We start from the raw sequence: 72,089 nt of genomic DNA, 5'->3' as shown, positions 1-72,089 counted from the left end.
AAATAATATCATGCCATAATGAAGTGGTTGTTTAAGTGGTTGAAAAGGTTGCAGATTTACAGTATATAAATAGTAAAAAATAGTCCAAATATACACCTTAGTGTGGTAAAACTAATACATACACTGCCTGCTCCAAATACATCTTACCAAATCAACGGTAGTTACCTGCTTTGCCGCCTATGATCCTTTAACCCGATGTCTCTTCTTGGAACTACATGCAGTATTATTCCTGACGGTCCAGGTTCGTCAGGTTTATGTACATACATATCTCTACTTGAGATACTTTACACAGATTCTGTGAATTATTCGACAGTTTCAACAATTTGAGTCAAATGTTTCTGCTATGGTAGGCTGTTAAATACACTATTATAGTGTTTTAATAGCGTTTTTAATAGATCTGTGTATATATACTTTTAGTTTCTCCACAATTTGTGGCATGTCCTGCTATTGGTATGTATATAGCTGAAGTGCGTGATCTCTGGCCGGCGACCAGTTGCTCAGGTGTAAAACTAGTGTAGTTTAACCTAGGACTATTACATACTATAGTCCCATGTTTACCTAATCCTCCTGTACACAGAGCCCTCACGTTGCTTGGAATAATTTGAAAATAGTTGGAATAACAGCGCAATGGTATAGCCTACAACAGACTTAACATTGTAACTTTAACTGCATGAAGGGTTATAATAGTCTCCAAAGTTACGATATTTCGCTATGATGAATCTGGATTGTCTTTTTTTAAGTAAGAACTACAATGGCTGGTTCTCCAGCATGCCAATTACATGCTGTAATGCTGTAAGTCTTTCATTATATCACATACATGAGTATATGTGTGCCGTTACCTTTCATCCCATTCATGTCGCTGCTTGTACGTTTATAATTCTTACGCTTGTGTCTCAGCTACATATGATTTCGTCTTGAACTATGCAGTTAGGTGACGACTGATGAGACGTCTTTATCTGAAGGGATTCTAGTGTTGAAGAATAATTTGGTGCCCAGTGGGCACAAATTTGAGTTGAAGCTTCGTGGGGAAATTTCAATATATCGCGCGTTCTGCGGCCATATAATGCATTTGTAACAAGGTACAAAACACTCCCTATTCTGGACTAATCTGATGTCAATGGATTCGGGCTTAACCTCCACTGACAGCCTGTCCGAACTAGATCTATTTCTGTATAGCAACTTCCACAGGCCATGCCCCATACACCTTGTAGGCGATTGTCGCGTGTAAAAATGTCGCATTAAATCTCCTCTCAGACATAGATTCTTAAGGTTAGTGACATCCTCAGCAGGCTACAAGAGGGTAATTGAGGACACGACATTTGAACGGCTATTGATGTTAAATCGGACAGTTCGGAACCATAACTGTATATACCAGGATCTAGGGAATGTAACATAGCAAAACTAGCTCAAAAGCTGCAAAGGGTAGAAGGAATTACATCAAATGCTTTATGAATAAACTGAACATTTTAGATTTAATTTATTTATTTGATTGATGTGGAACACCATGTTCATGAATTTTTCTCTGTTATGACGGCAGTTATGCAGCTTTATGGGTATAGGAAACTACAGCACTTGAAGTCAACAACGGGCATTTACTGGATACCTGACAAACCTCCTGACTTAATGCCGAGGCCGAAACGACGAAACCGGGATTCGAACACGCGATCTCATTGGTCATGGGCTTGTTGGCTGCAGCGAATCAGAGCATCATCCACCTGAGCCTGCTATAGTGAGGACCCGCAAACGATTTGTGTCAAAACCAGAGAATGCCAAATCTGGTTCGATGCAACCTTTAGCAATGAGTTACAGATATGGAAAACTCAACGCTTCCTGATATACACCATCTACTTCTACTACATTAGGAAAAAGTTTCCTTGTTACACACATGTATCCAGGCATATCATAACTCTAAACATCCACAAGCACAACCATATTCAAATTTGCTATAGTATGTGTTTTTCTCGAACCTCTGTACACATTTTAGTCTAGGCCTATTGAGAATAGTTCACATCACTTTGATGTGGCCAAGACACGAAAATCCGTCCTGAAATCGTCATCCCCATGCACACTGAGATCTCTTTTCGTCAAATAGCCTCAGTGTTACACCAACAGTCCCCATGTTGTGTTTGTCTCCCCCAGATTCATATTTGGGATGGATTTTCATGATACATATACGAGAGAAGAATGATGACGGATTTGAAGCCGATACTAAAATATAGAACACGTATCTAAAAGTCGATATTTGTTCCAAGGTTATCAAAGTGTCTGTACCTATTTCCTTTATGTCACTTTATCATGACGATACATTCTTGATAAGAAATCTTGTTTGATGAGAACGGATCATCCGTGTAAACACTTCCAAGAGTTCTCGAGACGACTTATACGGACAATTTCCGGGAACAGAAGAACATAAATGGTCTGGTATAAAAGCTTGATACGATCATCCCTTGGATGTTCAGGACAACAAGTTGCCGAGGGAAATTGAATTAGACACCATTAACAAAGCCTCGTTTATCATGGAACTGGATCGTGATGGATATGCCACTGCGCAGACGTTCGCTTTCTTTCTCGCCCAACACTGGAAATTTTCACTGGCACTTTCTGGTTATCTTACACGCGATCTGATTGGATAGGCCGAGTCCACGTTATTGGAGCTTTTATCCACATTCGTCTCAAAGAAATAGATTAAAATGGCCACATAAAAGACGAGTTGTCGTCAAATGCTGGACTTATAAGAACCTCTTAAGAGTTCAAACTATCGCTGTGCGGGGTTACAGTTGTATAAAACATATTCTTTAACTTTATATAATACATTGTGAGCCAATTCTACGCTCACGCATTAGTATACATTGATCAGAGAAATTAAAATCGTAAATTCCAATCGATGTGTCCAAATCACAGAACGGACTTGTCAATCGGCGAAAAAAGGAGTATTTGAAGACAAATATTCAAAGCAAAGCTTGACTATGGACAGAATTATCAATCTAAGAATTTAAGAAATCTGATTCTCCATGTTCATACGACCCCGTAAATCCGCCAGGTTATTAGCAGAACATTAGTAAACCTACAAAGCGACGTAGCTGAGAACCGCCGTTCTTAGATTCATACAGATTGAAGGCTATTTTCGGCAAAAGTGTAAACTCTGTAATGGGTTCAGTTAAAATTAACATCTTTCAAACTTTCTTAGTTTTTCTTTCATTGAAGCATATAATTCGTTTGCAATAGATTTCTGTGTCAATCCCTCAACTCTGCATTGGCATTGTGAGGCATACGAATAGGAGGAAGCTTCAGATTTGTAATTGGAAGAAAGCTGGGAAATACGTATATATAATAGGAAACGCCCGCACCTCAGCTGGTATCCTACAAACACACTGAGGAGCCTATATTGAAGACTTTCATTACCGGTTAAGGCTGTGGTGTCTTCACTGGGTGACTCATTAAGCAACTGGGTCAGCTGGATTCAGTTACAGGTATATATGATGTATAAAAGTTAGATTTATTTGGCTGTTGACTAACGCAATACTCAAGAAGTGTTCACTTTTACGATGCCTTGCGGTCAATTTTTTGAAAAACCTTATGTTTTATTATTTCCATAGACTATCTGTGGTACACAAAACATACCATGTACGGACACGTCACAGCATCCGTATAAATTTATATATAATTTAAACATGGAGTTTACAATACACACTGCTTTTCTGCAAGTGTGGAGGGACCAGACGTATATACAAGACATCCAAGTCCACTACTACAAATACTCTTCAGGGTAAGGTCTCGCAATTTTCCCAGGCAACATTGCATTAATCGAATCTACTTATGAAGTGGAATTGATTTTTGATAGAATTTACAGCCGTCGTCCTCAACTCTTCTCTCAAGTCAAACTAAGACAGAGATTGTTTCTTGATGTGCGCAGAAACCGTATAATGGTGACATTACAGAGGGTAATGGTGTAGAAGTGTTGGGATGAGTCCTGACTTATCACCTGGAGCTATAGGCCTAAACTGTGTCCGTGTGATTGTAGGTGACGGTCTGAGCTGTATGTGGCGACCATAGTGTGTTTGATGCCCGAAATGTTCCTGTCTCTTCCGTAAAGAAGAAGTCGTGATTGACCATATAACTCATTAATTTAGCTGCTCGGGAATTGGGTTTATTTTACAACGACAAAGTATCGGGCAGAGGATCAAGTGACCTAGATAATCATAATTCTATAACCTTTCACAACACATGCCGAACAAAGCGAAAATAAAGCTGTGGTTGAGGACAAACATACCACCCAAAATTCAAAATAGTGGCCAGATAAAATGACTTACTCATGGGTCTCTCGTGAATCTGGTCCAGCGCACGCTGTCTTCCTCTCCGGTCGTACTTAAGAATGTCTTCCAGCAACCTTCGGATGGTCGTGGGCTTCCCGTGGGCTCTATCTGGTTTCCTCCAACCATAATGCTGGCCACAGAGTAAAATACTCAAGGCATTGGAAAACAAATAAATCAAATATACAAATGAGAACCCGTTAAGTGCTGAGATTGATGGAGAAGATCAAATCCAAGATGGCCATCGAAATTGCATACCGTTGCTCAAGGATTAATTCCTAGCGCCTGTATTCATTGTTTTACATGCAAATGTGATTTAAAACTCCAGAAAATCATTAAGATGTGAACCATACCACGTGAGCTGTTCTGATACACCCAAAATATTAATCTGTTAATGTTGACACAAAGTCTGTTGTCTGGTTGATGCTACAATGTATCCTGTTATTGCAGCAGACTGTTCTGTTAAATATAACACACATATTCTATTAATTCAACATGAAGATTCTATAAGACTAACAAGATATTATGTTGAATATGACAGAATATTGTGATATGATAACAGAACACATTCTAGCATCACTCAGACAACAGACTTACTGTTAAAATTAACAGATTAATTTTTTTTAGTGTAATACTCAAGTTACACATACACTTTGGGCGCCTTCATAGTCCCTTAGTGTAGACGTCTTATCTTTACAATTTCGGAGACGTATAGCAGAAGGTCAGAAAGCATATAATCCAAGATGGCCGTCACACCAACTGAGTATTATGGACGTGTCATACATTGTTGTCCATGCTGGCATCACTTCTACCACCTAGTCAGACAAGGAAATAAGAAATTTAAATGATCCCTATATTACCCATGTTATTGCCAACTGCACAGTGTAGATATATCAATGTTTGAGACCGTTGCTTCGATGTGACCACGTGACACAAATACCTGAGGGGATTTTATCATCGACTTGTAAAAGGTGAAACGCACTATACCACAGAGGGCTATTTGCTGCATGCCAAGTAACACCAGACTGAAACTTGAGTTTCAAGAACCGTCCTTTTAAAACTGTTGGAAGATTGTTATTAATATATAATACAAATACAGTTCTGCAGAAAAACCATGTACGTTGTCAAGGAGCAAAATTCCACTGTGTATTGCTCAAACCAATTTATAGGTGAACATATCAGTATAAATGTATTGCATGGTGAGCAAAACTGACAAATGCTGTATCAAAAGTGTAATAAGTAAGTGAGTGCTTGGGGTTTAACGTCGTACTTGACAGTTTTTCAGTCATATGACGACGAAGGAGTCCTTAAAGTGCATGTAATGTGCCTCCTTGTTACAGGACGGATTTCCACCGCTCTTTTATCTAGTGCTGCTTCACTGAGACGACTTACCGAAGGCAAATAAACCGCCCCCCACCCCCCTCCCCGAACCATTATACTGATACGGGTCAACCAGTCGTTGCACTATCCCCTTCATGCTGAACGCCAAGCGAGGAAGTTACAACTTCCTCTTTTAAGGTCTCAGGTGTGACCCGACCTAGGACTGACCCTGGATCTACCGCCCCTGAAGCAGACGCTCTACCAACTGATCTATCGGGGCAGGCAAAGAGTGTAAGAAAGGAGTTTCAATAATTATATAGAGCCGTCGTGGATAACAAATGCCGACTGATCAGTATTATTACATTGTTAATATATGCAATTTAATATTACACTAGCTAATGTTCAAATGCTGATCACATGTGACCGGGTATGAATTTGCGATCAATATCGGAAATATGCGATTTCAAAACAATAGAGCCTACTTTGACTATACAGCGGCTATCAATGTAGATACCATCAGCTCATGGTCATCAAGGACGGGAAATTCTCAATTCGTGTATAGATCACCAAGTATTATGATAATATTGTACACTTGAATGAATGAGACAGACATAAATGTCACCATAACTCCCAGTCCTGGATAGGACGAGATACTTTGGACATCTATTGAGAGCCGGAAACGCAGACAAACTCAGTGAACCCAGCGAGCTCACTCAACAATAAGTCCTTAGAAAGATATCGAATCAAACTATAGAACTGATGGAAAACTGGATCAACATAGATTTAATCAAGGAGTACAGTTGCCCCGGAGCCTCTCCTGACTCGGGGTATATGATTATGCTGTATATTTGTATGTGACCTAGAAGCGGGGATGACAGACAAAAAGGTAGGGTTTTAGAGTGCCGGGGATATACTCGTGATAATACATATGTGTGTATATAGACAGGATGTAGTAGTATATAGAAATCGCGGATAAACCACTTTTCATTCAAGCATTTGTTTGTTTGTTTATTTGTAAGCTAATTATTTTTAAAACATTAAATGTTTTGAAAAGTTTTGGAATGAAGGAAATCGACCAATACGTAAGAGAAGTCAACTAACACGCCAAAACTCTGAAAACCTTCTAATACATGTACACAATATAATACTAGGCACAGACTTTCACTGGATAAACAGTTTGCTATATATGTCTATATACTAACAGCAAGTGTCTGATTTTATGACCCAATTTGTAAGGACCTGGCATATGTGCAACTCTCATGCGTACTGTGGCGAATTAGAGATGTTGTCCTAACATAGACACAGGGTATTCTTCACATACAGAGAATGTGTTTATTGTCTCACTACATCGAGGAGGTAAACTTTTAATTAACAATTTTTTCGCGACTCATAAAATAATTTTTCTATTTGAAAAACACTCCCAAAGATGTGAGGAATTTCATAGACGTCATCCTTCATGCATGGATTCAGAAACATTCTTGCAGGGCAAGCCTGTAAACATAAAAATATCCACAAACGCATATCGATGACAAATGATTATACAGGCAGTCAACATGTCTAAATCGTCAGCCGAGTAAGGCACCAAGCTGTCTTGGCTAATCTCGACCTTGTTATTAAGAACAACCATGACATAGAGAAAAAGCTCAACTGAAAACTGACCCTTAAAAGAGTTAACTTCATTAGAGTAGCGAAAATCTTTTCATCATCGAATTATAGCAAGAAAGCGATCATAAACCCAGCGAAAGATGAATTGCCTTGTCACTTACATTTCATTCTGGATAATTTTTTTCTCGAATGCAAAGGCAGTGATTCACACAAGTACTGAATCTAGATAATCACATTTATAAGCGCTTTACTGTTCCCTCACAGAATGCTACGACGCTACACAATACTCCATCTAGTCCACGTATATGTGGAGTTAATATACCAGCGAACGAACTTAAGTAGCAAGACGTTATAAGAACACAACATGTCCTTGTATACAGTTTTCTGTGGATACAAGACATAGCACGCAGAAAGCTGGGGCCGATTCCGCAAAGACATTTCAGACTTAAATCAAAATTTGAAATACAATCTTAAAGGTTATTTTTCGGTTTTATTAAGTAAATCTTTGCCCACCTCAATGGTGTTATCTTAAGCCAAATGTATTCAGATTTCAACTTTCGGAATCAAAAACTGAGCATATTGGAAAGATTTTAACTTTTGACTAAAGTCAGAAATGGCTTAGTGGAATCGGCCACTGGACCGTGTCATCTGGAGTGAATAGGTTAGATGATTGTCTTTGAGAATAAATTGAAGTATATGCTATATCAATGTTTCTTGTTCTCGGTGAACAAATATGACAGCATAACTCTACCATTATGGCTGCGAACACAGACTAAATTGTTTTGATAGTGTCTTACTTGGAGGAATCCTTGTGCGTGTGAGAGGAAAGCTTAAGACATTCTTTTTTTTTGTCCTTTCTCCATAAATTGATTTCTGTACCGTTATATATGTACCGTTATATATATGTGTCGGTTTTAGCGTAATTCCGTTTGAAAATTCACATTGTTTTTATAAACAAGGAGATATGACAGGTATAAGAAGTCTCTAATCTGGAATGAGATCCACCAACAGAATTATTGTACATGGGTTGTACGTGCACGAACCGATCAATGATATGAGAGAACGTGAGATCATATCGCAAACACAAGGCTAAAATATTGCTGGTTTGGAACTGTGCCCAGTTGTTCAGTAAGATGTTTTATTCACTATATACATATATATCACAGATATATATACCGGCTCCGGTAGAGTATAATATAGGTAGAGCGCCTGCCTCGCATAAGCGGTAGATCCGGAGTTCATTCCCGAATCGCGTCTTGGCACGACCTCACTTAATGCTCAGCATTATATGAGGATTGGGCCAAGAACTCGTCGGACCGGTGTAAGCGCGTTGGGTCGACTGTCTTAGTCATTGGGTTCATCCAGAAGGAAACAATGTTATGATATGACCACAACAAAGTTGAAAGCGATGTTTACCCTTAATCAAAAAAAAAAAAAAAAAAAGAAAGAAACCAACAATTACATGATATAGTAGCCCCCAACATTGTCAAGTCCATGACAAGTAGACGAGTCAGTACAGTATGCCGCTACGATAGATCTGACTTTAGCAAAATTGTCAAACTATCGACCTTTAGCCTCTGAATTTTAACCTCTGGATGACCTCAATGCGCATGGTGAAAGGTGACTGATCTGGAATGAATCAAGTAAAGCAATATAAGCGGACCGATATATATACGAGCAATTCATGGTAAATAAAAAAGGTCTATTACTTGTGCGAAACCAAGGAGAGATTTCTGGAGAAATCACCGCAACTCACCTCACCTCACCTAACAAACTTCTTAGTGTAACACCGCAGCAGAGACAGTGCGAGTTGGATTCGAGCCCACGCTCTCCTTGGTCAGGGGATTGTGGTTTGAACTGAGCCAGTTTCTATCTACACGCTGATCATCTGTCGTGTGGAGGTCAATAATCGTGTGGCATGTCGAGGTCAATAGTCGTGTGGAGTAGCCTATCAAGCTTTCCGATCGTGTAGGATATCGACATCCCTGATTGTGTGAACTATCAAGCTCCCCGATCTTGTGGAATATTGAGGTCCCTGATCGTTTGGAGTATCGAGGTCTTTGATCGTGTGGAGTATCGAGATCCCCTGTCGTGTGGAGTATTTAGGTCCCTCATCGTGTGGAATATCGAAATCTCCTGTCGTGTGGAGTATTTAGGTCCCTCATCGTGTGGAATATCGAAATCTCCTGTCGTGAGGACTATTAAGGTCCCTCATCGAGTGGAATATCGAAATCCTCTGTCGTGAGGACTATTAAGGTCCCTCATCGTGTGGAATATCGAAATTCTCTGTCGTGAGGACTATCAAGGTCCCTCATCGTGTGGAATATCGAGATCCTCTGTCGTGTGGAATATTTCGGTCCCTCATCGTGTGGAATATCGAGATCCTCTGTCGTGTGGAATATTTCGGTCCCTCATTGTGTGGAATATCGAGATCCTCTATCGTGTGGAGTATTTCAGTCCCTCATCGTCTGGAATACCGAGATCCCCTTTCGTGTATCGAGGTCTCTGATCGTGTGGAATATTACGGTTCCGTGTCATGTGGAGCATCGAGGTCCTGGGTCGTGTAGAATATCGAGATCCCCTGTCGTCTGCCGTATCGAAGTCTCTGATCGTGTGGAGTATTGCAATTCTCTGTCGTGTGAAGTATAGAAGTCCCTGACCGTGTGCATGGACTATTGAGGTGCCTGGCCGTGTGCATATGCTATTGAGGTCCCTGGCCGTGTGGGATATTGAGGCCCCTGTCGTGTGGAGTATTTAGGTCCCTGATCGTGTGGATTATCAAGGTCCCTGACCATGTGGAGTATTGAGGGCTATGGTCGGGTGGAGTATAGAGGTTCTTGATCCTGTAGGGTATCGAGGTCCCACATCGTGTGGACTATTTGGGTCCACTGTCGTGCGGAATATTGAGGGCTCTGATCGGGTGGACTATTCACAAACAAGCCGTGGCTTGAGGATGACGGATAACTGACATTGATTTTACCGTTACCCAATGTCTCCTCATAGGTTTGGAAACCACTTGAGTTGTAAACCCTTTCAGCTACAGATGACACACATACCACTGTACATCAATGACACACAGAAACACCAGTAAATTATGAACGGTTGTCATTGGAAACACAAACGTTTCCATGGACCATTGCTCCCAGACAATGGAAGGCCAAATGAGCTGTGAATTATTAATATCCTGTATACAACGTCTACCTGTCGCTATGTTATATTAATTCAGCAGTGATTCTGTAATATCGAGATTTCTGGTCGATGACAAGATAAAGACTTCACATATTCCTACAGTAGTACCCAATCATCTCGTATAAATTCGCATGTCAGTAACATACAGATTGCTATGGAATCATCCATTTCCCGACAGGATTGGCAAGAACTCTTGAATTGGTATGAGATAATACTAGTGCATCCTCAAATCCTCAACTAAAATTTTCCTGAGCAGTGTTTATTGTATTTTACTTGACAAACGTTAGTGTTTTCTTTACTTTGGTCATACATTATGAATTATAAAAAATAAAACCGCTGTATCATCCACGTTCGGTTGCATGTTAGATTTGAAACGGTGCCTTAATACGACTTGTCAACGTATTCAATGTTTTGAGAATTAAAAGGTATAACATACAGATCTCTCCATTTGCTTGGATTCGTTCGAGTATTCCTACCCTCTAAATGGCTTTCGGTTGCTGTGAGTTCAAGCCCAGCTCATGTTTCCTCTCCGTTCGTACGTGGAAAGGCCTGGCAACAACCAGCGGATGGTCGTGGGTTTTCCCGGGCTCTGCCCGATTTCCTTCCACCATAATGCTGGCCGCCATCGTATAAGTGAAATATTGTTGAGTACGGCGTAAAACACCAATCAAATAAATAAATAAATAAATCCAAACGGCTTTGGAAAACTAGGAATCTCCTTCTATGCAAATTGACCAATTAAAACTATGTCTGGTGAACTATAACGGAACTTTTAGGCAATGCAGTTTATATGTTGATGAAGGTGAAATTATCCATGATTGATATTATATTGATATAAAGTAAATTTTAGGACTTATGAAAAAAAAAAAACAATAATGGACAGTAACTTTGTCAAATACAATCAGGCATTTCTTTGGGGTTTTACGACAGTCATTTTGTGAAAGATAGCCGCTCACTATTTCAATTAACTTCCTGTGTGCGTTTTTCGTTCTGACAGTTTTGACAGCTGTCTCCTTCGGATCATGGGGCAACGAAAGCAGTCCGACTTTCGTTGTCAAAAACAATTCCCTCGGGGATCTGAGAGGGATCCTGTGTATTTATATTGGAAAGTCAGCCACGCAAGGATGTTCTTGGACACTTGTGCAATGTGACGTCAAACGCTAACGATTATAAAAGCTATCACTAAGAAGACCATCCTATGCTGTGCTTCCAGATATGTCGTCAGTACAATTACCTGACAGGAATAGTTCTGTCACTGTTTTATTTGGTTTCTGGCGTATCCGGCAGCCTTTCTCCACGGAGGAAGCCCCAAGAAGATGTGAATTTCCGAGTAATCCATGCGCATTGAAAACGTCTCAACTCAACCTGGGTTTGGCGTACCGGACTGATCAAACTGTAAAGCAACCTTGCAGAATGAATATCAGCACAACCAAAAGTTCTTTACTCTGCCTTTTTAGCAGTTAACGAATTCGTTTTAATGACAATGTCTATAAATTTAACTAATATATATACCTGATGTCTTTGATCACATTACTGAATAAATTCGACACTATGCGCGTTCAACAGATATCAAATTGCATTATGACATTTCTTTGTAAAATTCAACAGTATATTTGAAGGCATTTTCAACATAAAAACGAAACATATATGACATTCAACGCTGCAGTCATTCAATGGTTATCGAATTGTCATAAATGCACTTTCTATAAAAATGTAATATTGCCACTGTTACTGGATTGTCTTTAATAACTTCTCAGTTTAGATGAAGTTATCATGTTGATTTAAGATTAAAACCGTTATCTTTGTTTGTCGGGTTATTTTATTAGTGCTTAACGCCGTGTTCAAAATATTTGAATCGCGGAGATTCATTGTTTGAGGAAATCACGGTTTCTCCAAATTCAATCCAAACTCCCTAGCATGTCAAGGCCATGGCCACAGTCTTGGCACTGGACTAATGGACACGGCTGTGTGCGTCACTCAAAGAACTGTGTCTTACAACTTAGGTCACCAGAATTGGTAACTTACCGCGGGATACAGGCCATTGCTCTCAGACATATTGCTACTTGCTGTAAATTATTTATGACAAGAACTATGTTCACCTTCCATCAATAACATGAAGTGTGAACTTTTATTGCCGTATATAAATCAAGCATAGCCATAGACTGTGGCCAATTGAATAATTATGATGGGAAACTATTGAATTGACCATCTGACCGTATGTGCGATATCAGACAGGCTGCATGACAGAGCAATGGGCTGCCTCCAACCGGGTTCTTGTGCGAATATCGGATGTACAAGTCTTTGTTCTTTTGTTTCAAGAAAAGTCGAAATAAAATCCATACTGTTCTTCCTGGATAAAGGCCTGGGGGAGCCATACGAATTAAGGTGAGCAATGGTTAATTAGTCTTTAAGAACTCGAAACGCCTGAGAACTCAATAGGTCTGTGTCTCGTCTGAGATTCAGCGTTATACACGCAGTTAATTAACCATACATCCAGTCCAGACAGGCCGAGGCTTCTCGAAGGGACACTCTGCCCAAATAGTTCCCGAACTCTAGCTGAATTGTTTCTAGAATGCTGTTACGCGGCTTCTCAAACGAGTCACGCTGATTGGATGTGCCTGCAATTCGCGCACTTTGCTGTCTTATCTACAATATTCCTATGTCTATAACTGGAGAAACACAGTTTTATCAGTGAATTTTCATTATGTGAGAATAGCCCACGCAGATCTCTCTCGTTGTATGAGGGAAGTCCCGCCAGCAACCTTAGGATGGTTGTGGGGTTTTCGTGGGTTTTCCACGGGCTCTGCAGGCCGCCGTCTTATGAGTGAATTATTCTTTAATACGGTGTCAAACACCAATCAGATAAATAACATGACATAGTATTGTACGGAACAAATTCACCATGAGATCGTAGAATATCTAATTGGTTGTGCAAATGTAAAAAGATCATGTAGTTAGAAATTAGTCAGACATCATTCACTACGAACAATACATTTCTCGCATTGAAATCCCCCTCCCCCGACAAATAATAAACAATAAAAAAAAAAATAACCAAACTCTGGACCAAAAATTCTCATTGATCGGGGCATTGATTAACCAGTGTATCTGGTAGTCCATCTGAGAAGGGATCAGGGTGATTAGTGTGGGCATAATGCATCTCACATCTGCTGATATTCTACACAAGAACAAACCTCAAACATGATGATCAAACACTGATTATTTGTTTTCTGTCTGTTGCGTTGGTAACGTGTGAGCAAACAGCCAAATCAGCACAAAAAAAAAACAAATGTGAACATAAAACTATGCTTCGGGGGGGGGGGGGGGGGAGGTTAGACTGCTGGCCGAATTGATCAGATAGAATGGCAGCTATAAAGGAACTCCGAGTCTCCTTATTCCATTAAGCATCAGGTTATCTATGTGTATAATCTCATCCATGGAAATGGCACTGACTCACTGTACCTCTGAAGATAGTCGGGATAATTTCTCTCTCTGTGACATGGAGATACAAGGCTACACAAGCTTTTCCTTGGAACCAAACATCCCATTTAACTCGCTTAGAGTCAGTGCTTGGGGTTTAACGTGGTGCTCAACAATTTTTCAATCATATGACGACGAGAACTCGCTTAGAGAAATGTATTACACATAAATGTTCTAAAAATTGCAACCAATAGTTGTAATAGCAGCCTTTTTCATCAAAGTTCAACTTCCATTCATGTTTATTGATTTCATTTCTTTACTAATATTAGTCACCAAAATGTAGGATGAATTTAAGTGAGTTACAGCTGGGAAAAAAAGGGAAGAATATTTAACTTATACTGTGGCGGCCAGCATTTTAGTGGGAGGAAACCGGGCAGAGCCTTAGGGAAACCCACGACCATCTGGAGGTTGCTGCCATACCTTCCCACGTAGAGCTGGAGAGGAAGCCAGCATGACTTAGATTAGAACTGCTGCTATAATGAAATAATGAATGATTTATTTATTTACTTGTTGGTGTTTTACACCCTACTCTATTTCACTCATACAACAAGGGCCAGCATTATGGTGGGAGGAAACCAGACAGAACAGAGGGGAAACCCATGACCATCCGGAGGTTGCTGGAAGACCTTTTCACACATGCCTGGAGGGAAAGCCAACATGAGCGTAACGAGAATGAAATGGATAAATTGTATGCTACAGTTTAGGAGTCAAAACACTTTATTTGTTAACTCGGTTTAGTCTTAAACACACACATGTATAAGCAAAGTAGAATTTAAAAATATCTCGTTTAACATATGTATTTTTTTTTTAGGTCTCCTCAAGGAATACAAGTACACAGATATGATTTCATTCAATAGCAAAACGCTTAGACTGTCCAGTGCTTACATTTTAAAGTACTGTTTCAAAATATCTCTTTTCAAATTACATAAGTAAAATGTGTTTGACATTAGTTTGTTTCTCTTCAGTGCTTCTGAAGGAATACATGGATATGATAAGAATGCTGAAAATGTACTACATTGTCAATGTACATCCTCAGGTGTCCTGTACATGTGAAAATGAGTACTACATGTACCATCCTTAATGTTCTCCCACGAGTACACAAGATCAACGGATCCCTCCATACAAGGCATTATAACCCATTATAACCAGCCCAATTCTGTAGGATTAGTGTACTGATGAACAGAGTGGCCAGTGCTGATAGTCCCAGAGTGGTTCTAAACACAGCACTGGAATATGGAAATTCATGCTGTTCAAATGTAGTCAGAATCCCTCTGAGGAATAAAAGGTGCTTTGAGGCATTTCCAGTGTACAAGTTCCAGTTTTAGGACTGATTAATGAGGTGAGATGGAATGTAGCACAGAGCTCGATAAACAAAAACAATGACTACGAACACAAATGTGAAGAGGTGAGTCAGGGTGTTAGTAATTCACACTGCTGTCCAGTCAAACCTCCGGACTATTGCTATAGTACACCATTCACAGCAATGGTCAGACACACTCTGCTGACCGACCATCTGGACCAGCATCATGTCCCCTTCTTTAACAGGGAATGTCCATCTCTGTCCACACACGTAGTCATTCCAATGTCCAGGTTATACTGACAGGTGTTGTAGCCCAGGTTAAAGTTGTAGGTGCACAGGTGTGCCATGGGACAGAGAGTGTTTTGTTGGCACGGGGCAGTGGGCATACACACGCCTTTTGTGCACACACCATCTGGGCACCCAAACGAGCAGGACATGTAGGGGTAACAGATCTTGTGAAAGGCACAAAACTCATGTGGACAGCATCCTTCTCCACAGTAACGGTACTGAAACACAAAATACAGCCATTTGATGAGAACATCCTTCTACACACTGATGGTACTGAAACAAAATACAGCCATTTGATGAGAACATCCTTCTACACACTGATGGTACTGAAACAAAATACAGCCATTTGATGAGAACATCCTTCTACACACTGATGGTACTGAAACAAAATACAGCCATTCCATGAGAGCATCCTTCTACTCAGTGACAGTACTGAAATACATGAACACAAAATACAGCCATTTCTTGATATTGTTCACAATAAATGATAATGAGACACAAAGCCTAGAGAGATTCAATACCACCTTTGATTGATGGCAACTATAAAATATGCATGAGGTGTTTAACAAATGAAACCTGACATGCTTGAACAATAGTAACAGTGCTCTTAATCTGACAGCTCTTCAGATAACCTGCAACCTGGATCAAAATTCCACTACACGGACATAAACAACAATATTAACACAAAGTCAATGCACATGATAAAACACTGTTTGAAGCCAAATCCAAATCCAAAGTCAATCAAGAACCCATTAAACAAGTTCACCAGCAAGAACACCTGTCACCATGGAGAGGGTACCAATAATACATCTACACGGTCAAAAACTCATTTAACTCTTCTTTTAAATCTTTAACATAACCTTGGTCAAAGTTACATAGAGAACCGATGAAAGAGAATGACTGAAAACTTATGAATGTCTTATGGACAGATGATGCAGACACTAAAATGTTTCCAATGGGCAAAGCCAACAGAACAAAATGATATCAGAGCAGACTGATACATACAGTAATATCAGTGTTAATCCATAGGAAATAAATATCACTGAATAGAAGCAAGATGGGCCATACTATATCCCAATGAGGCAAGATAAATATTACATTCTGACAGTTCCTAAGAATAATTTTCTTTTTCCATCAATGGTTCATCCAAGGACAAGACATACTGGGGATATAATAAGCCCGCACACTACTAGAAAGTTACCATTATTATAAATCAGAGCTAAATACACCAAACCTAGAGCATATTATTCCCATTACGGTGTCATGTACAGCAGCAAACCTTTACCTCCTACTTAAGACTGTAAAAAGATTATCTTAATAATTGATCACCCATGGTGCGTCATAAACTAAACAAGGCCAATATATGAAGTTCAGGTAATTCTTGCTGAGATTGTGAATTGAATATTCGCCCAAATTGACGATCGTTCCCTTAAAATGATGACAAATGAGAATGAGCAGCTGTTAATGAAGTCAACAGTGAGTAATTATAGGTGCTAATGGAGGGAAATGTGATGACAGGGAGGCTGTTATTGATTAGTTGTTGTAAAGTGCTGGCCAGCCCAGTCTGTCTTATGCTTCATAGCCACATACAGCAGTCAGTGCCCGATAACATGACAATATCTGCCATAAGCTCACAATCATTTCATCATTCAACAACTCAATTAAATTATGATATTGCAGCGTTAATCTTTTAAGATTTGAGAACACCAGAAACCTTTTTTCTTTCTGACATCTTCAAAATAAAAAAAGTAAAATTTAAGATTATTATTATTAATAATTTTGTAACAGCTATTCTGAAAACTTTTTGACGGAATTCATACATAATGATACATGTATGTATATATTCGTTAAGGTACATGTACATGTGGCATATTTTCTGAGCAATCTATTATGTCTAGGATGCACACACTGATTTTTACACAGAAATGTCAACATTTGACAGCCATTATATAAACCTAGACAGTCATATTCATCATTGTCGGAAGCACACAGTAAACATTATCTTATCCAATTTGGTCCAAGCCTGTGAACATCTGTTGCCTTCATGATAAAAACCTTCAGAATAGGTAATTTATTCTTTCTACTGAATAGTACATCCAGTGCAGCTGATCATTATCTTTCGGAACACATTCACTAAACAGGTGCATCAGCCTGTGCAAGACAATATGAACGCCCATCAAATACACTGTACCATGTAATAGAAGCAACCAACATCAGTATTTCTCCCTAAAAAGTCAATAGAGGGAGATGCAGTTTGCGGGAAAACCCAATCTGCCCTGCTGTGAGTGATCATTTTGGCCAAAAGCTTGCCCTTGTCGCACTGACAGAAATCAATTTGTTGGAAAACCAGATTGACATTGCAGAGCTCTGAGCAATTATATTACATTTTGTTGAAGGTAATGACATTGTTTCCTCACGAAAACTAACTTGCTAAATCAGCTCACCATTAAGACTGAAAACAGCTTTAGGGAACAGACTATACATCAAACTTCAGGCAAATCATGATGTTACAAAAAGAAAACTGCATGGGATTTATTGATACAGTTGTGAAACAAAATATGCATTAGTCAACAAATTACTATAAATTACCAAGATCGATTTACAGATTTACAAGTTTTTCATGAATTATGCAAGTAGAGCATGGGTGACATAAAGTATAAGCCTGAAGCACTGTATGAGGGCCAAGTTACATGTATGTTTCTGTTCCGGGCATTGCTCTCATGACAGCACAATGCTTTCCACATGAGTCACACTACCATGAGAGCACATTGCCTTCTAAATGAAGCAAATTACCATGAGAGCACAATGCCTTCTACATGGGCCAAATTACCAAGAAAGCACACTGCATATCCCTGGGCTAAAATACCATGAGAATACACTGTCTTCTACAAGGGACAAATTACCATGAGAGCTCAATGCCTTCTACAAGGGCCAAATTACCAGGAGAGCTCAATGCCTTCTACAAGGGTCAAATTACCAGGAGACCTTAATGCCTTCTACAAGGGTCAAACTACCATGAGAGCTCAATGCCTTCTACAAGGGCCAAATTACCAAGAAAGCACACTTCATTCCACTGGGCCAAAATACCATGAGAATACACTGTCTTCTACAAGGGTCAAATTACCATGAGAGCTCAATGCCTTCTACAAGGGCCAAATTACCAGGAGAGCTCAATGCCTTCTACAAGCGCCAAATTACCAGGAGAGCTCAAGGGCCAAATTACCTTGAGAGCTCAATGCCTTCTACAAGGGCCAAATTACCAGGAGAGTCTTCTACATGGGTCAGATTACCATGAGTGTAAAAAGGAATGTCTTCAACATGGCCAAATTACCATTAAAGCACAAGCACAGTCAAGTCCACATTACTCAAATTACTGCCCAAATCACCATGTAACCCCATTGCTTTCCATATTGGCCAAAAAACCCAAGTTCTAGTTTTTCTTCCAAATAACCTTTATTATGAATATTACTCAAATTTCATATCCATTTCAACTTTGGATTATAACTCTATTATTCTTTCAGTGAGCATTAATTTACTCCACAATTTATTATGAGTTGCATGAAGATGAAACCATTGATTTATTTATTTATTTGATTGGTGTTTTACGCCGTGCTCAAGAATATTTCACTTATACGATGGCGACCAGCATTATGGTGGGAAAAAAACCGGCAGAGCCTGGGGGAAATGCACAACCATCCGCAAGTCGCTGTCAGACCTTCTCACGTTGGACAGAGAAGAAACCAGCATGAACTGGACTTGAACTCACAGCGACTGCATTGGTGAAAGGCTCCTGGGTCATTACGCTGCGCTAGCGTGGTAACCAACTGAGAACGGAGGCCCCAAGGTGAAACGAAATTTAATCTGTAACATATTGTCAATCCTAGTCAATCACTGATCCTTGAAATATCCATGCCTTCATTCTGTTCTCAGTGTTAAATAATTTTGTAGTAATTCATCATTTCTTCAGATGAAGAGTTCATTTGGCTTAGACCGCTTACAAACATAAAACTTTTGTCAATATTTTTCAAAACAAATTTCCACTGTCTAAAAAAAAATAAAATAAAACTACACAGGAAAAGGCGAAGAGTTAATGATGATTAAAGCTTTGCTAGCAAAAATTGGATGTTCAGCTTTGTACTACTTCTCCTCCCACAAATGTGATCTTTAGGGTAGTGTTCTCTAACTACATGGATGTAAAGATCAGACATCCCAGATGACCACCAGACATTATCAGCAGCTCACTAACAGAGCTGTTCAAACAGAAGTGGGCTGACTATACTGACAAGGCACAGTGACTAGTAACAAGCTCCCCAGTCTCCCGCCCGTCTGCCACGGGGACTAATTAGGCTGACATTATCTAAATTATTTACATCACAGGTCGAAACTTAGCAGAAAACTGCATGGAAAATTCATTGAGCATAAACCTGGTAAGGTTTCACCCAGCAGATAAGTGTCACTTTGTGACCCTGTTTTCAGTAGTTCCCATCTGCTGACCCTTGAAACACAATTAACTGTAAGACTGTTGGCCCACGGAGAGTTTCACTTAGTTCAAACTTGATCAGCCAGACAGTAACCCCAACGAGTACAAATCACACAATTCACTTACAGCACCTCTAGTAATTTGTCAGCACAGTGAAGAAATAAAGTTAACTTTTTGCTTCAGACACTGGTGTAGCTGGGGTAAAATAAAAGTGACAATGGAACTTTAAAACCATATGTTTGCCATCTCTCTAACAGGTTCCTATGGCAACTCTGAACATATGGATATTCTAAACAACCAGTACATCCTGCTACAAGTAAATTTTATATTAAAACAGTTTCCTTAACAAAAATATTGAATTCTTACCATGACTGTCATGACAGAAAAGTATGCGTTCAAACTAAATTATTTGGATAGGAAGCCTCTCATTTGACAATGAAAACATGGCTAGTATACATCATTAAGTTTTTGGCATGTTTGCAAGATGTTTATTCAAGCATATTTTGAGGCCATTATTCTGTGCAAAAAATAAAATAAAAAAATAAAAAATATGCTTTTAGTGAAGCCAACAAATTGGCCAAGCAAACCAGTGTAGATTTGTCTCCAAAATCAAATTGAAAGGGTAGATAAATCATACTGAAAAGTGCTCTGTGATACATGAAAACATTAAGAAATTACAGTAGGCATATTGGTTCAGCTTTTTAAACGTATTGGAGGCATCAGAGAAAAGATACATTTGAGAAAGAGTTGAGAGCTGTACAGTTAAAAAAAACCAAACAAAAAAAAAAAAACACTTACCCGCTTGGCAGCCGTGGGCATGACCAACAGCAACAGAAATAAGGTTAAAACAGTAGCCTGAGATCTCCACAGGTAGGTACAATCCATTCTACCAAACACAACAGTAACTTCCATTTGTGTAACAAATTATCCCAGGTAAAAACATGCCCACTTTATACTTCCACTCGTCAGATGGCTATCTTAAGGGCAACTGGGGATTTGGATAAACTGTAAACTGCCGCCACTCAGTCTCTGTTTCTAACTGTCACCAAGTGCTGATGTTAGGCTTTGGGGCTAGGCCTGCATCTGTCATTCTGGAAGCTCCTCCAATATTATACTCATATAAAGCCTATGGTGGCTCACACATATACACACACACATATAACTAACAGCCTGTCAATCTTTGGCTACTTCAGCTCTCAGCCAATCAAAACACAGCAGCATCAAAGCAAGACTAAACTCCACCCACCCATTGATCTGCCTGATTGAACTCAGCGACTGATAGTGTATTTGACTTGGAGGCTGAGCATAAACTCTCTGCCTGGGAAATTGCCGTCTTTGATGTGAGAACGAGGAGAGAATTACAGAAGGTGTTTCTGTCTCTGAAGGTTGAGCTATCTGCTTGTGGATTGCTGCAGGCAAGAACAAACCTTAGCAGACTGAAGAGACACTCTCAATAGATTGTGGGCAGCTTACAACTCACAAGGCCGACACAACTACGGAGCAACAAAATTTAGTACTTGTACATAAATGGCACCATATGTGACGCTAGCTAGTACACTGTATGAGCCATTACATGGACAAAATAACTATTTAATAAACCAGTCAGAATGATCTCCTACAGAAAACAAAAAATGGATAAAACCAATATTACTAACAAAAAGGATGATGGATACATTCTACAGTCTATTTCAAGACTTACCTAAATTTATATCTCGCATTAAATGTACAGAACTTATGCATGAAGTAAACTAAATTTCACCTGAGGGGCTACAAAGTAAGTATGCATACAAAATTTTATTTAAATCGTATAAATTCACAGCAGTTCTTGTAAGTAACCAACACTCAATCGGAATCAAGAAATTGTTAAATGTGCAAAACATACACATGGAGTGCGTTAACTTTTGAACTGCCCTGGAGCAACACAAAATGGATCGACTTACATAATTTCACCAAAGTAAACAACACTTGGAGCGGCTATTGCACAGAAACCAACCATCACACAAATCATTAACATATGCACAAACTACACAAATGCATGAATCGTGCTGCTTTTAAACAAGACGAACCTGTATGCATAAATTGTCCTAGTGTTGAACAATATTTGGCACAGCTATCACATGAAAACCAGAGCATAACAGACAAACAGAACTTGACTGAAGCATGGGATAAAAATCACTTTACACTATGTTTCATTCTTAACAATATTTCATCTGAATCAATTAGGCTTTGGGAGATGGACATGGCTCTCAAATCCATGGTACTATGTAGCTGGGTAACAACAAATCATGATGGCAATATGTCTGTTAAGACTAACAAAGTAAGTCAATACTGTATTCCAGTAACATCAGAAAGCGGGCAGATTACACACTACCACATAATTGTGAAATTAAAATTGCAGCTGTGTATATGGCGTGATGTCATGGCCGTGCACATATTGTGATTTGACGATGGAAACCATTCTGGTATAGACCAACAGTTATGAATGAAAAAAGTTATGAATGACTGCAAAGCTGAACAGGCAAGGTGGGGCACTCTCAAGGGAATGTTTACTCAGTGTCTGGTATCTGTAGTGGGAACACTCTGATACTGTGTCAGGTATCATATAAACACTACAATATATTAAATGTTATGATAGTTCAAAAATCATATGTCACATATACATGTCTGTCACATAATTATGTATGTATGTATGTATGTATGTATGTATGCTTGAGGTTTAATGTCGTACTTAAAGTGAACATGAAGTCAGCCACTAAATCTAAATTAATTAATAAAGTAGTATTCCAGAAATGTCCTAAAAGATTTTAAAAATTCTACACTGCTTATCAACAAAATAAATAGCAAACAATCATCAGTACCAATACCATTTTGCCATGTTATATCTATCTAGAGTGATGTCACAAAATCTAGCAGCTCTCCCGTACCATCGGTATTAAACAATGTAACAATGAGAAAATACAAACAAAAATGCCTGGTGCCCAACCAAAGATTATTAAATCTTTTCCGTATTCAAAGGGACAGTGTATCTTTTCGATTGGCACTCGGTCAGGGAGATGTTCGTGGACACCAACATCGTCTTTTAGCAGTCCTGCTTGTCCTAACCTCGTCCTGCATGGGTGTAAGCATTTGACCTAGCTGGCTGTAGCGACATTAGGGAATTTACCGAACATAGCAGGACCTTCTGATTGGTAAAGGACTCTTTCATTCAGATTTTGGGAAGATATTTTCATAAAAAATCTGACTTTGCTAAGGAATAAATATTCCAAAGTCACAATATTTTTCTTCAAGCAATGACTCCCCTGAGGCAGTTTTCTTGCCAGCTCACCCTGACAAGTTACTACAGTCTCCTACCCAACATGTACGCATTGTGACACGGGCAGCTGTTCTCGGTTCCCTGCTCATAAATGTTTTGGTCCAAAATGCAGCATTTTAACACTCAAACTAACCTCAAAATCCAATTTATTGCATCGATATCTGTCTATCCAATATAAGAGACCACACTGACAATCGAGAGCTGACAGGTTTTTAGAAGTGACAGCCAATAATCATGTGATGTTTTCAGCGCTAGTGATTGGCCAAGTTCATATGGGCTTCTACAACATGGCTACTTGGATTGAATCGTCAGTGCCATATCCCAACACTGAACTTCATCTTCTCTGCTTTCAAAACTTTAAAAAATTTTTTTACACATTTTTCTGTGATAACTGGGTCCATTTTTCTATGTATATATAGTGGCAGACTATGACTTTAACGATTTTTCAGTCATATGACAACGAGGAGTCATTGGGTGTGTGTACATACATGTACAAGGTGTCTTTTGTGGCAGGGCAAGTCCATGCTGCAGAAATGCTGCGCTACTAAAGTATCATGGCGAAGACACCAAACATGACACCCTTACCCAGTCACTGGGCTAAACAGTCCTTGCTTTACGTGCTGAGTGCCAAGTGAAGCAGCAGCAAGTTATGTAGTTACTGTAACAGCAATGAAGTTACTGTACATTATGATAATACAGTTATTGTAATACTTAAAGTTGCTGTTAGTGTATCATCATGATAATGCACACATTGTTTCAGTATAAAATTGCAACTGGTGTAGCCAACAAGTTATAAATAACAGCAAACTCTGAAACATGTATAATAAACAATCCTGACACAGTAAGTTTGTTGTATCTCAGAGGAATGGGTTGTCTTGGAGAGTGATTATGTCATGAATCTTTATTATAATACAAATTTGTCAACATTATCTTGCAAATTCTGCAAATTAACTACCATGATCCTTAATTTACGAACAGAGATAGTTGCACAGTCTAATAGTGTGATATGAGTTTAACATGTTTAATAAAAGTAACATATGATATTATACTGTAACTCAAATTTGTTAATATAGTACAAAGTGTTACGTTTATTACAGTACATTGTGGCAATATTGTCACCTTCTGACTGTAAGACATTGTAATAATGGAAACACTGTGAGGTAAGATAATGCATACAGGTTACTGTAGTATAAGGATGTTGCAATATTGAAATGAAAACATTGTAATATGATTACAGTAATCAGCATACAAACCATAGAGGCTCCAGAAACACATATGGAAACTTTCTACAACATCTGACAGAAAATATATGAAATTATACCAAAGCTTGATGGATGCAGCACAGAGCTACACACAGTGTACATGTATTGGTGAAACCTTTGTAATTCCAATATCAGTTTCAAAGAAACCTAGCAATGTTTTCTTATCAAACATTTTTTTTCATTATCTCAAACATTAGTCTCCTGATATTTCTCTGCACACCCATGTATAACTAGGCCAGCCAATCCAAGATAAAAGCTTATTGATCTGAGGCTCATTCCCATGAACCTGCACAGGGGTATGGGAAAAAATTAATTCCTACTTCAACATTAATCAAAACTGTCTGGAATTAACGACCCATGGCACTGATTACAGTATTACTATCATGGCTTAGTCTGGAAATCTGGAGTGGCTTCAATAGGTGGATAAAGCTATTCAGAGGAGGTTTTTAATTTTAGTTAGGTCATTAATCTTTAATCACATAAATCATACCCCCATATCCAATGACAACATCAGACATAAAGAATCTGCTACCTGGTCGCATATCTATGGTAACTTGAAACACAGCCCACATGTATAAACACACACACACGCCAATAAATACACTCTTCACCAGACATTTTCCTTCCAGGTAAATAAAATTGTGACTTTCACTGGTACTTCTTGAATCAGCTGTACAATACTGAATATTCTACATATGCACACAAAATCACATCTATTGCTTTACAGTGCAAATTATTCATAACAACCTGTGCAAGGAAGAAGCAGTTTTTATGTATCTTCTTCCAAAACAATTTTTAAAACATTTTTTGTAACACTTTGCATGCAATACCTAACCCAGTCCTTTGACATAAGGACTAACCACCTACAGGGTTTTGATAAGGGTCACAGCTAGGACAGGGTTCTCACTTTGTGTGAGTGTGTTTTACAACTTACAAGGCTCTGTTTACATGTATGCAATACTGTACTGATACTGTAAAAGATCACTGAAAAACAGTGCAAACACAGGCAGCACTGCTTTACTTCTGAAGGGAATCTGGGAGTGTGATTCTCACTAGAACTCTCGTAAAACAAAACAACCAGAATTTCCATGTATTCCAGTGAAAAAGTTAAAAAACAATTTTCACATTGACCTGCCTGGACAAGAGAATGGGCAAGTTTCACTTACTTAATCTGATGTCAGTTATGAACACGAAAAACCCAAATGTGTTTACTTTTATATGCAATGAAACCTTTAGGAGCTGCTTTATGATACTAGAATGGGACTAGATACTGCAGGACACTGTAAGTAAGGATTCCATTCAATTTCTAATAAAATATGATGAAAACTATAGGTCTGATCAGTGTGTATTTTAGTTGACATCACATGGCAAAGTGAGAAATGATGAAGTGACCAGCATAGGTATGTTAACAGTTTGTGGCAGATGTTTCTGGGAATATTGTTGAGGAGTTCGGGAAATTTCTGGCATATGAATTACCCCCAGGATCACAGGCCAGTAAACATGTGAAAAGAGGCTTTATTCCTCTTCATCAATATTTCATGATAAATGAGTTAGACACCGGATTGACAGAAAACACAGGACAGTTATTAACTTATTTATGTCTTTGTCAGGTCTAGGTTTTACATGGTACAAAAAAATGGTCTGCATATATGACCAAGTTGGAAAATAGACAAAATTTTTACATTGTTGAGTCTAGTTTATTGATATTCTTAAGATGCTAAAGGACATAATAGCAGATGGGGTTCACACCATTACGAGTAAAGGAATTGTGCACAAAGGGACAGAACTTTTGCAAATCAAAATATTGTCACTACAAGTATAACACATCACTGTCGGATACAGGGGCTTAAGCCAGCGACCCGTCCAACCGTCTTTTTGTCTGGTAATTCTTCCAAGCAGACGGGGGATAAATATGAGGACGGGCTAAATGACTGGCGGATAAAAATTCACCGTACCCGCAGAACTACAGTATTTAAAAATGAAAATTACAACAGCAGCGCAGCGTGCACCAAAGCCGTCTAGTTCGTGAAGTCTGGTCTCGGCTCCGAACGAATACGGGCCAAAAATCTCTGCCACACTGGTAGCATTATCCATAGTCTAAGGAATGCTGATGTGACATGTGCATACTATTCGTGAGCAGCGGAAAACGCTTTGTGAGCACCGAAATGCCTGTGGTACCGATGTAATTTATTACATAACACCAAATCAACCTCCAAAACAGAAGTGTCGAAAATAATTTCAGTTTTACATGTGTTAACAGTCAACGTTTATCACGTGATAAATGGGCGATGTAAATAAATTCACTAAAGACTGATCCCCCCGACTTTATTTTCCTTTAAATTAAAACAAAACCAACTGGGTGGTGACTAGAAATGTTTATACGTGTATTTAGAACGTATTTTTTTTTTCCTCAACCCGAAGGTTTAATGCCACTGCCTTCACTGAACACAAATCTCAGCTGGGTGCCGGTCACTCAGATCAGCTGCCAAAACAGGGCGGACATGTCCCAATTTATATCAACTGAATTAGTACCTCAGTTATCTGCACCGTTTTATCTCTCCCAAAGCATCATCTGACATATTTTTTGTCGTTGATGACATTTGTTCGCCCTTGTTCTGCTTGTACCACAACAATGCAAATAAGCACTCGCGAGTTACGTTGGCTCTATTAAATATGTAGGCCTATATACATGTATGTATGCTTGGGGTTTTACATCGTACAACAAACCTTTATCAAGTAAACAACAGTTAATTATATATATATATATATATATATATATATATATATATATATATATATATATATATATATATATACACACATGTAATATACAATATGAATATGCAATGTTTACAGGTTACATCAGTGTCTAAATAACAATATGAAGTTGAATATTTTTAAACATTTCTGACATCCTGCTGAAAGGTACATGTACATCTACACATGGATTTCAGGACCACAGATGAACAAGTACAGTAAGTTAATAAAAATGACACTCAGTATACATCCTTTCTTGGAAATAGTACCATTTCAAACAGACGATTAAAAGAGAAAAAACTTTTCCTTTCAAAATGTTGTGACATCACGGTCACCATGTCTCAGTCGTTAATGTTTCATGACACGTATCAGTTTGTGTGACATCGTCAACAGCCAGATGAATGAGCCCTTATCTTGTTCTCGCTTTCAGTTTCAGGCCAGTGATGTGTTGTTTGCCATAAAATGCTTTATTTGTACGCCAATGTTAACGTGTTCTCATGATCAGGCTTGATTGACAATCATCACAACATTCTTCCCTTTGTTGATTTTCAGTAGTAATTGCAGCCAATTAAAGAGGCTATACAACAGATTTTTGGCTAAAAATCTATCATGGTAACTCCAGTCGAATTTTTGCTATTATTTTGCAATATCCTAAATAATTACCTTTCACAAGATATTAGCCCCACCTGTGCATGTGTTAAAACTTAAACTCGCTAATATAGTTCTTCATATTTACAAAGCAGCTCATGGCTGCATAATAACTTTTTCAAATTTTACAAACATTTCAACACTTTACAATCATTTCAACAATATGAGTAGCACAGGTATCTGATATTTACTTAAAAGCAAATAACTTGAGCAATTCTTTGCAAATACAGAAAATTTTATTTGATTGGCAAACATGGATTTTTTTGCCAAAAATCTCCAGTACACTGGTCTTGCCTCTTTAACACCAGTAATGCAACAAATATGGTAATATTAATAAGCAATGGTTATAATATTTTCTCACCTGATGAACTATAAAACAACAGAGGACATGCCCACAGCAAAACACACAACATTTTTGTCTGTTGTCTGATACTGGATCTTTTTGGACATTACTTTGATCCTTTCATCACTCGAACAGTTGTTGTGTTTTCTACAGGTTAATGTTATCTGAAAATAAAAAATAAATAAAATTTTGAAGTAAATCATTATTGTTAAAGCAACACATAAAATCTTTTCTAAGACGTTACTATCTTAATACAGTTATAAAGCTTAGGTACTGAAAACTTGTGGCCTCTTGAAAAAAAAACACAGAACAATTTAACTGTTGATTTTGCTTCTCCTGCTTTTTGCTTGTTGATTTATTTCATTGAAGTATTTTTGCTACATGTACTCAAGGATATTTCTTATATGACAGGGGCCAGCATTATGGTGGGAGAAAAACGTGTGCGACCGGATAGCCAGCATGAGTGGTCTTCTGCTTTTTGAACTTGTGGACACAATCACACAGTGGAGTGTATGTGCTGTATATTTATACATATACCTCACATAATCAGTTTGTCACATAAACAAAATTAATTTGCAAGTGACGTGCTATTGTCCATCTATTTATTTATCTTCATTTGTATTGTGAATGACAATTTTGACGAGCTCCATGTTACCAGTTTTACCTTTGTTAGAATAAAGTAAGAATTATTTCTTGGAAAACAGAAGACACTGATCAGCCTACATGTACTGTTCTCACTACTTTGGCTAAATTCACTTAGACACTCATTTTGTCTTGGTATTGGGTTCATGATCAGTTTTATCCTAAAAATCAGCAAGTTGATTAAAATTTTCCATATTTCACTGCTGATAGAGTACAATTATACTTTCACTTGTAACGCTTTCCACACCACAGAAACCATCTGTTTTGGATGTTTAAGGGGTTGCTCTTGAAACTAAGGGCATATATATATATATATATATATATATATATATATATATATATATATATATATATATATATACAGGTAATTACATACTGAATATGGACCGCTTTGGTGGCCACATGATTAGGTCTTCCTGCTCATTGTCAGGAGACATGGGATGGGTCATACCAAAGACTTTAAACATGCTACTTGTGGATGCCTCTCTTGCAGGTGATCAGCATTGAGTGATCAGAGCGAAGAAACAGGACCATCAGCAGCAAGGACGCGCTCTGCCACAAGAAGACACAGCATATGTACACGCACCTTAGGACTAGTCATCATTATAAGACTGAAAAATTGTTATAAATGCAACATATAACCTCAAGCACATATACATACATAAATACTGTATACCATACCTCTCCATGGACTTCCTTACAGTAGCCACTGGGCAGCCCAGTCACTTGTAACTGGACACTACAGCTGTGACACATTGTTTTCCATATTAAACCTTCTTCATCGTCTCCAGCATCTTCATCACCATGGAGATACACAACAACACTGCCTAACTTTTTGAAAACAATCTGAGATTTCAAGTAATGAATAAATGTTATTATTTCTTTGTGAGAAACACCAAGATTTAACAACACACAAATGTCATCAATGATGACAACCGGAGCCTGTTTGTTGACTTGAGAGGTTAAATTTTGTATGTGCAAAAACAGTTCTTTCAGAGATAAATCTTGTACAAGACTTTTTGTCCACTGTTCAGGGCTACTGTGCTCATCGCTGATTTGACTCTCCTCTTTTGACGATATTATGCTTTCGCCAATAAGTTTCAAGCCCTCTATGAATGTCAAGTCACCAGTTTCTCTGAGTTTGTTCAGATTAAGTCCAAACTTCATTGACAACGAATTGTAATGGGTGAAAGATTGCTGTAGGCCGACGAAACACACGTGTCTTCTCTGGCGCAAAAAAAGACTAAGAAAATGGTGGATAAAGAAACTTCCATCAGTTTTAGAGTCCGATATCGCTATTATATCGCCAGCAAAGTCAAAATTTCCCTTGATATCTAGAAAATTGTTGATATCTGGAAACATGTTAGTGGTAGTTGCTTCTCAGAAGTGTTTACCCTATAATGTCAGACCCCACGTGGTGGAGAATTCCCCTGATTGTGTTTAAAAATACAACAGAAACGAATTGCGAATAGTTAGAATCTTTGATAATTGTTTATCAACCATTTATTCATCTTTAGCTATCTTTGAAGAATTTTAGCAAATAATCATGACGTTACCATTACCAATATCTTCAAAGTAAAGCAGAAGGCGAGTTGTATTAGGAAAAAGTCCGTTTTTCGGTATTTAATAGATTCTGATCGAAACCACCTTGTCAATTTGAAATACGCGCGGTAAATGAGGGCGGGTTAAAACGATCAGGCATAAAATCGTGAGCATAACGAAGAGAAATTGTAGATGTTTTGAAAAATTGCATGACAAAGCTATTTTCTTAGCCCCTTTGTCAGTGATACTTGGATTGATGTTGCTTACATTGGACTTTTGCCCTAAAATTAAGCTAATTTGTTGTTAGCTGTTGTTGTTGCAGTAACAGTATACGTAGATCGATGCTTTGATTTATTTAGTTAATAGTAGGTAAATAGGTTGACCACACCATATTGAAAGATAGTTTACATTTTTACTTATTTCAAATAAGTTAGTTTTCGTCTCCACAGGATTCTCTTTGAAATCAGCAGAAAGTGCTCTACATGACAATGGCAGCCTACCAGTTTCCAGTGATGCAGATAGACGAGGTGGTGGATTTTTTAAACTCAGACCTCCAGATGAGACTGGTAGCTGGTTCAGTCATAAAAGATACAGATTTCAAGCAGCCAGATGTAAGTATAATCGGTAGTTGTAAAGACAAGGTTGATGCCAGCCCTTTGTTGATTGATAACCCTCTTCTCAAATGTTCTTTGTGAATTAATATCAGATTCTTCAATTCTGTAAGACGGATTGGAAGCCACAGACCATGTGATCTCCTTAGTAACAAACCGCGTGGATGAAGAAAACCGTCCTTAAAACGTTATTGCATAGGAAAATGACTTTTTTTGGAATCGCTGTCAGTGGTCTTGTATCCTTTGGATTTGTAGAATTTTCTGCTTTCAGATAGCCTGAGTGTTTCTGCAGAGCTTTCGTGACGTTATTTTGTACAACTAGGCCTTACTGGTCATTAATGAAGTGGCACAAATTGGCATTTTCCCCAATGCTTTAACATTGGGGGCCATTTTGTTTTAGACCCCTCCCTTCCGACCAGTCTTTCAAAATAAATTGACATCACTCTACCACGTGACTGCAAACACAACTTAAAAAACTCCAGTATAGTTCAATATGTTATGATAGGGTTTATGCACATTCCTTGTTCATCTTGCATTTAACATGGAGGCATTTGAAAATATAATATGGGGAAATTGCAATTAACAGTAAATATTTTGTGTAGTCTAAAATAGTAGGCATATCCCTGCAAAAAATCTTAAAATACTATAAAGTAACAAATTCTTTGGTTCCTTATATGGAAACAAGGTCACAACTCTTCAAACCTGGGTTTGGCACGTCAGCTGTTTCTGTGCATGCCAAAAAGGACACCTGACAGCATGGCTCTAACTTAGCTTTCTAAAGATTTCCATGTTTGAGAAGCGTCATTTGAGCAGATAAGTAAGGAACCCATTTGAATCACAGGTATATGAATGTGTTCTTATAGTTGAACAACCGATAGAGACTCAGTCATGAAATATTCGGCTGTGCAGTTGCAGTGAACACACAAGTGATTCGGGCTAGAGATTCCCAGACACAAGACAGCATGGACAGTGAACAAACAGCAATCTATAGATTGATTGTCTGGGCTAGTTGTGCTCCCAACTTCTGGTATATTTACAAATACCATCATACAGAACTTGTGGTCTCCGTGGCTGACGGGATAGCACACCAGCACTGCACTATGACCTAGGAGCCTCCCACCAATGCGGTGGCTGTGACTTCAGGTCCAACTCATGCTGACTTCCTCTTGGGCCGTATGCGAGAAGATCTGGCAACAACCTGTGGATGGGTGTGGTTTTCCCATGGGCTTTGCCCAGTTTCCTCCCACGATAATGCTGGCCTCCGTCGTATACATGTAAGTGAAATATCCTTGAGTACAGCGTAAAACACCAAGCAAGTAAATAAATAAATCATACCCGCTTAAGTCCAGTACATGTGGTGTGCACTGATGTCACGCAGTACATCTTATGTGACCTGGCGATTGAAAGGTAAGCACCGTATGCAATTGACCATGGCCCGCTCTCCATTGACATTAATCTGTCAAGCTTTGTTTTTATTATTACGTGAGCATATCTGTTAAATTTATGTTCCACTGTATTGCTTTTGCAAGAACTGGCAATGTCTAGAATTAAACCCTGTGTTTTGCTCTTTTTTCCATTCCAGCCACAGAGATGGAGACAGATTTATGAAGGGTTATATGAGATGCTCACCACTGTGCCTTTTGATAATGTACTACAGGTAAATTCTGAAAAGAAGAATAAAAAAACAAAACTTCTTGTTGTTGTGTCATAATTACCTTTTATAGTAATGATAATGATGACATGCAATGTAATGTAATATAAATAATTTGTGACTTTCGACTTGGCATTCCACATTGTTTTGCACTGTGAATAATGCACTGTTAATAGCATTTAGTTATGATGGTATCTCTGAAACCAGTGAATTTCCTGTGATGCTTCACAGCATGATAGTGCTGCTGTGCTGCAGAGGCACTAAATATAGACAGTTTCTAGTTGTTTTGTTTAGTCTATATAAAGTTGTTTGACACTCCACCAAGAGTCACATCATGATTCTGCTCTGCTGTGTAGACATTTGAGCTGCATGAATCACAAATGAGTGTTAATGTGGCAGAATTAATGTTAAACATCCATGTATACAAATGCATTTATTTATTTTATTTAATTGGTGTTTCACGCCGTACTCAAGAATATTTCACTTATATGACGACAACCAGCAAGTGCAAATGTGTCATATGTTCACTGAGGTGAAGTTAAGTGAACTTGTTTTCTGGCCTCCTGGGATCAATTGATTCATTTTATTTGGACAGCAACACAGAATACATATCGGTGAGAATGTCGACTACCCAGAGATCTATGATGATGTCACTCGGCTTTGTCTCTTTGCTTTAAGCATGTAAGTACACATAGATACATTGAATTAACACAAATAAACAAGGGGCTGCATTTGTGGGTGTGCATCTATGACTTTTATTATGAAACCATGGAAATCTTAGTCTTGATCACATCGGGGGATGCACTTTGCAATTTTCTCGTACAAGTGTATTTTACAGATATTAAAAAAATTCACTGAGAGTGTCATGAGCGAATTTCACTTGCATCAAACTTTTTACATAGTGGCAAGAAAATATGATTCCACTCGGTCTGTTTAGTGTGTCTGATTCATTTTGGTGATTGAGGTTACCAGTTAACCAGTGCAAGATTCTGTTGACCAGTGCCATTTTAGCACATGATCTACTCTGGCGAGGGTGGTGGGGCCTTTGTGGCCTAGGTAGGTAGCGTGCCAGCGCAGAACAATGACTTGGGCTGCTGTGAGTTCAAGTCCTCCTCATGCTGGCCTCCTCTCTGGCGGTGCGGGGGTCTGCCAGGAACATTGGTTGGGTTTTTTTCCCGGGCTCTGGCTGGTTACCTCCCACCATTATGCTGGCCACCTCCCACCATTATGCTGGCCGTCGGCGTATAAGTGAAATATTCTTGAGTATGATGTAATACACAAATGAAATAAATAAATAAATTTACTGGATTACTTTACGTAGGTTTCTTGCCATGACAGATAGAAAACTCTGCCTAGTGTGTCAGCAACACAAGGTTCGAATATCTGCCTAGCATATCCCCGAGATAAGTTTCACACTTTCGGGCATTTTTTTATCATCATAGCAGTGGTAACCAAGGTTGTCGTTTAAGCTTATTTCGAACATTTACATTTTCTGTCACCAAATGTTTAGAACTTTTGAGTGGTCTGTTATTAAGGCATATTTGAAGTTAGAGAACATTATTAGAACACAGATATGGATAACAGCTGATATGGCATATCATGTTTCAGGGGTAGAGTGTTGGCTGCATGTGGAATAACAGATTTTGTTATAAAGGACATAGTAAAACCAAGTAAGTATTGTTTACTTCATCACATGTAAACCAGGTCTGCCAACATTACTTTATCTGTGGTGAATATGGCAGAAGGCTTGCATTTCAATAAAAATCAATCTTCGCCAAAGATTAAATTTCTTCACTCTGCTGTTTCTGTATTTTTAAAAGTGTCTAAACACTTGTCTGGGTAATACTGACCAGGAGTGACTGGCTGTGAAAGTAAGAATTTTCAAGAATTTTTATTACTGAGGGGCTGGTTTCTTGAAGTGGTCATAGTGCTAGGTGTCACTCATATGCATTACTCATGACTTGTTCAAAGCTGGCTGAACATTTTCATATTTTAACAGCTACCAAACGTTTACTGAAGGTTGTAAGTGCTGTCCTGAACTTCTACAAATTTCAAGTCAGTCGATTAGAAGTGTTCATGAACTTGAAGGAGGATCTGGTAAGTTATGCCTGTAGCAAATATACGACAGTTCTTTTATTGTTTGAGTATATACATGTAACTTCCATACTGCTTTGTATTTTTTGATCCCTAGTTTCAAAAATTGGTGGGGCCTCCATGTCTCAGTCGGTTAGCGTGCTAGCGCAGCATAATGACCCAGGAGCCTCTCACCAATGCGGTCGCTGTGAGTTCAAGTCCAGCTCATGCTGGCTTCCTCTCCGGCCGTAAGTGGGAAGTGGGAATCAAAAAAAAAACAAAAACAAAAAAAATCAAATATTGGTAATTTGGCAGCTTTGAAAAATTTTGAATGGATCGTATACTTTTCTCCATGACAAAGAAGAAACTGGGCATACATTAGTGAAAACTGCATGTAGGCAGAGCATAGAGGAAACTGGGTAGACACCTAAGGAATTTTATCATTAGTGGCTATTCTATATGTCAGCAATGGGTGATGCCAAATATCCTTGTATTGCATGGGAAGACCTCCCAACAGCCTGAGGGTGGTCATGGGTTTCTCCAGGCAAAGTTGGAATCAACAGAAAACTTTTGTTTCCATATTATCCCCCAAATTAACAACAGCAAGTTTAATACAGTGCAATTTTTTTACAATTTAGGAAAGCACTACAGGCCCAATGGTCTTATCATGTAACCCTTGTTTTTATGACATACAGGTCTGGACACTAAATTCCCTGATGCTTTTTTGTGTCATTAGTTTGGTTATACTGGTCAAACACAGGATAAGCACATGTGTTGAAAGTTACAGTTCATGTTTTTATTTTTTGTTACAGGAAAGACAAAATATCCATTTCACCCAGCTCAAGAAAAATAATGATGAAATGAGGAAGAAAATAAACAGTATAAAAGCTTCACAGGCAGAAAATGAACCCCGTGTTCAGGAGGTTAGTAGAAGTACAATAAGTCTAATAAATATATGTTTCTCTTTGTCTAAATGATATCATTCAATTAAAACATTTGTGTGAGATAAAATGGGTGGACTTAGCATTTTTCATATATTCAGCATTACGAAGCTCTCATGTGCTGTTGTTTTTTTTTGTTTTTTTTACAGTTGCAAAACATTATCCGAGAGTCCAAAATGAAAATGGGAGAGCACTACAAAGCCCAGGCTGCACTACAAAAGGACATCTCTGAAGTGAAAGCAAGCATTGCGGAGAAAAAAGCTACCAGTGTACGTTTGCAAGTTTGTTAAATCTGTATCTAACTGCGTCTTGAAAATGAAAGCAAAGAAAGAACAGACAACGGTAGAAAAGAAAACAGTAATGATTACCATTCCGATCAAAGGTCTGGTTTTCATGGCAGCTGACTAGAAGTGGAAAGTTTGAATGAGTAGTAATCATTCTGTTTCACTCAGGAATTTCATATTTCATATTCATATTTTAGCTGGCGTATTCATCAGATTTCTGGTTTCTACAGCAACTAACTCGGATTTGAAAGAGATGTAAACTGTATGCAAATCATATATTATCACACTTTCTAAACATGGCATATATGCTGAAACAAGAATGCAGTACATGCAATTTCAAGTTAAACTGTTGCTGAGTTGGTCAGCCAGCAGAAAATGGCAAGTTACAATTTCTGAGTTACTTAAAAGTAAAGCTGTTAATCCCAACGGGTTTGTGTGTGTTACACTTACTTCTTGTTCATTATGTTTGCTTCTGGACAACATTGTTGGAAAGTTTGTTTAAGTATTTTTTAGTCATCTATAAAAAGCTATTCTGGCATTAAATACAAGTTTGCAAGGGGGCGGGGGGTTGGAGGGAGATACATTTAGCAATAGTAAAAAGAAGGAAAATCATTTTCAGATTTTGTTTTCACTTTTCAATCGATTGATGGTTAAATCAGATATATCCTTAAGGCAAAACAGTAATGGTGAATATTTGGCTTTGTAGGACCAGTTGCGAGTTCAGATATTGGAAGAAAAGAGAAAATGTGAGAAAATATCCCGCCAAATAGTGCATTCTCCCGATCGTCTAAAGGAAGATAAGAAACGTATGGAAGGCCAGTTGTCTCATCTAAAGACAATGAATACGGACAAAAGACAGCGGCTGTTAGAGCTGCACCAGCAAGAGGATGTGTTAAAGAAGTTAGATGAAGAAGCGGAGGTAGCCTTGAAAATGATGCAGGGCATAGAGACGGATGACAACAAAGAAAAGTAATGTACACTCGTGTCAGATTTGCATCAAGTGTATTAACTTCTCAGACGTACAGCATTAACAGTTATGTTGTTCACTGTTGTTAGTTTATTTGTTTAAAGTAATTATATGTTGATAATTTGAAATCTGAGAAAAGAAATCTTACATATTGTTGATATGTAATAAACATCATTCATTCAAATGAATTATTTTAACAGAAAAGTGGTAAGTTTACTTTTGAGATTAAAATTCCTTGTGACATTGATGTACCTGTAAGCTCCATTAACGATTTCTGGAGATGGATCCCATGTTGGTTGGCCCAGTCTTGTGACTTGTCTTCCACCAACATGGCCTACAAGCCTCTAAGTAACTTGCAAAAGATCGGTGGTTTACTCTAGGCAGTCTTGTTTCATATACCAATAAAACATGATGACGGATAAAGGAGTTAAGCAATAACAGTAATTTGAACGGTGTTCACATCTTGGATGGTAAACATATACTCAGAATGTCACATTGGTCTCGCCATTTTCTTCGTGTTAACAAGTCTTAAGATTTAGGGAACTTCTGGCATGAATTTGACCTGAGCAGTGTGTTTTTGTATTTCAGAGAGTGTGCAGCAGAGATAGCTAAGATACAAAATCAGATGCAGACCAATGAGGATGCTGTACAAGCCCTGAGTACACAGGAGCAAGAGATGGACATGCTGATAGCCAGCAAACAGGAGAAGATTGCTAAACTCTCCTTCCAACACCAGCACAAGATGGCAGCAGCCAAGGAAACATTGGATCAATTAAAACAGTATGTATTCTATTACACATGTAACTCCCACAGATAACTCTTGTACTCTTACATACGTATGTCTGCACAGTGATCCATGTCAAGTGAACAATGTTTTCATGTAATATACGGTAAATGATCTAAAGTTTTGCACGTGAGTTACTGTCATTTACCTTCACAAGATCTGAGTTGGCGGCAAGATGACAGAAGAGAACAATTAGCCCCTCACCCTGCATGGCACTTTAGTATCTTTGGTTGCTAATCCTCACCACATGGGGTCAAGTCACTGACAGTGAGGTCTGCAAGTCTCCTGACTAGTAGGCCTACATGTACATCTCTAAATATGCCCATGAATGAGATTGAAGAAAGTATTAAGACAGGCTATGTCTATTACAAACCTTTAAATTCCAAATACTGTCTGAAAGCCTGACCACGCCAAACAAGCTGAAGGAGTGAACATGCACAATGTACGCTGCAGACGAACTGATTATTCGGATTAGGTCTAAGTGGAAGTCATCTCACACCATTATCTGGCGACCGGTTGTCTGCTGAGAGCCATCATTATGCAAGCAATATTTGTACAAATGTATTTTAGCTAAAATGAATTTCACCGAGAAATATCTGTCATCAGCTTCACGTGTCCGTGTAATTCCAATTTAGTATGTCAGTTTTCATGCACATTTTGTTTCTTTACAGTCGGAATTGTTGACCTATTGCAGAAGAGTTCCTTTTCCCACGTTTTTATATAGGGAATCTCTCATTAAACACAGAATAAATACTCCAAGCGAGGTTTCCGAAAACTGTAACGATTTACTTTTACACCTTTTTGGTAGCACTGTGTGCAAGCCCGGCATATCGGGAGACAGGACTTGTTGGAGTTGTTATCACATTAGGGGTTCGCACAACACCGCCACTGGCTTTGTAAGCAGAATGATTTATGATTTCCTGTACACAGTTTTGCCCAGACCTTATTTGTTGTGTCGAGACAGATAAGATTATTGTTTTGCCTTTCGCCAGCAAAAATCGCATGTTCGATGGGTAGACACATGGACATTTCAAGACCTGTGATTGCAAGTCTTGTGCAGCAGTGCAGAGGCATGTGTGTAGGTGTCGCTTTGATGGCAATTTGACATCATCTCGTCTGCTGGTGGGCCAAGTTTGCAAGTATTGATTCATGGTATGCCAAGTTCTGCTACAGCTTTTTATACAAAGAGCCCTGCAGTTTGAAAGCGGATATTTGACATGACACTCCACATGCGCAAAGGTTTTTCTCCCAAGAGTTTTCTCCCAAAATCCCATTTATCACAAAGTCACGATAACAAAACAATGAAAAGGCCATGTACTAAAATCATTATGATTAAAACTGTGGAAAACATGAACTGTTGGTGGTAGGAGCATAAACTAACGGCTCAGTGAATTTTTTGAACTATCAGTATAATCACCTGTGATCAGTCAGTTACAACCACAATCAACGCTATGAATCCTGGGATGCACTTTCAGAGTCCCAGATCATTTACAGTAACCAAAGTATGCTACAACAGGACTGACATTTTAAAACTGTTTAAGAGAATGTAAGGAAATTCTTTTTTTTTTTTACTAAGTTAAATATCAATATTTCACGGAAAACCATTTGATTTGATTTGATTTGGGTTTCAGTAAATGTTCTGTAATATGTTCATGACTTTTACATATTCTAAAATATTTTAAGAGGCTATGCCAGAATTTATTGGCAAAAATACCATTTTGGCTATTCAAATCAAATCTTGTGTATTTGATAAGAATAGCCCTTCAGTAAGTATCAAAGTCGTACCTGTACTATATATCATGTTAAATAATTCTAAAGCTTGAAGAACTTTATAATGAGATCTGTGGTATAAAGTTTAGAAACTTCATTACAAATTTTGAATTGACTATTTCAAAATAATAGCAAGACTTTTTTGTCAAATCTCTGGTATAGCTAGCCTGAAAGTCCGGTCTAAGGATGGCGTATATTTGCTAATACTTGGGAACAACTTGTGCACATTTACCGATTATCACAGTGTATCAGTGTTTAGGTACCCTATTAGAAAAGTTTGCTGTATATGCATTACACAATACCTAAATCCTATTAATTCAAGGGCAGTCTGTGGGCTGGTTTTGCAACCATCGGCACCAATCTTTGTTGGATAATTCTTCAGAAAATCTTTGTCATACTTGGAAAGAATTTTGAGCTACTCACCCCTTTTCGCCACGTCTACCAGATCTCTTGATACATCAATTGTGTTGTGAAACTGACATCATCTAAAAATCTGACACAACCTTCTTTCAGCACTCCAAGCTATAGAACACCTCAGCACGCAAAGGTGGACAATGGTGTTGTTTCGAAAGTTTACTCTAGACTGAAGTAGAAATAAAGAGAAAGTGCTAGGTGCTTTTAAAATCAAAATATATTGATGTTCTGTGACACGAAAGGTATAGGTGCGCATTTTACACTCGAAACAATAGCTTCACGTGTAACATCAGTTCTGAGTAAGGCAGAAAATGGATATATCATGGAATGACCACTTGTATGCAGCACGGAATGAGATAAAAATTGTCCAAACGACAATGAAGCCGTCACCGACTGTAATGCACCTAACTTTAACACATAGCACCTATGTTTTGACACGTATTTTAGTTATCCTGACTTGCTTGCTGGAATAGGCTGTTACAGTACAGAAAGTTTACTGTGGATGTCATCTCGGCTGTGAAGTTGACCATACCCAATATTAAAAGTTCACGGCAGACTTTTTGGTTATGGTAAAGCAACTGTATTAATACACTGTGTTCTGTAGACAGCTGGAGTTGGAATGTGAGCAGGACAGTGAGAAGGAGGGACAGAAGAAGGCTTTGTGCGACCAATCAACAGCCGTAGACAAGGAGCTTGACGCTCGGGTCAAAGTTCACCAGGAGAGAATGCGGCGCATGAAGACTGCTTATGCCATGTCTTTAGAAAAGGTAGTAAACCCTTATGTATGTTTTAATCAGTAGACTTGTAAAAAGGTAGACAGAAAGGAAGTAATCTGCTGACTGATTTGTGTGCGTAGCTGTAGTGCGAAAGGCTTGTGTACATGAACTTCATGTGAGAATTTTGTCAAGTCACATCTGGCTCTCTGTAAAAGCAGATTTGGTTACTTTCTCGTGTCTGAGTATATTTCTTTGTTTTCAGTCAGTTGATAAAACTATTCGTAGTGTTACACATGTACATACGTTAATACCAAATGCTGTATTGTCTTCTATACTGTATCGTACATGGACTTTCTTGGTTTGATATCTCTGAGGAAAAGTATCAGATCTATTCTCAGAGGAACTTCTAAAGGGACTGAAATTTCTAAACTGGCCATCAATCTTATATCTTACATTGTAATTTGTAATAATTCATTGAATTTTTTGTTTCTCATGAAAATTATTGCCTAGTAATGAAAGCCTATTTATACTGGTACTCTTTCTTTCTAGCTGGAAGCTTATCACAACAAGTTGGCCACATGCTGGGAAAATGCGAATGCTAGTGATTGATGGACCTGGTACATACATGCACCTGTACATGGAGCTCATTTCTGTTTCAGCTTGCTATTGGAACAGACTACAATACATGTTTATCTGTCTCTTCCTGCTCTAAGAATACCTACAATCTTTTCAAGACAGTCCATTTTCAGCGATATATTTTATGACTCGCTTACTGTTCTTATTGCCCATGTGCCCTGCCTCAGTGGTGGTGACGAGACATCTTCGATGAAAGATTTTGTCAGTGTAGCAATATCATTTTGCTGTGTTACCATTGTTCTTCAGGGATGAACCAAAACGCTGAGAGTTGACAGCACAGCATCACAAAAGGTATAGTGCACAAAACGACATGGTGTGTAAAGGGATTCAGTGGCAACTGTGTAATAAATGTCATTTTTTAAAAAATGTATATGTATGCAAAAGCCATACCATATTCAATATTCCTTTTTGGAAAGAAAGTGACTCCTGCCATAACTGTTGCATATACTTTGATCACATAACATTATCAGATTCCCCATTACTTTTTGTTGAAGCATTTAATGTAGTCATAAACCATTCAAACCCAAGGACACGTATTTTCATACAGAGGTTTCATTAACATCAGCTCAGTGATGCCTGATATTTACTTTGGCACCGGCTCTCATGTGTCATTTGTCTTTTTGTTATGACTTATGATTAAACGGTGTGTAATTGCTCTCCGTCTCAAAGTTGTAGCAAAGTATGAAAATACCTACTTCTATTTATTTAGTGTGTTTTGTGTGTCTGTGAGCTGATATACCTAAAGCATTGAATGCAAATGTATTGAATTGATCGGTGTGTAATGTCGTACTCAAGAATATTTCACCTTGTACAACAGTAGCCTATATGATGATGGAAACAAAGTGAACAGAGCCAGGAGGAAACCCACGACCATCCACAAGTTGTTAGCAGGCCTTCTCATGTTTGAACGGAGCAAGCACTTTGGTGACTGAGGTCCCTCAAAGTCGTGTCAACCAGTCTGAGCCGTGTTCTACAAAGCATTCCGCCTCAGTTCATTGTTACTACTGGGACTACATACACGTGCACAAGATTACTGGGGCTGGTTGAGGGACGTAGCTTAATCGTGAGCTTAACTGCCAATACATTTTAGAATGACTGGGCTCTGCTGTTCTGGGTCAAGCCATCAAATAACCCATGAACTCCAGTCTTCCTTTGTTACTGGGTAGTGAAATATGACTAAATATGGATCAATTAGTATAAAATACAAATTCAAAGACCTCAAGAGTTTATATATGGTATAATTTATTTAGATTTGTTATATCCTTAATATGTACAAAAAACAGGTTTGTGTCTCAGTCAAGTTGTTAGGAAGGAAACTTACATATACACGTGTTACATGTATAACTGATGTTAAAGTTAAACATTGTCAAAAAATAAAAAATTACATGTAAAACCATTACTGGATCAGTTGGCAGTAATTAGTTTAGTTTCTTATTTAATCATCAACAGAAATGTTGCCTTGGTTCACATAAAACAGTTTCTTGATAACTAGCAGGATATCAACCATAAGCTGTATGTTGCAGGCCGTAAAACAATGAGCATATATAGACGTGGTGTTAGTGTACCAGTAAAATAAATACACATAAGTACATGCAGACTCAAATACTGAGGGAGAAAAAAATGAAAACTGCCTGTAGGTTTTGATGTGGCAGTAATATATTTGTTTCAGAAGCACTACTCTGTTTCTTCCATTAATGCAGTGATTTTACAAATGCACAAATATGAATGTAGACAAACAATATGGGTAACAGTATTAAACAAACAGAAGATGGAGGTCCAGCCACCAGTGTGACACGAACTAAATTCTTACTGTCCTCATCTAATATCAGTTTTTACATTGTAGTTTCTTATTTTAGCCTTCTGTTGAGGTTTTTTAACAACGTAGTTTTGCTTCTGTTTGACTGTGGGTTTTGCTTGTGATATGTGTGTGACCCCTGCTTTTCTTCCCTTCACCGTCCATTCCACTGAGCTCTGAGGGGTATCTCTCCCTGGGGAGGCTTCTGTAACACACAAAGGGATTTATTTATTTATTTATTTATTTATTTGATTGTTGTTTTACGCCGTACTCAAGAATATTTCACTTATACGACGGCGACCAGCATTATGGTGGGAGGAAACTGGGCAGAGCCTGGGGGAAACCCACGACTATCCGCAGGTTGCTGGCAGACCAACACAGAAAGGGAAGAGGAAAGTGTACATTAGTTTACAAAAGAGGCTGTAAAGTTACACTTTAGTTTGGTCTGTCAAAGTTTTGACACTTTATCTTAACATGGACCACTCACTTAACTAGGGGCATGAGTGAAAGATGGCATGGGTTTTTTGCAGGATGTTGCTGTGAATGTGAGTATATCCCTGTTTAATTATAACTGCAAATACGACCTGGACAAAATACTGACATACACATGTACATATCCAGTACATGAAAGAAATTGTACCTAACTTTTTCTGAGGGTTTAAATGAGGTATATATATATATTTCAATGGTTAGACAGCCTTGTGTGTACAATTTTCATATTTGAATACCTGTGCAGCAATCAACTCCCCCCCCCCCCCCCCCAAAAAAAAAAACAAAAAAAAAATATTTTTTTGATTGGTGTTTTATGTCGTACTATGCTTATACTGTGGCGGTCGGCTTGACGGTGGGAGGAAAGTGGGTAGCTAACCATGTTAACAGCTTGGCAGTGGAGGTCTCCAAAATACACCTACAGTAATTTCACCTCAAAATATATTACTGATGTTACGCACAAATGATATCAAAATAGTGCTTACAGATGTGTACAGAATGTGAAAAATTGACAAAAATTTCCCTCCCTCCTGCTTCTAGTTTTACAGCAGATAAAGCCTCATTCACTCGATACATGTACCTTTTTGTTACACTGTGAGCCAATTGTTTTTGACAACAATCGTCTTATACTAGAGTCTAACAATGTCTTGTTATATATACATAGTTAGATTACAAATATATGTAGCTGACAATATGAAGTGAGGATTTTGTACTCCAGAAGCTGATGTGATAGTGCTACATGTATATTAAGGCCACCTAGCAGTCATTTCTGCAAGCAGGACAGCTACTACTACTGCCGTGCTGATTACCTGGCTGTGTGGGTGGCACAGGGCTGGGGCTGGGTTGGTTCAGGACCTGCCACACCTCCTGTAGAGACTCTGCCCCTGCCGAGGACAGGCTCACCCTCAGGTCTCGCCCAGCATGAGCTTCACCCACTGATGACAATGTGTCCCCAAAGCCACCATCCGAAATGAAGCCTGCAAAACATAAACAGGGTTAGGCCAAATTTACAGGGCAAAAAATGACAAACCTATATTTAACAAATCAGGAAGAAATAAAATAAATAGCATACTGGAGAATGGAGAACTTTTGTTTCAACAACAGTACAGGGTTTGAATGATGTGGAACACTACATACCAGTAAGATGAAGCCTGTTAGTGTACCAAGCACAGGAGAATATTAAGTTGACTGATGTTAAACACAAGAATTTTCACTTATTCGATGATTTACCAATTTATTTGATTGGGGTACCAGTATTATGGTGGGAAGAAACAAAACAGAACCCCATCCTTTGTCAGGTACCTGAAAACATTCAAACTTCAGGGTAATGGTGAAACAAGAGCTGGATTTCAGCCTGTGACCAGATGGACTCTGCTTCCAATCGTGATGAGAACTTACTTTCGCCTGACCTCTTCAGAATTGACACTGGTCTGTATTCCTCTTCACTACTGGACTGAACTGCTTTCTGTCGTCGTGCAGCCCTTTTTGGACTGAACTTTTGGGCGTACTGCAGCTCCTGAGAAAAAAAAACTTGCTGTACAGCAAGGTGCATGTGACCTTCCTTAACCAACTATTCTATGGTAAGTATATGTAGTTAAAGTACTTTCAACTTCATCCTAATCTTACTATGATGTCTCCATGTGAATGAATAAATGATTTTGGCTTTAGAAATAGTTAACTATATGCCATCATATACCTAGTGCCACCTGGCTTAACTGCCATACAGCGTATAAAGTATACAAATCCAGGGGGAGAAAAGTACTTCATCCATCCCCTTATACTAAGCCTCATGTGAAGAGGTACAAATTCTGCCCATTTGGAACTTGATAGAACTCACTGGCAAGACAAACACTCTAAATACATGGCAATCACAGTTCAGTTTGAGAATATAGTCGAATGCATATTAACAACATGGTGCTTTGACATCCGCTTTTGGTTCCACGATTCATCACGATGTGCATATATCATTTTCAATCAACAAAATGAGCACATGTACATTGTATGACAAACCCTTGAATCCCTTACTTGTGTAGTGAGTTGATATTGTAATTTCTCCAGAGCATCCAGTTTGTCCTGTATAGCACCAGTCAGCTGATGAGACGGGGGTTCCAGAGGGTGAGATGGAGTGTCCACAGGGTTAGACTTGGGGAATGAATGTTGGTCTGACATGGGAAATAGCCCCTGCCTGTTACCTTGTGCATACATTATGTGTCCACTGGATGCATCTGCAGATGGTGGGGCTATGCCTGTATTGCATGAAAGCATCAGTTTGGTATGTGCTGGCATTTATATAAAAGGTATAAAGGTATCTAAAAGTGAAAAATGTTTTGTCAACTTTGTTTTAAAGTTATGAAACAGTTGAATGAACTTTAAAATTAAAATAGCACATGTATACACGAACACTTATGATCAACAAATACCATGCTGACCAGCAAACCTTTATAACCAAAAGATCATATAAACAAAGAAAATGCACCCAAGATTAAAATAATCATTTTTTATGTTTGCTATGGCTCAAGTACTATTCTGTATCTCTCTGACCTGCTTTCAGCAGCTCTGCACGCTGTCGGTTCCCTATCTCTATCAGGTGCTGTTTGTCACGAGCCAACTGAGCGATGTGTTTGGCTGCTGACTTCAGTTTTGTCTGAAGCTGTTCTAGAGTAGCATTCGTTGTCTGGCCCTGCCCAGATCTTATTGGCTCTGAACTAGTCACATGACTCTGCTTTCTTAACCTGTGGATTTCATCTTCCAGCTGCTGGATAACCAGTTCCTGTAAAAAATTCCACAAAAAAGATTCACTGCACTTTTTCCTGCATATCAAAGACAAGCTATATAAGATAAAATAGATGAGAACACTAAGTGTTTACTAACTTAGGGTTTTACCTACCTGAGCACCAAAGTTGATGGCTGGCCTCTTCTGTGCTAACTCCAGCTTCAAATTGGACAACTGAAAGACAACATTATTCAGCATGTTAGATGTATGTCATGCATTTCACACCATTCAATTTACTCAGACTTTGGACTGTTATTATTAAAACATGGATAGAGAAAGGAGTTAAATTTGTGTGTGATTTCTGGGGTTTACATGCCAAGTATTCATCAGTCTGTGGAAAACTTTAACTGCCCGAATAATTTCTAAGAGTACAATAGTGTCATATTGGCAATTAAAGCTGGTGCTAAACACTTGGCATAAGAAGATTTTCTAATGTTGTTATCTGACCTTTCATTCAACTTAAGAATGCATTTTGTTACAAAAACAAGCAAGTTCAAAAATGGGGAAAACATCCCAGGAACAAAATTTTCTCCACAAAAGTGGTAAGACTTCAATATGATAGCCAACAAATGTACTCTTGACCCTGGACATTCATGGTTTCGGTACAAAATTTCTCACAACAAATGTCTTTACCAATCAGTCGGGCTGTAGAGTAAATGTTGTTACTATAAAGTGAGAGAAGAGTCTGTTTTCTATATTTGTTGTGGATTTGTCCTCCAATAAATTCCTCCAATAAATGGATGAGAAATCTAGCTAGTATCAGTGTCCATTTATAATGTATCATCACATATAGTAAATTTATATGATCTAGACCAGGATGCCATCATCGTTAAGTTGTAATTATGACGGCAAACACATGTTGCCATGGCAGTTATAATGAACTTAGCCTATGATAACTTTGTTGGATTGGTTCCATTCTAATTCTGGGAACCTGCTTATAAAAAATTCGCAATGTTAAGTGTGACTCACCTCAGCCCTAAGTGCAGTGACCTCCATGTTTCTCTCCAGACCTCCCCTGTAATACTCATCAGCTTCCTTTCTTGTCTCCGCCACCTCCAGTTCCAGCTCAGTAATTCGTTGTCGTAAGGCTGCAGACTCTGCTTTGTGACGACGCCCCTCAGCATTCAGCTCGTACTGTGACTGATCCAGCTCCAGCTGCTTTTGCCGTTGCTAAATGCCAACATGACACTTTAGCTATATTGTACTGATCTGCACAGCTCATATATGATAACACGCTTTAATCTTGAATTCTTCAGATGTATAATTAGAGAAAAGGCAGCATGTTAGTCTGGAGAACAATTTTCTTAACTTGTAATATGCTGTCAACTAAAACAGAAAAACTTTTCGAAGGTCATATTTTTGTTTATTTTGAAGCCATAACAGAAGCAGTTCACTTTGTGTAAATCCTGACAGAAAAAAACCCTAAAAAAACAATCACAATATCACTAAACTGGGCATAATTTTAAAGCCATATGACACAGAGTTTAGGCTTCTACTCTGGTATTAGAAATAAAAGTTAATAAGAAAAGTGAAGTAGTCTATCTGTAGAATGATACCACCGAAAGACTCACAGATCGACAGAAATCATATGGACTATGCCACACCTTAAAACCACCAACCACACGAGCCTATAAAAACCTGATTTGTGTAGTTCTCATTGGCAGCACTGTGCATACACTGCTGACATGTTTCACACACTGTATGTGTCTGGAAGCCGTTTCACACATCATCACAGGTGTATGCTGCTTGAGTTTAAGGAGCCATTTCCAAATCCTGATTTACCAGCTTAGGAGTGGATGACTGTAATTGGGAGGATATGATGTGCTAGTTGTTTACCTGTTTGGAAGAGTGGGCCATTGTATGTGGGAGGTTATGATGTGCTAGTTGTTTACCTGTTTGGAAGAGTGGACCATTGTATGTGGGAGGTTATGATGTGCTCGTTGTTTACCTGTTTGGAAGAGTGGGCCATTGTATGTGGGAGGTTATGATGTGCTTGTTGTTTACCTGTTTGGAAAAGTGGGCCATTGTATGTGGGAGGTTATGATGTGCTAGTTGTTTACCTGTTTGGAAGAGTGGACCATTGTATGTGGGAGGATATGATGTGCTCGTTGTTTACCTGTTTGGAAAAGTGGGCCATTGTATGTGGGAGGTTATGATGTGCTAGTTGTTTACCTGTTTGGAAGAGTGGGCCATTGTATGTGGGAGGTTATGATGTGCTTGTTGTTTACCTGTTTGGAAAAGTGGGCCATTTTATGTGGGAGGTTGTGATGTGCTCGTTGTTTACCTGTTTGGAAGAATGGCCCATTGTATGTGGGGGGTTGTGATGTGCTTGTTGTTTACCTGTTTGGAAGAGTGGGCCATTGTATGTGGGAGGCTATGATGCGCTCATTGTGTGCCTGTTTGCAAGAATGGCCCATTGTATGTGGGGGGTTGTGATGTGCTCGTTGTTTACCTGTTTGGAAGAGTGGGCCATTGTACGTGGGAGGTTGTGATGTGCTCATTGTGTACCTGTTTGGAAGAATGGCCCATTGTATGTGGGGGCTTATGATGTGCTTGTTGTTTACCTGTTTGGAAGAATGGCCCATTGTATGTGGGGAGTTGTGATGTGCTCGTTGTTTACCTGTTTAGAAGAGTGGGCCATTGTACGTGGGAGGTTGTGATGTGCTTGTTGTTTACCTGTTTGGAAGAATGACCCATTGTATGTGGGAGGCTGTGATGTGCTCGTTGTTTACCTGTTTCGAAGAATGGCCCATTGTATGTGGGAGGTTGTGATGTGCTCGTTGTTTACCTGCTTGGAAGAGTGGACCACTGTAGGTAAGGGGTTGTGACATGCTCGTTGTTTACCTGTTTGAAAGAATGGCCCATTGTATGTGGGAGGTTGTGATGCGCTCCTTGTTTACCTGTTTGGATGAGTGGACCATTGTATGTGGGGGGTTGTGACGTGTTCGTTGTTTACCTGTTTGGAAGAATGGCCCATTGTATGTGGGGGGTTATGGTGTGCTCGTTGTCTACCTGTTTGGAAGAGTGGGCCATTGTATGTGGGAGGTTGTGATGTGCTCGTTGTTTACCTGTTTGGAAGAATGGCCCATTATATGTGGGGGGTTGTGACGTGCTTGTTGTTTACCTGTTTGGAAGAGTGGGCCATTGTATGTGGGAGGTTGTGATATGCTCGTTGTTTACCTGCTTGGAAGAATGGCCCATTGTATGTGGGAGGTTATGGTGTGCTCGTTGCCTACCTGTTTGGAAGAGTGGGCCATTGTATGTGGGAGGTTGTGGTGTGCTCATTGTTTACCTGCTTGGAAGAGTGGACCATTGTAGGTAAGGGGTTGTGACATGCTCGTTGTTTACCTGTTTGAAAGAATGGCCCATTGTATGTGAGGGGTTATGATGTGCTCATTGTTTACCTGTTTGGAAGAATGGCCCATTGTATGTGGGAGGTTATGATGTGCTCATTGTTTACCTGTATGGAAGAGTGGCCCATTGTATGTGGGAGGTTATGATGTGCTCGCTGTTTACCTGTTTGGAAAAGTCTTCAGTTGATCTCTCTAAGAACTGGATACGAGCTTGTTGTTTCTTCAGCTGAGCTGTGAGCTCCACTTTCTCTGCCCGTAATGCACCTGTAGACATACAATCCACATTTTATTATTATAGGTACTAACAGTATACCGGTAAGATAGCGAATGTCAGGGAATTACGACCATAACACAGGGCCTTTTGTTTCACTGGCACTATTAGTATAATAGTATGGTAAGTAATAAGATCCAACAATGTACATCAGTTTTGCAAATTTGCAAATATATCTATTTATTTAATTGGTGTTTACACTGTAATCAACATTATTATTCTGTGATAGTGTTATTTTCTGTTTTCACTGGTCGAGTGACGGACACATGATATTCTGCAAAACATGATCTACAACAATTAGCAACACGACGCTCACAAAGTAATATCCCACGTTCAACAGGCAATATCCCATGATCTTGTGCTAATATCCAACGATCACCCGCATTAATTCCACTGCATTTATCTCCCTTTAATAGATCTCTGACGTCTGCTTGTTCATAAAGTGAAAAAACAGTTTACAGTTATAGCTCCGTTATTTACTTACAAATCCAGTGATTTAAACACAACCGGAAAAGGTACACTGTTGTTTTGGTATAATAAAACACATCGTGCATGCTGTGGGATGGGACATTAGGAATTGTCTCGACAAGTGAAATTCAACTTGGGGTTCGCCCTCATTAAATATCACTTCTCTTGAGCTGACAGTTTCTCATATAGCATCCAGAAGTATGCACTATTTGTACAATTTTCACACTTATAATCAGGTTAATGGGTGGTGACAACTGACCGAGACCTGGATTTGAGCCGATGTCCCCCAAAAGCCGGTAGTTTCAGTAACCACAACACTTTAGTCAAATTAATGCGCAAATGAACCTCAGGGATTTTATTTCCCGTGTGAAATGTCACCTCACCTATCATATCATTCAAGGACTGTATGTGACTCCTTACAACAACATTATCATTGACCTCTTCCGAAATGACTTCAGTTGGCTGCACTTTGCTTTTCTCATAATCAGGCTTTTTAAGCTCTTCTATTTCCTGTTCCAGGCTACGTTTTTCCTTTTTCAGAACAAGAACCTGGTTTTCTAAGGAACTAGTGTAATCTGTAATGAATCAAAAGAGTTTTATTATCATTAAGGACAAAATGTCTACCTGTACTGAGGGCTACAATAATGTATATAAGAGTTCATCTCATTTTGTAAAAAGTATAATTTTAACGTTAATTTTCTTCCAGAATCACACTGAAATTTGATGGCATATAAAATTTTCCACATGATATCATGCAGCATAAGTTGACATATTCTGCAGCTTAAGGCAAGTGAATTCATAAATCTGGGTGTACCACACTTTTTTCTAAAATAAAATCAGTTTCAAAAATTACAGCAGAAATCTATCAATATGTATTTTTGACAAAGGGATAGAAGACATATGTAAGTGATAATAAACATTTTGCTCTACCCCGTGTAACGGTAACGGACTTGTTGTTAGCTTCTGAGACTGTGACCCCATGACCCAGCTCCTCCATGGCCTGCCTCATCTCTGTCACAGCTCGGATCAGGTTCTGGTTTTGAATTCTCAACTCCTCCACCTCCACAGCTTCATCTAAAGGCCAGGCCTGTGACAAGGAACATGAGTTTTGTGTATCCAGGTATAAAACAATTGACTTTTACTGACTACATATTATGCTATATGAACATTTTTGTTCACAGTTCATGGGCATGGTTCATTTGTTTGATTGTTATTTAATAACCATACTCAAGAATTTTTGGCTTATACAATCTGGGGTAAGTTTCATGGGTGGAATAAACTGGAGACCATGAAGCAAACCAACAACCTTACTGATAAGTTCCTGAAGAATTTTTACGAGTGGTCTTCAGCCAACATACAACTGTGCAAAAGGCCGTTTAAGCAATGTTGCACCTATTGTCTACGAGGTCCTTACAAACAGTGAGAGCAGGGGAATCTACAAATTTCCTGTCAAACGCCACAATTGAGCCAGCAACTTTTGCCTCATGTATTATGCTTGAAGGACTTCAGTAACATTCAGGAAAAACTTACATTAAAACTACCACTTGGCTGGATACCGTGCTGCTGAAGTGTGGCCATGGCCTGTGCTTTCTGTTTCTTTAACTGCTGAATTATCTCCCCTTGATCTGCACATTCTCTCTCTTTCTCTTTTAATGTTGCCACAGCCTGTAAATCAAGGTCATTTACATTTTAACACCTCCTTTATCTATATTTTGTTAACACACTGACAATACACTCATTCTAATGTTCTTTAAACCTTTCTCTATAATCTTTACAATCTTCACAGGCTCTAGATACATCAGAAATAACCTGTTTCTGTTTAGAGCTTCGGTAGCTGTGTCTTATATAATCACCGATTCCTGTGGAGGAACATGTATAAATCTAGCCTCACCAGAGCTGTACTCATACCAGAACACATTGTTACCATGTAGTCATTTTGTCCCCAGGCATAACATGTATGACCATCTGACCACTGAAGCTGAGGACAGGCAATATGTAAAATGACATTTACCTTTGAAAGTACACATACACAGGCATGGTCAGTTAATGATTAGGCCACGCCATTTCACACTGTTATTTTGCAATGTCTGAGATTTATTTATTTATTTCACTGGTGTTTACACCGTGGCCAGCATTATGGTGGGAGGGGGAGTACCTGGGGGAATCCCACTACCATTCACAAGTGGCCAGCAGATCCCACAGCTGTACAGAGTCTAGTACCTGATCCCAAGGTTACATTGAGTCTATTGCCCGATACTAAGGTTACACTGAGTCTATTACCTGATCCTACAGCTGCAATGGGTATATTGTATGATACCAAAGTCGCACTATTACCAGATCCTACAGCTGCACTGGGTCCATTGCCAGATACCAAAGCTGCACTATTACTTGATCCCTCAGGTGTATTGAGTCTAATACCTGATTGTATTGAGTTTAACGCCTAATTTCATCGCCATGCTGAGTCTGTTACCTGATCACGAGCAGCTGTAAGTTTGGCGACCAGCTCCTCAGATTTGCTGTATGCTGACCCCTCTACATCCTCAAATCGTCTCTGCCAGTCTAATTCAAGCTGGGCTTTACTCCTCTCCAGTGCAGCCTCTCTGTCCAGCGCTGAGCTTAAGTCTCTCTTGTACCTGCACAATTACATGCTACATGTTAAGTATAAAAAAATAGAGCTGTTATGGATTGAGCATCTGAACAGAAATATTGTGTTTCATAAAGACGATTGAAAAAACTTTACACAAGCAACCAGGTGGAAATAGTTTACAGACATATCAGCCTTGAGTTAGTAACTATTACATATGCTGTCCATTTTGCCAGTTGTTGACTTTATCTGACTGACATCAGGCGAGACACAGTGTTTTTTTCTGAACTCTGCCCAGTTTCTCCTATGCTATATTAACTAAATATATAGTGTATTTACATATACATTTAACTGTACCTCGTAAAATACCAATCAAATAAATAAATAAATAACTGTACCTAGCAATATTGTGTGTTCTCTGCCCGTTGCTGACTCAGTTTCTCCTATGGTGCATTTACAAGTAGCATATTTACATGTGACTGTACCTGGCAATATCCTGTGTTCTCTCTGTCAGTTGCTGAGTGAGTTTCTCCACCTGTAGCCTCATGTCCTGACAGAAAACATCTTTAGACACCTGGTCACGGGACAGCTCACTCACCTGTCTGTCCCACTTCTCCCTCAGCTCACATAACTCACCTGACAACCTGATACACAGAAACATATAGACACAATGTATCAATCTGCACAAGACTGTGATTCAAGAGACTCTCCCCTCTTACTCTGAATTCTTAGTCTCAATACAGAGCTATGACACTGATTTGGGAAAAATACCACTGACAAAAGCTATAATAAGACATATTATCTCAGAGTTACAGCTAGAATTACTAAAGCCTTTTTTTTTTTTTTTTTGCATTCATCAAGATACAACACATTTTGTTGCTCATGTGGGGCTTTTCCATCATATATAGGGCACTTCACAGTTGATTCCAATTTTAACCCCATTCATGTTTTACCTGGTTAATTCAGTCTATACATATATTCCCTGACTTCAACTGACTCACTTCTCTATCTGTAGTTCCTTCTCCTTTCCCAGGTCCTGATTGGCCCACTGGAGCTGCCGTATCTCGATCTGCCTCTGCTCCAATTTGCCCTCCAGCTCATGTATGCTCTGCTTGTAACTCTCCTCCTTCTGGCCGTAAGACTCCTTGATCTGCTTGAGGGAAGCCTCTTTCTCACGACTGTACCTATCCATCTCAGTATATCTGTCAGAGTGGGACATAAAAGAAACAAGACAATCATGATGTGTTACAATAAAAATAGTAAGGTCTTTCTTCAAAATCCAAGTACTTTCAAGGATTTCAAGAATCAGTGGATCAGTGTTTTTTCGGCAAAAATAGAAGATGCAACAAATCCATCAGAACAATTTGCCCTTGGAATGGAAATTGACACTGTGCGGAAAAGCTTGATTCAACGCTTCACAGAAAAGTAAAACTATTTGAGTGAATAGGAGTATTTAATCTAAATATCCTGAAATAACACCATGTGAACAAGACTGACATTATTTTCAGTAATGAACTTATTCCTGAAAAAGAAGACCATTAGGGTGCATCAAGTTGGAAAGCACCAGTCCTTGTTATTCCTGATATTAAGTATATAAACATGTTTTGATATGTTTAACACTTCCACATGATTTATATTTGTGATATGCTTTTCATTTCCCAACAACAAACCTTCTTTATAAAGCACAACTTAAGTACTATGAGTAATCACTTCTGGGCTCTGCGTACATAGATTTCAGCAAAATACCTCAACCTACAATGTCCCCTCCCTCGCCACATACACTCCAGATGGTGAGCTACTAGACAAGATTCATGCCACGATAATTTACTAAATTGTCTAGAGTCAGGTTCCAACCTTTCTTTCTCCTGACAGATCAGTTGTTTTACCTCTTCTGGAACTCTTCCTGTAGCTGCTTCACTTTTGTCTCAGCTCTGCTCAAACCTGCTTCTAATTCCGCTATCCTGCAACATAAGAAAGTAGACTTGCATGCATTTAGGAAGCATTTCTCCATATAAAATTTTATTTTTTTTCAAATTAATACATATACTTGTCCATAAATAAAAAAATGTTTTCGAAAACAACAAATCCTTGTGCAACTTGACAAATACATAATTCATAATTTATCATACAAATGGCAAAAAGAGGGATACAAGCAAAAGAAAAACCATAACAAAAGAAACAAAAGCTAAGGTAGCAATACTTACCTGGCATCTTTAACTGATTTAAGATCTGCCAATTCCCAGTCTTTCTTGCGTAAGCTTTTTTCCAGCTCTTTATGGTTTGTCTCGACTTGTTGAAACTCTTGGCTGGTTTTGTTCTGAGCAGCTTTGAACATTTCCAGTTCTTTGGCAAGTAATTTAGCCTAAACAACAGACAGACCCATTTGTGTGTTGCTTCACTATTGTATTTGATTCAAATAATCTACATGTGTATATCATGATATTGTTATAATACTGTTCTCTGGATCATAACAGGTTCTCGTCACATTATGGCTGTAATTGCTGATGTAGCACATTCATCATTAATATTATAATGATAATTTACAGGAAACTTAATATAAGAATGTGTACCCCTAATATCAAAATGTGTAAACCTACTATAAGAATGTGTACACCTACTATCAAAATGGGTAAACCTAATATCAAAATGTGTAAACCTCATATTAAAATGGGTAAACCTAATATCAAAATGGGTAAACACAATGATACATACAGCACCATTTATTACGTAACATTTTGTTGACTAAGAAGGAATGCGTTCATACCTGAAATTGATGAGCCAGCACTTGGCTGTTCATTTCGTCAATCTTGAGACGGAACTCATGCTCTCGCTTCCTGATGGCCTCATCAAAGCCTGAAAATGAACACACACACAGGAACTTCATTAGAAAGAGCTTTTTTATTTTCATAGCATGGATATCACAGCACGACTTACCTACATGTTGTCAGTTCTCTCTTCTGTATCTCTAACTCCTCCTCTATCACCTGGATATCACACCTGGAGTAACTTACCTGTTGTCAGTTCTCTCACCTGAATATCACAGCATGACTTAGGTTTGACTTACCTATTGTCAGTTCTTTCTTCTGAATCTCTAACTCTTCCTTTCTCACCTAGATACCACAGCATGACTCACCAGTTGTCAGTTCTCTCTTCTGTATCGGTATCTCTAACTCTTCCTCTCTCTCACCTGAATATCACAGCATGACTTATCTGAAGTCAGTTCTCTCTTCTGTATCTCTATAACTCCTCATCTCTCACCTGGATATCACAGAATGACTTACCTGCTGTCAGTTCTCTCTTCTGTATCTCTAACTCCTCTCTCTCACATGGATATCACAGCATGACCTACCTGTGTCCATTCTCCCTTCTGCATCTCAGACTTTTCCTCTCTCATTTGGATATTACATTATAACTTAGCTGTTGTCAATTCTCTCTTCTGTATCTCTATCTCCTCATCTCTCTCACCTAGATATCACAGCCCGACTTACCTGTTGTCAGCTCTCTCTTCTGTATCTCCAACTCTTCCTCCACCTCAGTGAGACGTTTCTCTAGTTTTCTCTTAAAGGATTCATATTCTTTTCTTTCTTCTTCCACTTGACCTTCTTTATCTCTGTAATGAACATATGTAACAGTTTTTATCACTTCAGCATGCAAGTACAACATCCAGAATTGTATTTTAGCCAGTTTCACATGTTAGAGTTCTCATTAATAAATTCCTCAGGTCATGATGGCTGAAATTCTGAATAAAATTCATAGCTTTTTTCTATAATTATGCTTGCTGGATTCACTAAATAATTTTGAAATTTTGAAACAATCATCTTTGCTTTGTGAAAGAATTTACATACAGGAACACATACAATTAACAGCCAGCAAACACTTTCTGTATCATTCCAAAAGTAACATTGTTTTTATTTAACACCAACATGTAACCCACATCCTCATCTAGATTTATATATCTGATTGCTGTGTCATACTCAATGATATTTCACTTGTGTCCCAAAACAGAATTCGCTTCAGGAGAACAAACCTCCACCACTGCCAAATGTACAAATCCCTCCACTACAGACAACATGACAATACTCTTGGCTGGATTTCTATCTCGTAATGGAGGACACCACCATTTTTGGCCAAAGGCCACAATGTTGTTTGCTACTTACTTCCTAAAGTTGTCTATCTCTCTCTGCTTTTCCCTGAGCCTCTGCTGATAATGGGTTTGTAAATCCTCCCTACTCTTTGCCTCCCTTTGATGAGCAACTTTGAGTTCGTCTATTTTGATTTTCAATTCACTGTTTTCTGTGCTCAAAATGGTTATCTTCTGTTTGAGCTCTGGTGAGAAAATAAAATAGAGAAATATATACATGTAATTATACTGTAGTTGCGACGACAGGATCTACACCTATGACAATGCTAGATTATACACTGAAATTCTTCAGAATCAACTCATTTCAACATTACAGTAGAAAAGCAACTCCAAGACAATTACGTCATTTTCAAGAACTACTTGAAATGCATAAGTCGATACTGAAATACTGAATACCAAACTAAACACCATTTTTGAAGGCTTTGTCTTTTTTTGGAGTAATTATTTTACTCTTGATTCCAAAACAAGTTAATGGGAGATCTGAACTTGTCAAAATCATATACATACAGCAAAAAGTTAAGATTATCTTTAACTGTCAAGTATATTATATTTATTTGACCTCTTATGCTCTATATACATGTAATCAGAGAAGGAATTCATATGATGATTTAGAGAACACAATAAACCCTCAGGGGAAATCAGGCAAGGGTAGGAAACGTGACAAAGTTCTGAAGAGACCAGGCAAATCATAATGATGTGCAGAGACCAGAATATACATTGAGGAACTGGACAAAGTTTGGATGAAATCAGACAATGATCTCAGGAAATTATATAATGATCTGAGGAAAACGAATAATGCCTTGAAGAAAACCAACGAAGTTTTGAGGACATCATGCAATGAGTCAATAAGACAAATCACAATACTTTGGCCAAAGCAGAATATGGCAATGTTCTGAGCAAAAATAAATACCGATCACCTAGAAAAACCAGACAAAGAACACCAGAATAGGGGAAATCTGTTTGTTTCATCAAATGAAATAAGTAACATTATACAAACTGAAAAAGAAGGAATGAATGATTATGGTTTAATGCCATATCGTCAATGTTTCAGTCATATCATGGCGAAACCGAAAAAGAAAAATGACATTAGACACTGAATGATTATACGATTCAAACTGACAAAGTGTCAAAATATTAATTATACCTACCTGCAAATATAACATCATACTGTTCCAGCTCTTTATCCCTTTCTCCAAGTAGCTTAAGGTTGTACTTGAAGTCTTCTTTCAACTTTACAAACTTGTTCCTTTCTTCTTCTAACAACTTTGTCTTGCTATCACTGTCAGTTTCCAATGTCTGGATTCTGGGAAAATATGGTGCAGAAAACTGCTATTTCTATCAAAATTCCAGTATTAAGTGTCCTGCTATTAACACAAACCTCCTGCTTTCACTAAAAATGTATTATTAATACTGACAGCAGGTAATTTGCTGTATGAACCATAGTATAGAACCATCATCAGTTGGTGAAAATCATGTCTAATTATATTTACTTTTCTGTAAATCAAATGATTTCATGTGACCAGCTCAGTACAGCAGAGTGATTAGTTAGTGAAAATGCTTTTAAATTATATGTAATTTACTGCTCATCATAAAGTGCTTCCGTAATGTAAACAACAACAACCCTGTAGTACTACATGTATGTAGTCTGCTTCAAGAATGTCATATACCCTTCAGTTTCGAGCTTTACGAGCAATTCAATTTTAGAGCAGACTTTTGCTTTATCAAAAAGAGACATTAAGTACAGTGTAAAATGTACATGCAGTGAATTGAAATTACCTCAATTCTGTGACATCTCTCCATTCTTTCTCCTTCTGTGATGCTAACTCCTTTAGGTCTTTAGTTTCCATCTTATATACTGCTGATATGTTTCAGTTCGTGAACATTTCTGTAAATTCTTGAAAATGTTGGACAATAAATGCATCTGAAATAGTAAACATATTTTATTAAGTCCAGAATAAGGCAATAAAGGTAAAAGTTTAATGGATTGGAGGGAAAATTCTATGCACTGGTTATGGGCCTATCATCATGATTCAAGTATATTGATAATACTGTATTCCATTTTTTCAGTTTAGCATTTTTCAAGAATACATTTTGCTTCATTCATTTACCATATAGGCCATCATCACTTAAAAGTTTTTTTGTGAAGTTTGATTGATTTCTAAGCAAGAAAATGTTAGCATATCACAGAGAAAAGTATCATTTTAAGGCCTTTATGGGCTTGTGAAAATGCATTTTTACAAATCAAACTTTATGTGAAGTACTTGACAAATATATACAAGTGCTTCGGCATATACATTTTGATATAAAGAATGAGCCAATGTATACATAAAAACAAAATAAAAAAAAACATACCACCAGCAAAATAGTAATTTAATCAACATTTAGAAAAGGACAATAAAGGGATGGGTGGGAGTGAGAAAATTAAAACGCTGATTGCCCAGAGCAATAACACTGTTAAAGTTTGTTTTCATGTTCATCACACGGCCAAATCAGTTGTTCAAAAAGTGAATGCAGGGTAATGCAACCATGTGATTAAGTCCTGTTCATAAGTGATTCGCCATGGTAATGGCCCAGCTACAGCATCTGATCAATTTGAAATCAGCAACCCAATATTCTGAACAAATTGCTGATGGTTCAGGTGTATATATGTATCTATGCTTAGGGCTTAACGTCGTACTATACAATTTCATCACCTGACGAGGTGGAATCATTAGGTGTATTTACAGATATATTGTCTTGGCGTGGCAGGGCGAGTCCATGCTGCCAAAGTGCTGCCACCACTGAAGTATCAAAATGAAGATACCAGGGATGACATCCCACCCAGTCACATTAAACTAACACCAGGCCAACCAGTCATGTTTCCTTGCTCTAGCCTTTCAGTGCTGAGTGCCATCCAGATATACGTGCATCTTACTTCTGATCACACAGAACTTCAGAAGCTATGAGTTTGATACAACCCATACAGCTTATTATAACAACACAATCAGCCCAAAGTGTTCAACCTCAGAAGTGTATCGGCATCCCTTGTGTGTAATCTTTAACCTGACACAAATCATGCATTTTATCATCTCATCAAAATGAAATCAAAGTATGACTAACCTACTGGCTAAAGTGATATTCGATTACAGGTTCTTGTCTGAAGTCTCAAGGAAACAAAAAGCAACATTTGAGACATTACATGTAAATCAATATGAACCCATTGATGTATGACATATTGATAACAGAGTGACGTCATTTTGTGACATGACATTGTTGCTTCATGATACCAAAGGGTCAATGTCAATGGGGGTAACATACAGAAAACTAATTTAACATTATGTGATAAATCTTCTAAATTATGTTCTTTGGTGAACTTTGGTGTTTAAATTAAATATCTAAACCTGTAACTATAATCAAAATATGTGTTCATGCCAAAACACACAAGTAGCCCTACCATGCCATAATTAAAGCGCCAAAGTCAGTTTGCAATCGGATGTCTCTATGTTTTGATAATGATGTAATTTAAAAACTGTGCATCAATATCACAAAGTAAGTGATACTTATTCCTAAAATATCAATGCAATAAAAGGCTAAACGTAAAAACCTATTTATCGGAAACCTATTTTGTTTCTGGTCAGACATCACTTATATTGTCAACCACAGGTAGACTTCTTAATTCCCTCAAAGTACTGAACACACATGCGAGTTCATCACTTCATGTGTAGCGTGTCGTTGAACCATATTATAACCAAGGCCTTAACCATCCACTGTCAGTTTAGAGTAAGTGTTTAAGCACCAGTAAACTTGTCACTCTAGTTGCAAATCAGGAATTCGTCAGTGTGCTGTAAGTACCACTGCTTTAAATATTTTCCAGCGTTATAATTCTGTTGGAATTCGCTCGCAAATCAAACTATTTTACCAAATTTATAATCCTGCCGCGTCTCCTTGTTACCATGCGCACCTTGTAAACTTCCTGTTCTCGTGTCTGCGGTATTTTGGGATACGCCTACGAACACCCGATCTCGGAGAACATCGACTTTGAACTTAAACACGTGTACAAAATCTCCGAGCAGATACCTGAGCAAAATTGTATTGTCTGTGCAGGAGACCTTTCTTGCTAAAGCAACATACTAACTTCCGGTTTAAATAAAATAAGAGCAGCAGCATGGATCAAATTCATTTGAAAGCACAATGATTTAAATGTGGTAAGATAGATTTGATCCAAGACTAGCGAAGCGTGTCGTGGATAGATCGATGTGTGAATGGGTAGCATAAGAAATCAATTGTAAACTAGAATTATAGTGAAGAGGCCAAAACACTGCAGCTTGGCCAAAGATTGATATACCGGTAGCCTCGAAAGACTCCAACTTCTTTTCTTATACTGGCCTAGCGCCGTTGGAGTCTCGACGCATTCATTGTTAATTTTGTACTCAACGAAGGTCCAGGCCGATTCACTTTATTATCGAACAATTGTCGTGCAAGAAAAATACACCAACCTAAAAACCAACTTTCCGCACCCACCACGATACGTCCCTACTCGATTTAGAATAGATTTATCAGAGCCATGACGACTTCAATGGTATATGCTCCACAGCGAATGCCGCTTTCCACTGCTCCACTATGAAGCATGATATGCGCATTGCTGCTCAACATGATGACCAATTAATACCCATCTTTCACATTTCTCGACCGACATGCATAAAATTTTCAATCCTGATACCCCTAGTAGTCTTGTACATGCATATCAATTTTCAATGCAATCGGATCAGCTGTTGTGGAGAAAATTTTTTGTTTAGATTTCCATACTGATCCAATATGCCGAAAGTGGGTCACAGGTGGGTAAAGTTTTATACTCTAGCAGGGAGCCCAAGCGATTTGGTAACGAAGTTGTGTAGAAAATTAACATCTGTGACCCGCAGTTTTCCTGCAAAACCCCAAAAAAGCAGTTGCCAGAGAGGAAGAAATATAATCTGAGTGAGAACAATAGTCTTGCAGCTTGGGAGCCTAATTAACAGTAAAAATGCCATTTTTGGCTGATATTTCAGCACTTTCACTTTGCATTTGACACTGTTTGGTTAACTTTTCATCCTTTAGAATAGTTCAAAACTTTGTTGTTTGGTGTAGGGTTGTTGCAAATAGCTCCCCCACATAGAAAAGCCAGCAACAACTACGTCTTATTCTCCTCCAGAGGCTGTTAAATTCAACTACTACATTTAGCCTTGTCTGTTTCAATTATTAAGGATAATAGAAGTAGACATTTTGTTGTGCAGGGGATTTATCTGCTTCTCATTACATGTCATAATGATTATCCTTCAATGATAAATCAGATGTGTCAGATACAACTTAGAGGCAGGGAAGTATGTCATGTATGTTGAGATTTCATCAAAGTTTTGTAAATTTTCTGATCACCTCAACTTTATAACTGGCCTAAATGAATTAGATGTTGTATGCTAATGACACCTCATTGGCATATGTCTAATGTTGGGACTTAAATATGTTATTCTCACCATAGTTGAGCAGACCCCGGGATCACTTCGATCATTAAATTTTATATCTTCCTTTCCATTATTTTAGCTGAAATTTGTCGTCTGATAACTTACCCTGAATTTACTTGGTCAGGCAAAATTTTGAACGTGTAATATATAAAGAAAGAACAATTTTAATGTGATTGAAATTTTGACTGATATCTAAGATGGCTTCATGATCCTGGGGGCAGACGTAAAGTGTCACACATTTCAAGCTATATCCTGTTGTGGCGTTGAGTCAAGAGGCCTTCAGTTTGGTCTTAAACTAGCAAAGTTTTAGTCAGGAGGCCTTTAGCTCGGTGTTAAACTAGCAATCCGGTAAATAATGAAGAGCTTATAAGTCCAGAGGTGTGTTAGTAGCTGGACCAAGGGCTATCTGGTGTACCCCAGGCTCCTTTCAGGTTCCTCTGTTCATGAAATCTGTCTGCTGTCATGTAAGCAAAATATTTTCAAGTAGGGTATGTTGAACCACCAATCACTGACATCTTACAAGTTCAGTCCTGAAAATTAATCAGAATACTTCACAGTATATAGAGATTAGGCTAGCTGACAAGTAACTTCCTATTCTATTTCACAGATTAATGAAACGTTATGATGAACAGATGTGAAACAGATTCTGACTCTGGTGTAAAGGAAAACACAAAATTAAGTGGGGACTTGGCAATTGATTTGTCATCAACAGACCTCACAGAGGTTCCTCAGGATGTCCTGAACTCCAAAGATGAAAATGTCACTGCCTTGTATATGGACTACAATGACTTATCTGTAATTCCAAGTGAGCTGTGTTTTAACTTGCCACACCTCAAAGTGCTCTCAGCCTGTGGCAATGAGATTACCTCTCTTCCAACATCATTAGCATCATTACACGGCCTCTGTGTACTAGAGCTTGTGGAAAATGAATTAGTATCTCTCCCTAGTGCAATATGTGACCTGAAAGCATTAGAAACTATTCGACTGACAGGTAACAAACTGAAATGTTTACCAGAACAGTTTGCAAATTTATCAAGCTTAAAGTCGTTATATTTGGAAGAAAATGTGTTGAAATCACTGCCTCCGAAAATAGGAAATCTAACAAACTTGACAGTTCTAGAAGTCAGCAATAATCAACTCCAAGGTGTTCCTGAAGATCTGGGAGAGCTGACAAACCTAGAGGTGCTGAATATTAGCAATAATCATGTGGCTACCCTACCTGATTCTTTTGAAGCCTTGTCAAGTCTTATCCATATTGATCTCTCTATGAATAGTATTGAATATCTACCAAAGAAGTGTGGCTCTGCCAAAACATTACAGAAATTCTATGCAGAGTGCAATTTGTTAAAAGCACTGCCAGACTGGTTGAATCACCTGTCAGATATCAGAGAGTTCTCTGTCAAAGACAATCAGCTAATTCAAAAACCTCTTTCTGAGAGCTTTGGGGCTACGAGTAAGAAACTGAAGCTGTTGGATATTGCTGGGAACTTCATCTCGTACTTGCCTGAATCTCTTGGAAGCCTGGGATGTCTGGAGGAGTTTCACATGGGAAGTGTTATCGATGAACTGGAGCGGCGAAACTTCCAGAATGGGAACTGGGTAGCCCATCTTCCTCACAGCTTCGGAAAACTCAGACTTCTACGAGAGCTTCACTTAGATGAAAATCAACTGCGTGAATTACCGTCAGACATTGGAAATCTGAGCTTTCTAGAGTTTTTTGACATAGGTAATGTTTCTTGAAATTTCCTGTAGAAATCTTTAGTTTCCTGTACATATACGTGTGCTCTGTGTTTATCCAAGCTAAGGTAATGGTATACAATTTACATGGATTTGTTACATGAATGTCTTCATATGTACGTGTGTTAATATTCAGATATTAATGTAACCATGGTTATTAGTCTCTTACTTCCAAGAGACGTGTGCAATGTCCAGCGTACAAATTCTACCCAATGCCTCTGGCCTCGGGATCATGAAGCAATCCTACACTTAAGTCCCAGACTTATTCTTAACTTGTGATGTAACTCTTGAGTATTTTTTAACTTCAAGTGCTAATTTTAAGTTTTGTCATGAAAGTCTAAGACAGCATAAAGTAATAAAATAAAAATTCCTAAGATAAGTAACAAGTTTTAGAGCACTGAACTCGTTTTAAAGTCAAGATTAAGTAGGACTTCAAGTCTAACATGTCTAAGGCAGCTTTAGTGATCCCTGGACCAATATGGGCTGAGGTTTAACTTGGATGTTATATATATTTCAGGTCAAAACATGTTGCATGCTATCCCCGACTCCTTCTGTAAGTTAAAGAGGCTTAGAGTGTGCCAGTTATCACGCAACAGTATAAAGAAACTACCAGATAACTTTGGAGATTTGGAAAGCCTTGAAGATCTTCGTCTGGATAATAACCAGGTACATGTCACATAAACATGAAGTAACACATTGGTCAGCACCCAGACACAAGTAACATTGGTATACGGAAGTATTGAAATCATGTTATATTTTGTAAGGTAAGAAAGGTTTATAGGAATTGTTCCTCACATGCAGGTACAAAAGAAAGGAATGGTACTGAAAACTTCATACATGTATTTGCGGAAGTAGCAAATGTAATCTGTTGATTGATATTATAGCTATTGTTTATTGTTTAGAATGTATTTTTAAAACCAAATACAAGGACATTAAATATCGAGAAACAGTAAAAATTACACAAAACCAGAGATTAAAAAGGTGAAAATAACTTTGATACTGTAATTAGCTGTTTGTAATACTAATGCTTTCTGTCTGTATTTATACATTGATTGATATAAGAGGCATTGAAGAAGGCATTTCAGCTTCAAACTCTTCTTGTAGAAGGTAAAAATAGTCCTACTACATGTATATTTGACAAGTTGTGAATATTAGGCAACTTTTGTTGACATTAATTTAGTTTATCACTGTGTTCTTTCAGAGGCACAAGTAACACTCCATTCCTGCAGGAATTTCTTAAGTTCACAAATGCCCAGCTCCTCAGTTTTCTGAATTATTTGTCTGCTCTAAATAAGTTTTGTGAAACTTTTTTCAGATGCCTGTGTTACAGTAAATGTAATCAAAAATATAACATTTTTGACAGGTCGTAAGGTACAGTATGACTGTTTAACCTTCTGCAGTAGAAGCGTTCAAACTTGACACTCCCCTGTTGTAGTTATTGGTATAGGACATTTGTAACTTTTGGGTACCTAGTACTTGATTTTTGAGAAGCCCTTCTAGTAATGAGTATACTATTGTCTCGTTTGAGGTGTGTTTCATCCAGTAAGTTATCTAATGTTACCAGGTCTGTGAACTGCCAGAATCCTTCAGCAGGTTGACCAGATTGAAGTCTCTGGACCTGTTTAACAACAGACTTACAGAGATCCCTCCTGCAGTGATGAAGTTAGACAAGCTGGTACGTCTGGACATGGGAGAGGTAAGTGCTGCCTACTAATGCTGTCACTGTGTTTTCTGCGTTTTTAACAAAAATGGAGCTGGTTTGATTATAACACATGACAAAACCTGCGTCAGTATTTATAAATTGTATTTAATTATTTATTTGAATGGGGTTTTACTCAGGGGTTGATAGATGTTGAGCTTAACTTACTGTTAAATGTAGTTAAGAGATTCAAAACACTGGATACGGAGTTCAAAAAATCAAAAGTATGCTGTAAGCTGAAATAAGAAAAACTGAATATATTTCAGTAAAACTCAATTCTGATAAAAACACTTCTTGTGAAATATGTGGAGCGCAGAATGTCTTTATAAGTTCTCTCTCAGAGTTTTGTTTTGACTGTGTCACTGATCCCAGAATTCATACAGAGAATTATCAAATATATGTACTGTTTTTAATAATATTGTTTGATTGATTTTAACTTGGAAATAGTATTAATTGAAATATTAATCATTAAATTGCATTTCATATTCTTTGTTTATGTATTACGTCACTTATGTAAATAGTTGACTGCGTTGCATCAAATGCAACACTCTTCGTTTTTCGACGACTGGTTTCAGCCCATACATAGCAGACATATTTTGCATTGCAGTTTAGTTCTATAACCGCAGCTATCAGTGCTCAGAATGATTCACTTATCCTTCGATGGCCATATGTAAAAGGTATTTTATGAACGGTTTCTGCCTTTGTGGAGGTCACTTTTCAAACCATGTGTGTGCACAGACATCAGAGATGTGGACATGTGCTTTTATTTGGGATTATGAAACAAGACATTTCATTGGTCACGTAATTTCATTGAGCCAGTCAAAAGTCACATTAAATAGTAGTCTACGCTCACCGATGCATTTTCATGTCAGTTACCGATGCTGATGGTCAGTCATTTTCTATTTAAACTGGCATAAAGGTTGGACAGATTTTCTTGTAATTAAAATGAACATAGCTACCAACTGAAAGCACACTGTACTTACCCACATGTGAAATCTTCTCCTGGAGTTTGCATGGTGATCGAGAACGGTTTACATAGTTTAGGAGATTGACAGGCGATCAACCATTTAGAATGGATGTATGGGATATTTTCAGTCTGATATTTCAGAATCTGAAAAACATAGAATTTACTATTACCTTGTCTTGAGGTGATATTTTTAAAAAACTCAATATGACTCCATTACAGGGCAGATCTGAAAAAAACTTAGAACGACCTTGAAAATAACTCAATATTTCTGACAGAATAGTAAACATTTTGACATCTATGAACCCCTGTTACACCATAATCAAGAATATTTCACATATATGACGGCAGCCAGCATTATGGTGGGAGAACACCGGTCTGAGTCTGGGGAAACCCACAACCATTCGCGGATTTCTGACTGATCATAATTTCTACATACGACTAGAGAGGAAGCTTGGGCTGGTATGGAACTCACAAGAACCACATTGGTGAGAGCCTTCCTAACCATTGTGTTGCTGGAATTTGTATACAGCACCAATAAGTTGACCTCCTTGTATGACTTGTGGGAAGCAAATCTGCATTCATTCTCTCTGCTGTTATATGGGATCTTTGTAGGCTGTATGTCTGGGAATAGTCAGTCAGCAGCATAACTACATGTAAAATCAAGCTCACAGAACTGATGCTCTTTATTTTTATTTGAAATCATTGTTGTGGATATCATTTCAGTTACCCATCAGTGTCAGCCAGTCACATGCTTGCACTTTTTCTTATCACATTTTACAGAATAACTTCCATATTCCGTGGCATAAAGTACCTCTGTTAACAGTACAGAATCGTTATGCATCTCGGAATCCAGAGCTAAAAGACAATTGGAGAGGGAAAGTCCGTCCAGATGTGCAATATGATGACTGCAAGGCAAAGAGTATTGTGGTATGTTAAAGCAAAAATGGTTTTGGTTTGTCATGCACTATTGAGGTTTTGATGCCAAAATAAAATTATTGAGAGAAAAAAGAAACGATTGTTTTTTTTATTTCATAAGCGTATTAACTTAGAGGTGCATCTACTGGACCGTCCAGTTATGACCCAGAATCATTTGGTGAGAATATAAGTTGTGAATAAAAAAAAGCCCTGAGAATACTTCTTCTGTACTTTGTCTGTATAACTGTCTCTGCGAGTCATGATCTTTCTTTTCAAAGCATAAATGTGTGTCTTTTCCCACCCTCAACCTGCGGATGGTCATGGGTTTCCCTCGGGCTATGCCCAGTTTCCACCCACCATAATGCTGACCGCCGTCGTATAAGTGAAATATTCTTGAGTATGGTGTAAAACACAAATCAAATAAGTAAATAAATTTTCCCACCCTCTGTTAGATTGAGGCCCTAGACCTTCCAGAGGAGGATGAGTTTCAAGAGGAGGCCCCCTACAGCCAGTATGCCATGAAGCGAGCTGCAGAGAGAGGACTGTCCTTCTGGAGGAGCCATGACGGCCCTCAGACCCGCCCCATCTACTCTCTGCCCTCATTTCCCAGAGTGAACTTGGGTGAAGATGATGGCTGGATCTCCGGTAAGTTTGTAGGAAGCTGTACCCTGGGTCAACATGGCCAGGGTATTGTCTTTTATCTATTTATCTGTCCATCACACCTTCATAGTGTGTAAAGATATCTGAAGAAAAAGTGAGCCTTGTTCTGAAGAGAAACTGTCACAGACATGACAGATGTATCACAACGATAATAACAATTATCAATTATATTGACTGCCTGCTTCCAGATATCGCAATTTATTTTATTTTACTTAGGTTACCTTATGTATGAAAGTCTTCAAACTAAAGGTTCAGATCTAAAGGTCTGATTTTGTTATACTGGAATTTTGTCATGGAAGTTACTATCTCCAGGGGCTTTCCAAACTGAATGCATCTTATGAAAGAAAAATGTATAGATTACAAAATAATTGGTACTAATTGAGACTTTTTTCAGGTTTTGGATTTTTTTTTTTTTCAGATACAGAGACCAAAGATGATGTAGATTCACATAGTGAAGACAAAGTATTAAATGGTATCGAGGATAACAAATTGGATGGAAGCAGCATTGACAGTGATGAGAAGCAGCAAACTGAATCATGCTGTAACAGTGGCATCAGGAACATTAACACTGAAGAGAATTACAAGAACAAAATGCTTCAAATGGGCAAAAGAAACAGTGAAAGCAATAAATACAGTAGTATTGACCATGAGAAATTGAGTGACACTGAATGTGTACAAAACTCTTTATCTGTCAGTGGGAAAACGTGTAAGGATGATGTGATGTACAGTACCAGTATTAGTGAAGAGGAACAAGAGAGCGAACCTGAGGAGATTGACAATGCAGATGAGAGTGACAGCTCAGATGAAAGCGATGGTGAACATACGGGAAACAGGCATTCTGAAGACAGTTCTGACGAGTTTGAGACTGTCCGTATCCCTGAAGTTGTTGACTTTGAGAATCCTGTTCGTTCAGCATCTCCAGAAGAAGACTGGGATGAAGAGATTGAAAACAGTCTTGGGCCATATGGTAGGTACACCTCATTCAGGTCTTTAATCTGTTTTTACACTTTGAACTATGTTCTGCTTTTAACCCTGAACTTATGATATGATGATAAGTTTTCTTGAGATTTAAGTTGAATTTCATTATTTAATCAACACATTTTTTTAAACGGACAATGTTTTAAAATTGTTTTCCTTATAAATGTAAACATAAATACAGGTACATGTATGTAAAAGTTTTCCTCATATACAGTATATGTACATATTTCCTTTTTCATTTGTAGATGAAATCAGAGTCTACCAGCATCCACCGCGTGACCACATCATCATGTGCCATGAAGTGAGGAGTCATTACTTCCCAGCTTGGGACATCCACGCCAAGCCCGTGGATTGGCTGGACAGGATGGTGGAACCTCAGGTGGAGGAGGGACAGTTTGATGACTGTGAGGACGATGATTGAGGAGAGAAGCCAGGGGCCATTCTGAGGAGTGAAGAGAAATATGAGTTAATTCTGGGACAGTTTGATGACTTTGAGTACGATGAGGATTGAAGTCTGGGACTTTTCTGAGGACTGAGGAGAACTGTCAGAGTATCCAGAAATTATTTCTGGGACAGTATGGCAGTAAGGAGTGTAAAGCATTAAATCCAAGACCTTTTGATGACAGCAATGAGAATTTAAAGTAAACCCAGGGACAGCTTGATGACTGATCGGAAGATTTGAAATAAATTCATGTAAAGTTTGAAGCTTAAACTTAAGGTGTATTACTGACAAGTTACAGCCAACGTAAGCAATTCATTGCAAGTCGATCTTAAGCCGGGCGTAGATCAAGCTTGCGATTGGGAGCAATTGGAAGCAAATGGGAGCATTTGATCGGACACTGGTTTTAGTCAATCACAATTGCTGACTCAGTTGAACACGTTCTACTTTTCTGTCACTCACAACATCCAGTTGTACTCAGTTCTGTTGATATACGCGTGCTTGCATCCAGTTGGTCACAGTTGCTCCCAGTGATGCAGCATGTGGAGCATCATATGTATGAGTCAGCCTATGAAAATGGCGATCACAGTGGGCTGAGGAGGTGGAAAATAAGCTCGTCGATATGTGGAGGCTTAGTCGATGCTTGTACGACACCTCTTGCAAAGCACAGACAAAACATATGATGTACATGGGGAGTGTAATGAGGGCGAGGGCTATAATTAGAGCAAGGTATTCACTTTGTCTATCAACCGGCCCGGATAGCACAGTTGGTAGAGCGTCCGCTTCGGGACCGGTAGATCCAGGATCAATCCTTGGTCGAGTCACACCTAAGACTTTAAAAGAGGAAGTTGTAACTTCCTCGCTTGGCGTTCAGCATGAAGGGGATAGTGCAACGACTGGTTGACCCGTATCAGTATAATGGCTTGGGCGGGGCAGCTTACTTGCCTTCGGTAAGTCGTCTCAGTGAAGCAGCAATAGATAAAAGAGCGGTGGAAATCCGTCCTGCAACAAGGAGGCACATTACACGTGCATGCACCCTAATGATTCCTTCGTCGTCATATGACTGAAAAATTGTTGAGTACGACGTTAAACCCCAAGCACTCACTCAATTTGTCTATCCTTTCGTTGAATGTGGGGAATAAAGTGAAAAGGAGAAGTAAATGGACATGGAAATTTTCCAAGAAACCTTTCGAAATTTTGAAAGAAAACAACTTAAAGCTATATTAGACATTATATCAATTACATTCATGCATCATGTACAAGGGTCACATGACAGTCATGTTCCTCAGTATCTGCACTTAGTTGCTGCCAGTCGTAGCTCACCTACATGCAACGTAACTGAATCTGGTCAAATGTTGCTAATGATCGAAAGGTTTTGTCAAAGTTTTGGATATAAGTGCTACATGTAGGTCGACTGTGTCGAGGTGTACCCAGTTGCTTATGATCATAAGTTGACCTACACCCTGCTTAACACCTAATGCCAGAAAGGAGGAATGTGACATTTGTAATTTAAACTGTGACGAAGCCATACCTCTGACCTGATTGTTGTAGGCATTAATAGTGTTTTGAATGCATCAGCCATCAGGTTTCCTCCCACCATAATGCTGGCCCCCGTCGTATGAGCGAAATATTTTTGAGTATGGCGTAAAACTCCAATCAAATAAATAAATAAATCAGCCTTGAGAACACAGTAGTACATTGTATACGTACATGTATACATAAGTACATGTTGATAACTGGAAATTTTTTGCTAAAAAAAGCAAATAGATGGATTGTCTTAAATACACTTCTCACACATTGAAAGCATGGCAGCAGTTTCTGCTTTAAAATCAGTGCTTGGTGTAATTTTAAGTTTTGTAAATTCAAAACTAAATGTAGTAATATATCTACTTCATACTTGTAAGCCTTACACATGGGACTGTGAATGGCTTCACCTCATTTTCAACACTGAAACTGTTAATGCGAGGCATTTAATGTACAGTTAGATGGGAAGTCTGATATCTGGGGACATTGATCAGGTATC

The 72,089-nt window shown here is 38.4% G+C and overlaps 4 protein-coding genes across 5 annotated transcripts; 2 read left to right on the top strand and 2 right to left on the bottom strand.

Annotated features, from left to right (window-relative positions):
* Positions 1-14,516: 14,516 nt before the first annotated feature.
* On the bottom strand, positions 14,517-30,317 carry LOC135481959 (elongator complex protein 6-like). 2 transcript variants are annotated; one of them, XM_064761754.1, is made up of 3 exons: positions 29,616-30,317; positions 28,311-28,456; positions 15,583-15,707 (listed from the first exon to the last, which is right to left on the bottom strand). In XM_064761754.1, exons 1-2 carry the CDS (start codon positions 30,294-30,296, stop codon positions 28,319-28,321), a joined length of 819 nt encoding a protein of 272 aa, XP_064617824.1. In that variant the 5' UTR covers positions 30,297-30,317; the 3' UTR covers positions 15,583-15,707; positions 28,311-28,318. The 2 variants fall into 2 exon arrangements, with proteins under 2 accessions (XP_064617825.1, XP_064617824.1); XM_064761755.1 differs by lacking the exons at positions 28,311-28,456; positions 29,616-30,317 and adding an exon at positions 20,768-21,074 and having other exon boundaries at positions 14,517-15,707.
* Positions 30,318-30,604: 287 nt separating this feature from the next.
* LOC135461504 (kinetochore protein Nuf2-like) lies at positions 30,605-41,980 on the top strand. The gene is made up of 12 exons (XM_064738634.1): positions 30,605-30,642; positions 30,926-31,087; positions 32,670-32,744; positions 33,334-33,419; positions 34,347-34,408; positions 34,738-34,835; positions 35,624-35,734; positions 35,902-36,021; positions 36,743-37,005; positions 37,592-37,783; positions 40,576-40,738; positions 41,237-41,980. Exons 2-12 carry the CDS (start codon positions 30,959-30,961, stop codon positions 41,294-41,296), a joined length of 1,359 nt encoding a protein of 452 aa, XP_064594704.1. The 5' UTR covers positions 30,605-30,642; positions 30,926-30,958; the 3' UTR covers positions 41,297-41,980.
* A 36-nt stretch (positions 41,981-42,016) lies between these two features.
* Positions 42,017-61,129, bottom strand: LOC135481752 (coiled-coil domain-containing protein 57-like). The gene is made up of 22 exons (XM_064761431.1): positions 61,096-61,129; positions 58,974-59,118; positions 58,346-58,500; positions 57,214-57,382; positions 56,545-56,666; positions 55,821-55,909; positions 55,261-55,418; positions 54,943-55,017; positions 54,058-54,258; positions 53,542-53,700; positions 52,943-53,105; positions 52,003-52,137; positions 51,403-51,559; positions 50,856-51,047; positions 49,897-49,997; positions 47,350-47,550; positions 46,495-46,554; positions 46,149-46,377; positions 45,633-45,853; positions 45,006-45,123; positions 44,417-44,584; positions 42,017-43,323 (listed from the first exon to the last, which is right to left on the bottom strand). The coding sequence occupies exons 2-22, from the start codon at positions 59,042-59,044 to the stop codon at positions 43,139-43,141; spliced, it is 3,129 nt and encodes a 1,042-aa protein (XP_064617501.1). The 5' UTR covers positions 59,045-59,118; positions 61,096-61,129; the 3' UTR covers positions 42,017-43,138.
* A 193-nt stretch (positions 61,130-61,322) lies between these two features.
* Positions 61,323-70,332, top strand: LOC135481181 (leucine-rich repeat protein SHOC-2-like). The gene is made up of 8 exons (XM_064761048.1): positions 61,323-61,381; positions 63,279-64,397; positions 64,926-65,074; positions 65,973-66,104; positions 67,855-68,001; positions 68,442-68,634; positions 69,068-69,616; positions 69,873-70,332. Exons 2-8 carry the CDS (start codon positions 63,293-63,295, stop codon positions 70,046-70,048), a joined length of 2,451 nt encoding a protein of 816 aa, XP_064617118.1. The 5' UTR covers positions 61,323-61,381; positions 63,279-63,292; the 3' UTR covers positions 70,049-70,332.
* The last annotated feature ends 1,757 nt before the right edge of the window (positions 70,333-72,089 follow it).

This window comes from Liolophura sinensis, chromosome 1 (assembly GCF_032854445.1).
Source record: "Liolophura sinensis isolate JHLJ2023 chromosome 1, CUHK_Ljap_v2, whole genome shotgun sequence".
NCBI classification, from domain to species: Eukaryota; Metazoa; Mollusca; class Polyplacophora; order Chitonida; family Chitonidae; genus Liolophura; species Liolophura sinensis.
This window is presented reverse-complemented; position numbering and strand designations above follow the sequence as displayed.

Bases quoted from the DNA above. Each gene is read 5' to 3' on its own strand.
- LOC135481959 (XM_064761754.1), bottom strand. From the start codon at position 30,296: ATGTTTCCAGATATCAACAATTTTCTAGATATCAAGGGAAATTTTGAC. The intron at 28,457-29,615 runs GTATGGTATACA...TTTTATTTTCAG, and splicing joins GTAAGGAAGTCCATGGAGAG to ATAACATTAACCTGTAGAAA.
- LOC135481181 (XM_064761048.1), top strand. From the start codon at position 63,293: ATGATGAACAGATGTGAAACAGATTCTGACTCTGGTGTAAAGGAAAAC. The intron at 65,075-65,972 runs GTACATGTCACA...TAATGTTACCAG, and splicing joins TTCGTCTGGATAATAACCAG to GTCTGTGAACTGCCAGAATC. The intron at 69,617-69,872 runs GTAGGTACACCT...TTTCATTTGTAG, and splicing joins AAACAGTCTTGGGCCATATG to ATGAAATCAGAGTCTACCAG.
- LOC135481752 (XM_064761431.1), bottom strand. From the start codon at position 59,044: ATGGAAACTAAAGACCTAAAGGAGTTAGCATCACAGAAGGAGAAAGAA. The intron at 52,138-52,942 runs GTAACAGACTCA...CTTGATTTACAG, and splicing joins TTACAGCTGCTCGTGATCAG to GCTGTGGCAACATTAAAAGA. The intron at 45,124-45,632 runs GTAAGGGATTCA...TTTTTTTCTCAG, and splicing joins AATATCAACTCACTACACAA to GAGCTGCAGTACGCCCAAAA.
- LOC135461504 (XM_064738634.1), top strand. From the start codon at position 30,959: ATGACAATGGCAGCCTACCAGTTTCCAGTGATGCAGATAGACGAGGTG. The intron at 36,022-36,742 runs GTACGTTTGCAA...TTGGCTTTGTAG, and splicing joins CGGAGAAAAAAGCTACCAGT to GACCAGTTGCGAGTTCAGAT. The intron at 37,006-37,591 runs GTAATGTACACT...TTTGTATTTCAG, and splicing joins ACGGATGACAACAAAGAAAA to AGAGTGTGCAGCAGAGATAG.